General features: G+C 42.4%; 3 protein-coding genes across 7 annotated transcripts in view; 1 reads left to right on the top strand and 2 right to left on the bottom strand.

The window, feature by feature from the left end:
• The window catches only part of LOC311150106 (nuclear receptor coactivator 3-like), a 107,368-nt gene extending 92,562 nt beyond the window's left edge, over positions 1 to 14,806 (bottom strand). For 2 of the 3 annotated variants that reach the window (XM_084187391.1, XM_084187388.1), the window contains exon 1: positions 4,638 to 4,765. The gene's annotated coding sequence lies outside the window, so the exon portion shown is untranslated. Of the gene's footprint in view, positions 1 to 4,637; positions 4,766 to 14,620 lie in introns of those variants that run through there. The other variant, XM_084187389.1, reaches the window with a different exon arrangement.
• A 6,627-nt stretch (positions 14,807 to 21,433) lies between these two features.
• LOC311150122 (translocating chain-associated membrane protein 1-like 1) lies at positions 21,434 to 37,260 on the bottom strand. Of its 3 annotated transcripts, XM_084187416.1 has the most exons (12): positions 36,912 to 37,243; positions 35,653 to 35,713; positions 33,518 to 33,636; positions 33,060 to 33,176; positions 32,888 to 32,946; positions 32,155 to 32,239; positions 31,837 to 31,907; positions 28,603 to 28,707; positions 28,166 to 28,309; positions 27,853 to 28,013; positions 27,630 to 27,745; positions 21,434 to 22,022 (listed from the first exon to the last, which is right to left on the bottom strand). In XM_084187416.1, the coding sequence occupies exons 1-11, from the start codon at positions 37,029 to 37,031 to the stop codon at positions 27,675 to 27,677; spliced, it is 1,113 nt and encodes a 370-aa protein (XP_084043542.1). In that variant the 5' UTR covers positions 37,032 to 37,243; the 3' UTR covers positions 21,434 to 22,022; positions 27,630 to 27,674. The 3 variants fall into 3 exon arrangements, with proteins under 3 accessions (XP_084043542.1, XP_084043540.1, XP_084043541.1); XM_084187414.1 differs by lacking the exon at positions 21,434 to 22,022 and having other exon boundaries at positions 23,824 to 27,748; positions 36,912 to 37,260; XM_084187415.1 differs by lacking the exon at positions 21,434 to 22,022 and having other exon boundaries at positions 23,824 to 27,745; positions 36,912 to 37,229.
• A 138-nt stretch (positions 37,261 to 37,398) lies between these two features.
• On the top strand, positions 37,399 to 69,933 carry LOC311150110 (MYND-type zinc finger-containing chromatin reader ZMYND8-like). Its single transcript, XM_084187396.1, has 21 exons — positions 37,399 to 37,781; positions 40,789 to 41,016; positions 47,612 to 47,682; positions 48,408 to 48,568; positions 49,420 to 49,641; positions 50,089 to 50,202; positions 50,319 to 50,411; positions 58,789 to 58,876; positions 58,991 to 59,046; positions 59,146 to 59,223; positions 59,479 to 59,594; positions 59,736 to 60,214; positions 60,347 to 60,475; positions 62,392 to 62,541; positions 62,881 to 63,408; positions 63,568 to 64,050; positions 64,190 to 64,350; positions 64,508 to 64,588; positions 64,760 to 64,838; positions 65,621 to 65,860; positions 66,567 to 69,933. The coding sequence occupies exons 2-21, from the start codon at positions 41,003 to 41,005 to the stop codon at positions 66,746 to 66,748; spliced, it is 3,525 nt and encodes a 1,174-aa protein (XP_084043522.1). The 5' UTR covers positions 37,399 to 37,781; positions 40,789 to 41,002; the 3' UTR covers positions 66,749 to 69,933.
• Positions 69,934 to 72,089: the final 2,156 nt, after the last annotated feature.

The following is a 72,089-nucleotide window of genomic DNA, read 5'->3' as shown; positions in this document are numbered from 1 at the left end:
TGTACTGTATTGTACTGAACTCTACAAAACGGTACTGTGCTGTGCAATGCTCTACTGTGCTGTACTGTCCTAACTTGTGAAACATAGACTTCTATGATTGGTTCAGATTTGGTCAGGTCTGGACCAACTAAATTTGGTCTTGTTTGGGGGCGGAGCTCATTAGAATAATTGTCAGCGTATAATAATACCCAAACATGCACCTAGCTACCTTTGTGTATCTATTCCGGATACATCACCATGAAGAGAATGGCACTCATAACTATGCATTTCTGTATAGTACAGATCAAGGACCCAAGATGTCATTCTGTTACCGTCATTCTGTTACCGGGTGTTGATCCACTTCAAACTTAAGGTGTCATATCATAGCTGACACCCCATTCTTTCTGCAGACATCTTTGAATCTTAATTCAGAATAGATATTTAAAATAGTTTTTGGAAAACATGGTCACACAAAAAAAACTGAGGGAGATTTTACTGTCATTCTGTTACAAAACTTTGCATCTGCACTGTTCCTCAAGTAAATGTGTTTTAGTAAAATATTATGTGGCAATTGTTAAAAGTAGACTTCTACATATAGGTGTATGGTTTGTTGAACTTTGCAATCAATGGTTTTTGCTTGGCATACATTTTAATGTGAAAAAGTCTCGGTGTCACTATTTTTAGGTAGTGGGCCGTAGCAAACTATCTGCTTTAGTTTTTGAGATGATCGATCTCGGTCGAATGAGGAGCTGGTTTTTACATAGTGTGCATTTATTTATTCAAAACACATTTCTGTTTCTTGGCAATGTCACTTCTTGAAAATATTTTCAAAATACTTACTTTTATGTTTGCTAGTTGGACAGGCAACACCGCCGAGTACTAAAGTGGAAACCAATCAAAAGTTGTGTACTATCTCTGCTGATCACGTCTGCCAATACCGTTATCCGTATCTAATATAAGGTAGTAGACAGCTATGACATCTCGAGAGAGATCTCCATCCGACAAACTGCTACCAGGTAATGCATTGTTTGTATATTTGTAATCTAACTATTTAGTTATAAAAACGTCATACCATTAACGCAAGCTGTAAAATGACTCCCAACTTAGAACACAGCAACCTTAGTAATGTAGCTAGCTTGCTAGTTAGCTAGCTAGCTAGTTACAGCAAGTAGATCTGTTACTATTGTGATGCCAACTTAGCAATTTTGTTGCTAGATTTAGCAACTTTTCAGACTACCCTGGCAACTTTTTTTTCCAAACAGCACCTAGCAACAAATTTAGCTACTTTTAAAAAGTGACTCAAACGCTAAAATACACGCATTTTCCGTCTAAATGACACAAAAACGATTTTCTCTGTCACACATTCAGTCACAACACACGTGCCTGGCTGCAAAAGTGCATTGTGAGTGATGTCAGCAGCAGGCGCTCAGCTCGTGCACAGGCAGCAGCAGGCCAGCCAAGCAGCACAACAACCTAGAGAGAGCTGGAGAGAGATGCCTAGCGCACACATCATTATTTGCGTTAAGTAGCATATATACCTTGTTATTAGCTTGTACCTATAATTTTTGATCAGTTAGGTAGCATGTTAACTAACTACCAATACACTGCTGAAAACTATACTTGTTCAGAATGTGTAGGTTTACTAGTTAATAAGAAAATAAATAAAATGTAATTGTTCAATAATGTGTCATGTGTAATTGTTCAATAATTCAATGTGTTGTGTTTAAAAATAAAAATATCTGATCATATAAAATGTGTTGTGTTTATATTACTTTTACAAATAAAAATATGTGATAATAAACTAACAAATCTAAACTAACAAATGTCAAATCATATTTGTCGCCGAGATGGCCAGTCAATTTGAGTAACGTTATTGTGTATTCTACGTAATGACGCAGTTTTACATTACATAATGACGTCATCACACAATGACATCACAACGTCATTTAGCAACTTTTAGCAACAAATCGACCTGCCTCTAGCAACTTCCCCTGAAAATTAGTTGGCAACACTGACTGTAGCTAGCAGGAGCAGATAACTTTATCACTAGCTAGCATGTCATTCCAGGACAAGGAGCGTTTTAGCTATCCATTTTTTCCAAGTAATAATTGAAGACTACAAAAATCTATAGGACAAGTAGTGTAAATCTAATACAGTCATCAAGGCAAGACCCATTAATTTCATTCATACTGACAAATACAAATGCCACATTATCCCAGTCAATAGTAGGATGAGTGCAGAGCAGCCTGCCTCAGACTGTCAGGATGTTCATTTTCTAGCTCACAAACTACATTCCTTTGTTGTGATGATTTATTTTATATATTCTTGTCTCATTATCTATTCAGCTCTCCTGTGTCCTGCTCCCAGAGATCAACCAAGTGCTATCCACCAAGCATGGGCTGATTCACTCACCTGTGAGGAGAACCATCCTACTGCAGTTTGAACTAACCCTGCCGTCACTATTAAAAAATTGTGACCACATATACATTTGCCTTTTGTCTTTTCTTTGTGGGTTGTGTCTTACACAGTGTAGTGCATTTTAGAGTTGAATAACAACTACAGATACACGTGCTTGTTTGAGCATCTCAAAGACTACATTTAATGTAGAATCAGTATAACAGGGGACAAACAGATTATTTTACTATTGTAACCTGCAGTGGGGAGAATTCTATAGTCCCCGTCAGGAGCCCAGGCTTTTGCCATATATTTTTTAAAAACCTTTATTTAACGAGGAAATTCAGCTAAGAACAAATTCTTATTTACAATGACGGCCTACACCTGCCAAACCCAGACGACGCTGGGCCAATTGTGCGCCGCTCTCAAGCATAGATGGTGGAGTCCTCGTCTCTGCACCACACAAGCTTTAGATTGCATTCTACTAAGGCACTTCTCTCTCTCTACATCAGTCAGCTACATTGGTGACTAGGGTGGGATCCTTTCGATACGCCTATGGGGCCTGGGCCCACAAATGCCCCTAAAGAGAAGCATGTGTTAATAACAGTTCTACAGTCTCCATCAGAAGCCCAGGCTTTTGGCATAGATGGTAAAGTTCTCATTTCTGGACTCCAACATTGTAAGATTTTGCCCTCCACGACACTTGATATACAGTACATTGATTTGTAGGTTACACTATATTTAAATACTTCAAATACTGCCTGAGACACCTTTGCTATTTGTCTCCGTACTCAATAAATGGTGAAACATTATTTGTGACAGTGTTCTTTGTTCGAATGTATATGCATGGGACATACATTATGGAAAACATGTATCACACTCCGTCATAGTTAGTAGAATAATGATTTTGGCACTGTCAACTTTTAGAAGGTTCGTAGGAAAGTTAATAACTTAAACCACCTAAATATACTGACATTCACTGAACATTTAGTATTTGAAACTCAAACATTCATTTCTCAACTGCTTTTTTTTTTTTTTATCCTACAGGCTCTTTATCATTCTCCATACCTTATATTCCAATGCGTCCAACATTATTCTTGCCGACTATGGTATTGGGCAGCTACTATTTGAGAACTCATCTGGTTTAAAAATCAAGCAGAGAAAATGTGCAAGAATTGAAGGTGCCAACACATTTTTTACTCATCATAAGAATGTTTTACCGTCCTATACAAAAAAAAGTGCTCCTCCCTCGACGGGGACTGGTCAACTTCACTCTTTTCGGCTTCGGCCCACCACCTTTTTAACGTGGGATTGTCCCTATATCATTCAGGGATAGGACAATCTCCTTTCATGGGCTAAATGATTGAGCAGCGATAGACTACATGGGCGGACTGGGCCCAGAAATCGGCCCTGTCATTTCTAACACAAAGGCCAATTTTTTCAAACCCTCTCCTTGTATCGAACACAAACATACAATAACAACATTTGCATCTGGCTACAATGTATCAGTAGTAGCCTATCACATTATCGATATAAACTGACATTGTCACAAGCTAGAGCAGCAATGCAAATATAAGACTGGAGCAACACGTAGCTACTAGCTGGGCTTCGCTGCAAAGTCACATTTATTTTGCTGAAGTAAAATATAGACGTGTGTGTGGGTGTGTGAGAGAATGAGTGAGAGAGGGGTCTTTAAATTTGAGCTGGTTAGACTTTACCCCTGCACCGCCGGGCGACATGAACTTACTGAATGAAAGTGTGTCCTAAAGTAGGCTAGCCTACGAGTCAGAAAAATACTAGAATGTACCGTATTATGTGTTGTCTGCGCCAAAGGTACCAGGCACATACACACTTTTTAAAACATTATCTTCTTAGTAAATTAGAAAAAACCTTCCCTCAAAGTTCGAGGTCCAAACGAAAGGGCACTTTATTTTTAATTCCTCAGCTATGACAAATCCATTCAACCGCACTATGTCAGAAACCATTTATATAGGGAGCTATACCTACACCTAAATCCATGACCTTGGCTTGGAGCGCCTCCTCAAACAACAAACACTTTTGCTGTCAAAATAAACGGTCATGCACGGTGTCCGTGCACCGTAGCGTATATTATTGTGTTACGACGAGTATATAGAGTCCTACTACACATCAGTGGAAAACGATATCGGGGCATTTCCGTCCAACCGAACGAGGAACAATGCCGTCGTGCATAAAACCGAGTTTGATTAGAAGGAACGCGTAAAGGGAAAATGTTGTAAACTCACCAAATATATATTTATCTGTGAGCGCACCAATAGCTTCTTCTTTTCCCTATTAACTCTCCGCCATCTTCAGCACTGTGTTTGTTTAAATGGGAAACACTCTCGAAGAGCAAGAAGCCAGCTTTTGCTGAGCGGTGGGGTTGCTGGGTTGAGTAGTTATTCACGTCGAACGCTGTTCTTTTAGCTAGGGCAGACCTCCCGGATACGGACTACAACTACATGTATGCCCCAAGAGGAGATCTTGGGTTCTGGCGTAGACGGCTGACAGCGACGATATTAGAACAGAAAAATGCCACAGTGTTTATTTTTAGTTAACCTGAGGAGCACTTGAAAAGCAAACACTGACTTGTGTGCAAATGCCTGTAATACTTAATAGGCTGTTCAGCAATCATCTGATCTAACATGGTAATGATGGTTTACAGAAGGGGTGTGGCTTGGACATTTATGTCTAAGTAAACTTAACATTTACAGTATTCTAGTGTAGGCAGGCTATTCAGTATTCAAATCTTATCTCAGTATGTGTTCATTAGCCTGATATAGATGGTGATAAGAAATACATTTATACTAATTGTATTTTTTTGCATTTTGATGAAATTCTAGATTGAATCAACTGAATTAACAGGGTGCCATATTCAATCAAAACCCTTGCGAGTTTGATTGAACTGCGTATAAATTAGATTATGCTTTGCTTTGTTATAAATAATGTATAGTCCTAAGACTTATTGTGACATAACTCTAAAATGCTAGCCCTAATGATATTTTCTGTACCTGGAGAGGGCTGCGTGGTTTGGTTCTGTATCTGTAGAACAGTGGGACCTCAAGGCCTGTATGTCTTATAGATGAGGCCCATATGTGGGCTCCATATGGTGGAGCTGGCATGGTCAGTGTGGACTGTTGGCGTCAGAGCCTATTGGCCTGGGGACTAGGGCACATTCGGCCCAGAACCAGTACCCTTGCCAAGAAGAGACGAGGTAAGATAGCACCAACCCGTCACCATGGTGATACCAGGCAGGCAGGGAAGTAGGCACACACACACACACTGGCAGAGCAGACAGTAGGGTTTCAGCTGTGTCAGGGAAGGGTAGAAGTGGAGGGAGGGAGAGAGAGAGAGAGAGGAAGAAAGTGAGAATCAGGTAGAGAGAATGAGAGAGTGTAAAGGCAGAGATTGAGCGACAGAAAGGCTGGAAGACACAGGTAAAGAGGGACAACAGATGTATTGATATAGTGATTGTGAGAGCAGCGGTAGAAACATAGCTGAAATACAGTTGACAGGGCAAGGAGGAAGATGAGAGAAAAGGAGAGAAAGTGCAAGAGAAAGAGAGGAAGAGATGGTGAGTAATGTGAATCTGCAGAGTAAGTAAAGATGAGGAGGGAGAGAGTGATAGAAAACATTAGGTAGAGCCAGTCAGAGAATTACCTGGAGAGAAAGAGAGAGCGAGTGCTGAAGGAAAGAGAGAGGCGACAGAGGGGGAAGGGGGAGGAATGAGGAGGAGGAGAACAGGACTTTGCAATTAGCCTGGCCTGGGTAAAATCCACCCAAGTCAAGGAACACGACCAGAGGAAAAGAAAGAAGGATATGACCTGAGTTACAACTGTGCTTGGATTATGTGTCCTTTCAAAACATTTTAGGGAGAGAGAGAGACAGAGGGGGGAGGGTGTGTGACACTGCAGAAGTTAAATAAAGTTAGGGTGAGAAAATGTGGAAAACTGCAGCTCTAGCAGGAGCAGCAGGCTGGCAGGCAGCACATTTCCCAAACAGCCTTGACAAACAAGACACACTATTTATACCACTGGAGAAAGGCCTTCTATTATGACATTAGTTTTTGGAAGCAGTGTCAGCACAAACAGACTGGAACTTGACAGCATTGATGATTAAGTTGTGCTGCAAAAAGTGCTGCAAGAATATCCTGAATCTAAAGTTTGTTTTTCTTTAGATTTACCTTTTTCTTTAGATTTAATCTGTATATGTGAACATATCAATGCTGGTACAAAGTAATTTGATGACCCATCAAGCCTAATAGCGTCTTTAATTGGATTTGCATTGATAGTGTTTGTTGTCTGTTTATGTGTATAACTGTGTATGTCCTCTAAAGATCTAAGGGTGGGCTTGAGTCCATCTCTCCCCCCTCCCCCATCACCACACAATGCGTAGAGCCAAACCACTATCACTGCTTTTGTCCATACTTCCCCATTAAAGAAGAGGAGAGAGAGTGGAGGGTGAAAAGGAGAGTGAGGAGGAGGGTGAAAAGAAGAGAGAGGTGAAAAATGAGTAATCTGTCATGAATAACATTACATGTGAGAGAGGTTGAAAAATACCTCCTTTCTCCAAACACACACACACACACACCCACACACACACACACACACACACACACACACACACACACACACACACACACACACACACACACACACACACACACACACACACACACACACACACACACACACACAGTGGTGGAAAACAGTCCTATAACCCCATAGGCACATTAAAACTGAGCAGGCAGGGAGCCTGGCAAACTTTCAGATGGTTCTGTATCACACAGATGTAGAGCAGATTAAGCCATAGAGCAGTAATTGGCTAGAGATTGATGATGTGATGTCTAACGGATATGACTGAGACAGAATCCTAGAAGTTTTCAGTACTGCGGTGACAATGAGAGTGAGGGAGGGAGGGAGAGAGAGAGAGAGACGGAAAGGGAGCTGTTTAACATTCCAAACGGGTAGAGAGAATTCAAGAGCAGCAGAGCAGCCATCGGCACACAGGTATAATGCACAGGCCTCAGAGGGAGAGAGAGAGGGGGAGGCAGAGAGAGAGAAAGAGAACGAGAGGGAGAGTGCAGAGGAGAGGGATGGGTTTGGAAATGTCCACTTGCACACAGGTGTAGTGCAGGGAAAAGACGGGGAGGGGGTAGAGAGTAATGGGAGATTGGTAGAGAGAGGGACAGGTAGAGGCAGAGAGAGAGAAAGAGAGAGAGCATGGGGTGAATAGAGAAGCTCGCCAGCACTCAGGTGTATCAAACAGCATTTTGAGGGAGGGAGTGAGAGAAGGGGAGAGAGAGGGGAGATGAGTAAAGACACAAAAGGGAGATGAAAAGAGATACACAAAGAGGGGGATAGGATAGATAAGGGAGTGGAAAGAAGCACAGACGCCTTAAAAGAAAAAGAGAGACTGACAGCAGAGACAAAAAGATGGATGGAAGAATGCTGACCACCTCTATGCTTAATATTGGCCATCTCTTTATAGCCTAAGCTACCATCCCACTCCTGCGGCCACCTCTTACTGCAGCCACCTCTCATTGCAGCCTGTGGAGGTCCCATCAGTATAACCACCCAATGCAAAATCAATAGGACATGATGATATACTGTAGGTTACAGGAGATAAACCAGATGAATGTTGCTCTCGGACCATCCTCAGAAAAAGCTTTTAGGGACTCTTATGTGGTTGTTCTCTGTGAAAACATACTTAACTAAGGTATAAGAGCAATGTTCCCTCTAAGCTGTGCGCAGGCGCACAGCTCCCCTGGAACTTCCATGCAGAATAAATATCAGCCAGCGCAGAGAAGCACGAGATTGAACTTCACTCAACTTTCTAGTTTTCCCCTTTAGTTAACACTATCAAAGTTTCCCTCTACTGTGGGATATGCCAATATTAGCCACTTTCAATGCAACATACCGAAACAAAACGAACTATGCAAGACTTAGTACGCAAAACTAACTATGCAAAATATTTTCTTGTAGTCACCGGAGTAGGATTCTATTGCAATGACAGGCACGACTCAGCCCGTACCAATCAGAGCTGCAGTATCCCTATATGCAACTGGACTGTGTTTACAGCATGAGTGGTTGCGAGTAGATGCGCTTGTTTTGAGAGCAAAGCCAGAGCTGCATGTAGCCAAGTGTATAAATGTGTTCATATTCTTTGCTAGTAAGGGAGTTATTAGCCCAGTTATAGCTCATTTCTAGTCAGCAATAGGGGAGTGGTTGCTTACTACAAGAGCACAAAACATGTGCATGTCTAGCCATCATTGAAAAGCGAGTCAGGTAAAGAGCATTTTTTCTGTCTTAAATATTTTCTAGGTAGTTTAAATATTGACTGTCTTTCATCAAGCTGCCCACTCAAGAAAACGCTTCAAACTGTAACCAGTGCCTGCAACCTGGTTCAGGTTATCAGTCAACCTACCAGGGTAGTTACAAACAGCACAGGAATGAAATCATCAACATGTATTGATCACATCTTTACTAATGCTGCAGAAATGTGCTTGAAAGCAGTATCTAGATCCATCGGATGTAGTGATCACAATATAGTAGCCATATCTAGGAAGTCCAAAGTTCCAAAGGCTGGGCCTAATATAGTGTATAACAGGCCATACAATACGTTTTGTAGTGATTCCTATGTTGTTGATGTGAAGAATATCTGTTGGTCCGTGGTGTGTAATGAGGAGCAAACAGACGTTGCACTTGGCACATTTATGAAATTGCTTATCCCAGTTACTAATAAGCATGCACCCATTAAGAAAATGACTGTAAAAACTGTTAAATCCCCATGGATTGATGAGGAATTGAAAAATTGTATGGTTGAGAAGGATGAGGCAAAAGGAACTGCAAATAAGTCTGACTGCACAACTGATTGGCAAACGTATTGCAAATTGAGAAATCATGTGACTAAACTGAATAAAAAGAAGAAGAAACGACACTATGAAACAAAGATAAATGACATAAAGAATGATAGTAAAACGCTTTGGAGCATCTTTAATTAAATTTAGGGGAAAAAGGTAAACTCAGCTCCATCATTCATTGAATCAGATGGCTCATTCATTACAAAACCGACTGATATTGCCATCTGCTTCAATTATTTTTTCATTGGCAAGATTAGCAAATTTAGGCATGACATGCCAGCAACAAACGCTGACATCCAAGTATATCTGACCAAATTATGGAAGACAAGAATTGTAATTTTGAATTCCGTAAAGTGAGTGTGGAAGAGTTGAAAAAATGATTGTTGTCTATAAAAACAATGACAAGCCACCGGGGTCTGACAACTTGGATGGAAAATGACTGAGGATAATAGCGGACAATATTACCACTCCTATTTGCCATATCTTCAATTTCAGCCTACTAGAAAGTGTGTACCCTCAGGCCTGGAGGGAAGCTAAAGTCATTCCGCTACCTAAGAATAGTAAAGCCCCCTTTATTGGCTCAAATAGCCGACCAATCAGCCTGTTACCAACTCTTAGTAAAGTTTTGGAAAAAATTGTGTTTGACCAGATACAATGCTATTTTACAGTAAACAAATTGAAAACAGACTTTCAGCATGCTTATAGGGAAGGACATTCAACAAGCACAGCACTTACACAAATTACTGATGATTGGCTGAGAGAAATTCATGATAAAAAGATTGTAGGGGCTATTTTGTTAGACTTCAGTGCGGCTTTTGACATTATCGATCATAGTCTGCTGCTGGAAAAAACGTATGTGTTATGGCTTTATATCCCCTGCTATATTGTGGCTAAAGAGTTACCTGTCTAATAGAACACAGAGGGTGTTCTTTAATGGAAGCCTCTCCAACATCATCCAGGTAGACTCAGGAAAACATAGGCGCAGACACATGCATTTTTCTATTTCATTTTATTTCACCTTTATTTAACCAGGTAAGCCTGTTGAGAACAAGTTCTCATTTACAACTGCGACCTGGCCAAGATAAAGCAAAGCAGTGCGATAAAAACAACAACACAGAGTTACATATGGAATAAACAAAACGTACAGTCAATAACACAATAGAACATCTATATACAGTGTGTGCAAATGTAGTAAGTTATGGAGGTAAGGCAATAAATAGGCCATAGTGCAAAATAATTACAATTTAGTATTAACACTGGAGTGATAGATGTGCAGAAGATGATGTGCAAATAGAGATACTGGGGTGCAAATGAGAAAAATAAATAACAATGTAAATAACAATATGGGGATGAGGTAGTTGGTTGGGCTAATTACAGATGGGCTGTGTACAGGTGCAGTGATCGGTAAGCTACTCTGACAACTGATGCTTAAAGTTAGTGAGGGAGAAAAGTGTCTCCAGCTTCAGAGATTTTTGCAGTTCGTTCCAGTCATTGGAAGCAAAGAACTGGAAGGAATGGCGGCCAAAGGAGGTGTTGGCTTTGGGGATGACCAGTGAGATATACCTGCTGGAACACATACTACGGGTGGGTGTTACTATGGTGACCAATGAGCTAAGATAAGGCAGGGATTTGCCTAGAAGTGATTTATAGATGGAGCGAGTAGGTTTGGCGACGAATATGTAGTGAGGGCCAACCAACGAGAGCGTACAGGTCACAGTGGTGGGTAGTATATGGGGCTTTGGTGACAAAACGGATGGCACTGTGATAGACTACATCCAATTTGCTGAATAGAGTGTTGGAGGCTATTTTGTAAATGACATCGCCGAAGTCAAGGATCGGTAGGATAGTCAGTTTTACGAGGGCATGTTTGGCAGCATGAGTGAAGGAGGCTTTGTTGCGAAATAGGAAGCCGATTCTAGATTTAACTTTGGATTGGAGATGCTTAACGTGAGTCTGGAAGGAGAGTTTACGGTCTAACCAGACACCTAGGTATTTGTAGTTGTCCACATATTCTAAGTCAGACCCGCCGAGAGTAGTGATTCTAGTCGTGGGGGCGGGTGCAAGCAGCGTTCGATTGAAGAGCATGCGTTTAGTTTTACTAGCGTTTAAGAGCAGTTGGAGGCCACGGAAGGAGTGTTGTATGGTATTGAAGCTCGTTTGGAGGTTTGTTAACACAGTGTCCAATGAAGGGCCAGATGTATGCCAGATGCATACACACACATGATAACATACGCACTATACACACAGGTACACATGGATTTTGTGTTGTAGATATGTGGTAGTGGAGTATGGGCCTGAGGGCACACACTTAGTGTGTTGTGAATTCTGTAATAAATGTATTGTAATGTTTTTAAAATTGTATAACTGCCTTAATTTTGCCGGACCCCAGGAAGAGTAGCTGCTGCCTTGGCAGCAGCTAATGGGGATCCATAATAAATACAAATACAAATACAAATGGGCAGTGTGGTATTTTGAGATAGGCTTGAATAAGCTAAGTAGCCAACAGGCAGAGGTAGCATAATTTCTATGATTCTCTATAATAATGGTATGGGAATTATAATGAACTTTATTTTGTAACGTGGTTTCTTGCATCAAACAACACATTTTCAGTCACCTCCTTGTCTGAAGGACAAGTGGATAAACAGGTTAATGTCAAGCCCTGCATATTTTTTCCAAAAGTCTCACGGAATGTAGGCCTACATTGAACACCACACATTAGCTGCTACTGTAGGCTGAATGATAGAACAGCTATTTCCATGTTAAAATGTGATGGGATGCCTTTTCTCCATTGTTTTTGATGGTATGCCACTCTGGCAGGCCTACATTATGATCAAATAGCCACAGTAGCCTACTTGGCCACTGTTATAACTGTAACTTAAAGCGGGTACAGCCTCGGTATTCACAATAAACGCGCACCAGAAGTTGCACAGAACTTTCAGAACTTTCAAGTTTGCTGTCAGCAGACCTGAAATTTGCTCAGTGCTGAAAAAATGTGAGGGAACATTGTATGTGAGCAATAGCGTGTGAAGAGCAGATAGGAGTTGGCTGAGTTGGATTCAAGGTTCATCATTGTGAATGGATCTAATCATACACCACCGTTCAAAAGTTTGGGGTCACTTAGAAATGTCCTTTATTTTTTTTGTCCATTAAAATAACATCAAATTGATCAGAAATACAGTGTAGACATTGTTAATGTTGTAAATGGCTATTGTAGCTGGAAACGGCAGATTTTTAATGGAATATCTACATTGGCGTACAGAGGCCCATTATCAGCAACCATCAGTCCTGTGTTCCAATGGCACGTTGTGTTTGCTAATCCAAGTTTATAATTTTAAAAGGCTAATTGATCATTAGAAAACCCTTTGCAATTATGTTAGCACAGCTGAAAACTGTTGTGCTGATTAAAGAAGCAATAAAACTGGCCTTCATGAGACTAGTTGAGTATCTGGAGCATCAGCAATTGTGGGTTCGATTATAGGCTCAAAATGGCCAGAAACTCATCAGTCTATTCTTGTTCTGAGAAATGAAGGCTATTCCATGCGAGAAATTGCCAAGAAACTGAAGATCTCGTACAACGGTGTGTACTACCAGCTGGTCCTCTGTAGCTCAGCTGGTAGAGCACGGCGCTTGTAACGCCAAGGTAGTGGGTTCGATCCCCGGGACCACCCATACACAAAAAAATGTATGCACGCATGACTGTAAGTCGCTTTGGATAAAAGCGTCTGCTAAATGGCATATTATATTATATTATTATACTACTCCCTTCACAGAACAGCGCAAACTGTCTCTAACCAGAATAGAAAGAGGAGTGGGAGGCCCTGGTGCACAACGGACCAAGAGGACAAATACATTACAGTGTCTAGTTTGAGAAACAGATGCCTCACAGGTCCTCAACTGGCAGCTTCATTAAATAGTACCCGCAAAACACCAGTCTCAACGTCAACAGTGAAGAGGCGACTCCGGCATGCTGACCTTCTAGGCAGAGTTGCAAAGAAAAAGCCATATCTCAGACTGGCCAATAAAAAGAAAAGATTAAGATGGGCAAAAGAACACAGACACTGCCATCACTCCTTGGTTTACCTTGGTTTCACCAAGCTTTGGGCTGCAGTGTCTATGGTTTACCTTAGTATTATTGATTGTTCTTTGCTGATACAAGTATCAAATATGAAACTGACAGCCACATACAAATACATTTATGAACACAAGTTTGTGTAAAAAAAAATGTAATGGAAATTATTCCAGTGGGTGTACCAAGCAAGAAGGCAGTAACTGCCATCTAGGGTCAAAGGTCATGTCAGAGGTCAGGGTCAATATGAATAAAACATTACCTCATAGTAAGACAACAGTGATCTGCCTACAACTCATTTGGCTGGACAATGAAAAAACGTTAAGCCATTTTTCTCAGTTACAATGAGCAGTTACTGTCCTTTTACTTGGCAGTAGAGTAGAGGTACATGGAGAACATTTTTAGTGGCCTAGGGTCTGGGGAAAATGTGGCCTTTTATAAATGCATTTCATGCAATATAATTTTACATGACTGGAGACTTTGGCATATGTCACGATCGTAGAACGGAGTAGACCAAGGCGCAGCGTTGAAGGCAAACATACTTTATTTTCCAAAGTGATAACACGAACAAAACAATAAACGATAACGTGACGTCCTAGGTTAAACACAACCAACACGGAACAAACCAAAAGGAACAAGATCCCACAACTACTGTGGGAAAACAGCCTGTTTAAATGTGGTTCCCAATCAGAGACAACCAGCCACAGCTGACACTCGTTGCCTCTGATTGAGAACCACACTGGCCAACATAGAAATAGAACACATAGAATATAACACAGAACACAAACACATGGAATCTACACACCCTGGCTCAACATATAGAGTCCCCAGAGCCAGGGTGTGACAGCATAACCTTTTTTAATGCTTCTTTCAAAACATGGGAACTCGGAACTGGGAAATCTCCGACTTCCGACTTCAGTGCGTTCAAGACACTCGGGGAAAAAACGAGCTCCAACTGGTAAAATTAGTTTAGAACAGTCATCCAACTCGGAATTCCAAGTTGGGAACTCAGGCCTCTTTCTAGAGCTCAGACTTTCCGACCTGAAGATCACTGACGTCATGATTAGACCTAGTTTTTTTCAGAGTTCCCTGTTGTCATGAAAGCACCATAATACCGCACAAATGATTGAAATGACAGGCTCCTTTGACACTGACAAACTGAGAATATGAGATCAATAAAAACGACCTTGTCTTGAATCCATCAATAGCCTAGGCCAAGGTGTGTGGAGACACATATTGTAGGCTACAATATGAGGAGGAAATTATAGTCCTAAAAATGCTTTCCAATTTCACTGACTCACCCAATGATGTGCAGCTTACTCGCTGGTGATGGCCGATGCGCTCGTGCCAAAAGCCTCTCTCTCTCTTGTTTTACTTTGTAAAACAATAGGCCTATTTGGAAGTTGATCAAATATTTTGGTAGGCCACAGCAGACAGATTAGAGTCTTCTCTTTTCAGCAGGAGCCATTTGCTTTCCAACCTGTGTTTTCCAGCTATTTTATTTGAAGTATTGCGAAAGGGCCTGTTTTGTCTGCATGCTGTTTGTTCACTGACAGATTTGCCACATGTTCCCCGACTGTAGGCTATGCTCCACAGCTAGGCAAACATTTTTTTAAAGAAGCTGTTGATCCTCTGTGGCTAAATTATATGCTTTTTCATGGTGTAGTAGGCTATTCTGAATTTTTTTCATTTATTTCTGAACAGACAGCAGTAACTCTATAACTTTGGCAAATGTATTTCAATTTATCAGGGGTGCTGCAGCTCCTCCAATAGAAGATTTATACCAGGACATTTGTCCCAAGATCCAGACCCAGTGAGTTGAGACCATGACGAGTTAAAGCTTGAATTTATGTGGTCTTGAGTGATCTCAAGACCAAGACCACAAGATCAAGAGTCCATGGGCCCTTTCTTGAATTGTAAGAAATGCAAGTAGAGTAAACTTGAGTACAGTACAGTAAAGTACATTAGAGCACAGTAAAGTAGAGTACAGTACAGTAGAGTAGAGTAGAGTAGAGTAGAGTAGAGTAGAGTAGAGTAGAGTACAGTAGAGTACAGTAGAGCATAGTACAGTAGGGTACAGTAAAGTAGAGTGCAGTACAATACATTACAGTACAGTACAGTACATTATAGCACATTATAGACGTCTATGTTTTGGCCAAATAGATGTCAATGTTTGGGCTCTTGGAGGTTTGGAGCCTCCCTGCTGGCTATGCATCTCAATACTCTTTTTCCTGAAGTGTGCACTAGTCCACTACACACATGGTGGTCCTCGGTAGCTCAGTTGGTAGAGCATGACGCATGCAACTTTAAAATGGAGATAGCCTCAATGGCGCTGCCCGTGCTGTCACAGACACCGTAATGGCACAGATTCAAAGATGAGATCTCTATATATCTCTATGGTGTCAATTGTTTCGGTTGTGACCGTTTCGGTTTGGACAATTTGTAATTATTTTGGACACGTACACAGACAAAGAATCCCCATAGCTAACATATGGCTGGCTATCTTTCATTTGGACATATGTATATCCCAGCAAACATATATTTTACATATTTATTGATATATTAGCTGTTTGGTAGTGACACCTCTTAAAAATACATGAAGATGTAATAACTTGCTCACTCATTTTCTCCAAAATGTTTGCAGACAGACTACTCACCATGTAGCCATGCTGAAGAGGGGTGCAATCCCATCACCTGGTGATATTTGTAGGGGTGTGATTTAAGGCACATTCATTCTACAGTCTTTTAATGTGTGTGTTTCGGTAGTGACACCAAAAGATGGGACAAAACTAGTAATTAGATCAGTATCTTTAAATGTAATAATAGAACAACTTAAGTTGTTCTATTGAAATAATAGTGTTAAAAGAAGTCAGGGTTTGGGACAACCACCTCTCAATAGAAATAGGTGTACAAACAATGACTTTGTACTATATTAATTAAACAATATGTTTGTAATTGCCTTGGATTGAATTAGAACATAGCATGATGTAAATAAATGTCCTAAGTTTGGAGAAGTAATTTCAATCGTTTTTTGGGGGTGTGAGTTAAATTTGCACCACTTCTGTAGAATCACCCATATCGGGAAAAGCCAAACCAAACAGTACACATACATGCGTCTCAGGAGTGAGACTGGTCTAAATAAACATGCAGCTGGCCACCCCCCTGTTGTGTGTGTTGTGTGTGTTTGTTTGTGTGTGTGCATATGTGTGTAAATATTAACTGTGCCAGATGCACAGCTTGTTGGAGCCCAGCTGCACGGACGTGATCCCCACACACGCACACAAACAGACACATGCACGCACGCACGCACACACACACACTCCAAACAGACTTGTTGCAGATAAACATAATTGTTGCGGATAAAAACCAGTGTGATAACGTAGTGCACACAAAATGTACTTTTTCGCGTAAGTTTTCATGTACCGAATAAAAATCTAAAGTTAAATGTGTTTCCATCGCATTTTCAACTCTACGGATAGTTTTGTCACAAAAACTGTTGAGTTAAATAGCAAATGCGCCTACTCTGGTCTTGGCACATGCGCTCTAGCCAACAGCTCGCAGATACAGTGTGGGTAGGCTAGTCTACATGATGAGATTATTATGGATAAGAGCGAGAAAAATGTTATTTGTCAAATGGCAATCAAGTCACCAGAATCAGACCCTCGATATTTATTGGAAACGAGCATCAAGATCACCGTGCACTTATTGGAAAGGAGCATCAAGATCACCGTGCACTTTCACCACCCTGTGAAGTTCATCATAAATTATTTCATCTGTAGCCTAATAAACTGCATGATTTCCCGAGTCGTAGTGGGAGGACCACACACCATATCATCGCATGACTCAGTTTACATCGATATGATGGTTATTATATCAATATTTGTGCATAAAGGCGTTTCCACCGCCATCTCTCGCATCATTCATTTTACCGACACAAAAATATCCTACCATGTCTAACGAACAAATTATCTGTCAGCATTTATAAAATTGAACCGACATTTCCTGTTTCCATCACAAGTGTCTTGATTTTTTTTATATGGTATGATTTTACTAGCATAAAAACTGTGGATGGAAATGTGGTTAGTGTCTGATATAGATGCGTAAATCAAGTGCTTTTGTCCTCCCAATATTCATGTTGATTGTTGCTGTGTCTTCAGAGTAAGTAGGTGGAAGAATCCCAGCTGTGGAAGAATCCACTACTTCTGCTTCTCTTCCTCACTGGTTTGTTTGAGTGACACTTCATTGTCAGTGACGTGTTTGTGAGAAGTCTCCTCAAACAGCTGTGGGCCAACTTTCAGACTAGACACCATCAACACAACAACAGCTGTCCTACATGAATCCAGTGGACCACAATGAATGTCTGCTAACATTGTGTTATTCCAATCAGGCTCATGCAGCTCTGCAGTGTCTGAGTCCTAGATTCAGAACACTGCCATGCTCCCTCCCTCCCTCCTCCTTCCCCTCTCTTCCTCTCCTCCCTCACCTCCCTCACCGACCCTCTTTCAGTCCCTCCCCTTGTCTCTTCACCCCCTCATCCCTTTGCCTTTAGTCTGGTTGGTTACATGTTCCATACCTCTCTCTTTCTCCCTCCTCCCAGTTATTCTATCCCACCTTTCTGTCATCCTCTCCTTCTCTCCTCCCTCATTGTCTCACTCTCTCCGATTGGTAGCTGGCTGGACACTGACACTGATTCACCACATCCTCCTCCCCACTGCACACTGGAGCCTGAATCAGCACTATCACTGAGAGAGAGAGAGAGACAGACAGAGACAGAGGATAATTAAGAGGGAGGCTGAGAAAGAGAGTGAGGGAGAGAGAGAGGTCAGTTGTCGGCTGCCAACAGTATCATAAGTCAGAGATTTATGGCAGAAACTAATTACAAATTCCACAGTTTGAGTCCACCAGCCTGTCTGTCTCCTGCTGCCAGAGTCGCCTCACCCCCACACATATACATGCAAACACACACGCACACACTCAGAGGAGTGGAGGCGGTCTAAATCGATCACCCTTTCCCCATCTACCCTCCCCTTCACACCACGTCTTTCTCACCCTCTCCTTTAATCTGTCTGCCCTCACTGGCCCCTTCCCTCACTTTCTATCTCTCCTCTACTCTGTTCTTCCGCAGATGTTTATTCCTCTCCCACTCCCTGTCTAGCCTCGTCTCTTTATCCTTGCTGCTCTGCTCTCCCACTAGCAGCCTTGGTGTCACCATCACAACTCTGGATACTGTGATGGTTCAATGGCATCTCCTGTAGCTCTGCAATTCTTGTATAAAACCCATTGGAGACAGATTCTGCCTGGCCAGATGGGGACAGAGGATGGTCCTACTCAAAAAATCACGCAAACACACACACACAAACATGCACACACCGAATTTACATCATTGATGCTCCAGCCCTGCTAATCTTTGGGTATTTGTCTGCGAGTCTAGGATTACATGTGTTATTAAATACAGAATTCCAAATGAGCCTTGTTAAATAAGAATGTACTCCCCTTTTAATGAAGCTAATTTATATGGAAATTACACATAATACGCACGATTCAGAAAAAGATTGATCCTCATTGGATGATGGGGAGGAATTAGAGGAAAAGAGCACGAGAGTGATTGCTCCCATCTTTTTAGGGCTGTAATGTTCAGGCAGAAAATTGTTTGAGGTGTACACAGGCACAAAGGTATGCAGACATACACAAACACACACACACACACACACACACACACACACACACACACACACACACACACACACACACACACACACACACACACACACATACACACATAACAGGTTTGGGGGCCATGTTAAGAGCTGTATAGCTGCAGGCTGGCCTGGTGTGTGTGATGGAGAGTGTGTGTGTGAACTGGTGTCCTCCTGGCGATTTTGCAGAGCTCCAGTCTGATTGTCTGGTTCTTACTGATCCATCATGCTGTCTGATCACTGAGAAAATCCCCTTCACTCTGAAACAAAGCACCATACTGAGACGCTTTAGCACTGAGTTAGAGGTGTGTTTCTGCTCTCTCTCCTTCCCACTCCTTCTTTCTCCTCTCTCTTTACCCCTCCCCCTCTCTCTCTCTAATTTCTGCCCTGTACGGATGTGTAGTTTGGGTTTAACTCTACCCAGATTGACTCTATGTCTCAGAGTGTGTGTGCTTCTGTGTGTGTGTGCTTCTGCGTTTCTGTGGTTGACTGTGTGTGAGTGCGTCTGTTACTGTGTGTATGTGGTTGACTGTGTGTGTGTCTCTCTCTCTCTGAGTGGTGATTTATTAATGCAGGTCTAGCTGCCTGCAGCAATCCCCCTGCAGACAGCCACGGTCCCTCAGGTGAGAAACTCATCATTGCCCTCTGGTGGACTAAAGGGTGTAGAAGACACACAGTCAATGGTAGAAGAAGATGCTTATTGCAGTCCTGTTTATTTTCCATTATCATGAGGATTGTACCATTCTCATCTTTTCACTTTAAGACAGGAAGACTCAAAATATCTGAGGGAAATGTGGGAGGATTCTAGGAGAGGAAACAAGGATCTGAGGAAACACACTTGTTCTTGTGCGCACACACACTGAAGACTTCATGTGGATCCACAATGAAAAATGGTTAAGCGCAAAGGACCCAAGCAAGTTAACTTGAATAAATAAAACCACATTTATTCATTGTAATGCAGGTCATAATTCCTTAGTTGTGCTTCATTTTGAATGTGTCTCTCCTGTTGTGCATTTGTCACTTGCCACTTTAATAATGTTTACATACTGCTTTACTCATCTCATATGTATATACCGTATTATATTCTACTCTATTTTAGTCAATGCCACTCCGACATTGCTCGTCCTAATATATATATATATATATATTTTTTTTAGGGGGGGGGGGGGGGGGTAGATCAGCTTTAATATTGCAGATAGATTGTAACTTCCATCAATGTAATTGTCTGCATCACTTCCAATCCCCCATATGTTTTTTTTTCTTGCAAATATATACACTACCGTTCATAAATTTGGGGTCACTTAGAACTTTCCTTGTTTTCGAAAGAAAAGCAATTTTTTTGTCCATTAAAATAACATCAAATTGATCAGAAATACAGTGTAGACATTGTTAATGTTGTAAATGGCTATTGTAGCTGGAAACGGCTGATTTTTTATGGAATATCTACATAGGCGTACAGAGGCCCATTATCAACAACCATCAGTCCTGTGTTCCAATGGCACGTTGTGTTTGCTAATCCAAGTTTATCATTTTAAAAGGCTAATTGATCATTAGAAAACCCTTTTGCAATTATGTTAGCACAGCTGAAAACTGTTGTGCTGATTAAAGAAGCAATAAAACTGGCCTTCTTGAGACTAGTTGAGTATCTGGAGCATCAGCAATTGTGGGTTCAATTACAGGCTCAAAATGGCCAGAAACTCATCAGTCTATTCTTGTTCTGAGAAATGAAGGCTATTCCATGCGAGAAATTGCCAAGAAACTGAAGATCTCGTACAACGCTGTGTACTACTCCCTTCACAGAACAGCGCAAACTGGCTCTAACCAGAATAGAAAGAGGAGTGGGAGGCCCCGGAGTTTCAGAAGAAAGTTATTTGTTTCTGGCCATTTTGAGCCTGTAATCGAACCCACAATTGCTGATGCTTCAGATACTCTACTAGTCTCAAGAATGCCAGTTTTATTGCTTCTTTAAACAGCACAACAGTTTTCAGCTGTGCTAACATAATTGCAAAAGGGTTTTCTAATGATCAATTAGCCTTTTAAAATGATAAACTTGGATTAGCAAACACAATGTGCCATTGGAACACAGGACTGATGGTTGCTGATAATGGGCCTCTGTAGGACATTTCTAAGTGACCCCAATTTTTTGAACAGTAGTGTATTTCTTAATTCCATTATTTTACTTTTAGATTTGGGTATTGTTGTGAATTGTAAGTTTTACTTTTAGATTTGGGTATTGTTGTGAATTGTAAGTTACTACTGCACTGTTGGAGCTAGGAATACAAGCATTTCGCTACAACCGCAATAACATCTGATAAATATGTGTATGTGACCAATAAAATGTGATTAGATTTTTGTGTTGCATCGACTCATACATACCCTGGACCCAAATCCTCCAAATCAAAAAACTAGTCAGAGTTTAGTCAACAGCTTTATTTTTGTGTGTGCATTCCAGAACAGAGCAGCAACATATCTTATAAATGTTGGTGTTTCTTTAATTCTGTACTCAGTTGTTACAAATAGAGAGCTATAAGTAATGTACACACATAAACAATTCCTGCAGCTGCCTACTGTACATCCTCCCCACCCCAGAGCTCCTTCTCTGCTAACTGCTGCTGTCCCTAACACAGCCACTAGTTTATCACTTTTACTGCTGCTTTTTTTGTGGTAAAAGGTCATTTGTGGTAGCTATGCATCAGGACTCATCACCAACCCTGCAATCCCTTCTACAGCCCCTCCTACTACTACACCACACCCCACAGCTTTACATGTGATTGGTACCGCAAATATAAGCCTTTGGGGATTCCTATGTACTCTATCTGCATGCCCTCCAGATTTTATTGTGGTAAAAAGAACCAACCCGTAGCTCTGCACCGCTTTCTCCCCAGAAATCTTAGTAATTTGCTCCACAACCATCTCATCTTCTTCAGTGAAGCAGTCGATCGGGACCACTACAAGGAAAGAATGGGGGCCAGGGACACACATCCGGCAATCTCAGTGTGGAGGTCATCTGGAGCAACAAAAAATACACATATCAAAGGGTAATATTGGAAGCAACACATGACACAAACCAGAAGGTAAGGCTAGTTTAATAGTATTTGTTAAGTGGTTATTATTACCAGAGGGTTAGGTAAACCAAGGGAGAAATTGTGGTGTAGATATTAGGGGGACGAACAGTAGACGGGGGTCCCAGAATTATTTTTGACATTTTAAAACGCATTTCCTGCATGACTTATGTCTCTCTTAAGGGGTATTTTGAAAACGTGGAAGGATAAGCGGAAGCCCCCCAAACCCCCCCCCAAAATGTCCCTGCATTTCAACACATTTTGGCAGAGAGAAAAATATGCAGTTTTATAATGCTACTCTACACATTTTGCCATGAGGCTGAGAAAAAAATAGTCTTATTCTCAGCAGATAATTTTGAAGGTATGACCATTTTTCCCAAATGGAATTATAGATTCAGTCAAAGATCTGTGACAGGATTGAAAAATAAAGGAAATATATGTAGTTACACCTACTTGAAATGACATATTAGAATGTTGATTTGAAATACATATTAGAAGGTTTCAGATTAAAATGTCCTTAACTATTAGCTATTGGTTAAACATTCTCTGCTTTTGCAAACTCTTTTGTGGCTTTTTGTTTCATCAAGGATGTAATGAGTAGAGCCTGTAAAGGATTGTTACAATAACTAACAATTACAATACACACATTTAATACTTTTTTCAAGATACAGAAACATTTAGGCCAAAGTAGCTTTGAATCCTGATTGAACCTTTAAAAGCAGTAATGCAATAAAGTGTCACTGTTTAAAGTGTAGCCCGTCCAGATTGTCAGCTATAGATTTCATACATCTTATTTAAGTCATTCACATAATGAAAACAAATGGCTTATATTCATATATTTTTCTAGTGTTCTCTGCTCACCATTTACAAATCATCAGTTAGTTACTTGCCCTCAACTAAGGTTGTTACATTAGAGCTACCTATTCTTTAAGAAAATTCATGCAAAACATGAACAATGAGAACCATTGGCAAAAACAATTGCACTTGGCTGCATAGAAGGATACATTACAGTACAGATAGGCATACTTACTTACTTCATCCAAATGATGATAAGCAGCAGTATTTTATTCCTTGTTCCCTTCCTGTCCTCAAAATGAGGCTTGGACACCTGTTCCCTGTCAGAGAACTTTCCCTTGGATTTTCATAGAAATCACCTGACCACAACTTGCTTCCCTCTGACATTTTGAGGAGGCGGCAAGTAGAGAATGAGATGAGAGGACACAAAGAATAAAGGAAATCCTTTTGAGATGGAGTCAGCTAGAGCAGTTTCCCAACCTTTTGGTTTTTGCCCTAGCACATCACAGCGGATTTAAAATGACCAACTCATCAAGCTTTGATTATTTGAATCAGCTATGTAGTGCCAGGGCAAAAACCCCAGGACAGAGTTTGGGAAACCCTTGAGTTCGAGGACCTCCTTGAAACTTGAGCCTCGTCTGCAGTTCTCATAAACAAACAGAAAAATACTTATGAAATTGGGATTCATGAAGTAGAGGAGGAGTGTGATGGTAGGCCTACTTTCATCTGAAGTTGATTATAAGAAATCAGTGGGAGGGCAGTCATAGCCATATCAACATCAGTTTTTTTTTAAATCACAAACCCCTGCTGTATGATTGACAATACATTTCCTCTGATATCTTTAGTGTAGGATCATCATTCCCTCACATTTTCTTGAGTTTCAACAGAAATATAAACAATGCAACTCTTCAACCTTTAAGCAACAAATCACACTGAAGGTGACAGCATCACTCAGGATAGTCAACAAAGGCTTTATTCAAACATGAAATAAAAAATACTAACAAAGAAAAACTAAAACCGAAATCACAAGGTTTCGCATAAATACATACGGTACAGAGCATTTCAGAGACGACACATTTAAAAAAGGAATATACAGCAACATTTAGACGCAAGCAGCAAAATAACCCAACAAAACAAGGACAGTGCATAAGAAGCAATCTGAAATAATGTAAAGTGTTTGTGTACCTGGTTGTTATGAAGCTTGTATGCATCTCATCATCTCAAATGCATGAATGGTTGTTGCCACTTAAAAGGTTGATATAAAATATTAGCATGGGTCTTTGCATTGTCGACACATTGCCACCTTATCAGAGATCAAATGGTCATTGCAGTCAAGAGCTAGGTTATAGAAATCAGTGCTACAACCCAAAATGCTGACAGTGGGATCCATTGGTGTCATGCTTCACTACGCTGACGCGGTGGTACAACTCAGAGGGGAATATCATGCGTCTCAACCTGGATGGAGGAGGCTCATGTTACTCAGCCTCTTGCACAGTGTATCATGACCAACTATGATATCAAATCTATCACTAAAGGAATGGATGAAGGGCAAATGCTCAAGTTAAATACTAGGCCCGGGACGATACCAATACCGCAATACTGGCAAGGAAACAAAGCACAAAGTGGATTTAACTTCTTTAGGAAAACAGCCCTAATGTTAGAAACAAACGTTGTTATGTTGTCATCCAGAGCCACATTCATTGCTAAGCTATAGCACACAACGTTTGACATACAGCAGGTTTTTAAAGGACCAAAGACTGATCTGCTTCGTGTTTTCATTTTTGCCAAGGAAATAACTATTGCGATACTGGTATCGTCCCGGCCCAATTAAAATAACCCTGCAGGACACACCTTAGAACAATAAAACACAAAGAAACATAACAGGATCCTTGCTGATCAAACATTGCTACCTAGTGACATGGATAGCAGATGGTTTTGTAGTATTCTACTGTAATTACTGCAGAAGACCGTTTCAGTGTAGTGCTTTCAGAGCATCGTCTTTATGGCAGAGTGATTCTTATTTACTCTATTCCAATATAGAGCCTAGTCTATGAAATAGAGTAGAACATCATGAAACTATGAAATAGGACTAGTTCTCTTGCACAGAAATGTGCACCCTGACTTAAAGGGGAGCAAGCTTGGTCTTTTGATGTATAAAAACAAGTCATACCAACAAGGATGCAAAATACTATTCATATATATTTATGTGTGTGCTGAATATTAGTGAACTTTTCAACAGTTTTTTCAACTATAAAAATAGCTAAAAAATCTGACAGTATTTTTAGTACAGTGTAGCGTTAAATTCATATAGATAATTGTATTTTAAACATCAGATACATTAAAGTAAAAGGCTGGTATAAAAGTCATCTGCTCCTCCTTTCCTCCTAAGACATTGCCATGTAACAGACTCAAAACAGAACACCAGTCCTCCACACTTTCAACTTGCGCTTTAGATAGAGCAGCATGAGGACTAAACTCAAGTCATCTACTTCCTGCCGAAGCAATACTACTACTCAAACTACCAAACAAGTAGCCTGGCCCCAGATCAGTATATGCTTCAGCCAACTATAATGCTAGTCAGAGAAGTTGGCGAAGCACAAACAGGTCTGGTAACTCAGCCCATTTGTGACAACAGCATTGGGTCTACAGTAGAACATAACATAAGTGTCCAAAGGCAATGTCCAAATCACTGGACTGGTGGAGCAAGAAGGCCCCTTCAGCCCAAATTTGGCAAACAGAAGTCACAGAATCTCTTTCACACAGGACAGGGGTTAAGGAAGGGTCAGGGGTTGTAAGCAAACATCCAATAAGTAAGACTTTATATAAAATATACTCAGTTACCACTCACTGTCTTCATTACAAAAGCCTTTTTTGAAAACAAGGTAAAGGATTTAAAAGGAAACACAAGGGGAGTCAAACTGGTTCTGTCAAGCTCCATGAAGCCACAAGGGCAACAACAAGAGAAAATGCAGACACTAAAGCATGAATCATGCAGAGCCTTCACTTCCTCACGGACGCACACAGTAGGAATAACCACAGGTAGAACTAGACACAGGCATGCACACACACACAGGCTCAAACACGCACACCAGTCCCATCTGAGAATTAGTCTCGCATAGCCAGACATTGGGCAACGGCACATTCAGAGATTGCGGAAGTAAGCCGTCTGGCTCGAGAGACTGAGAATGGGATGTACAGTATAATAAGTGGGTGTCTATGGAAGCAGCTGCCTGCCACCATACACCACAGGCGGCCGGTGACACCTTAATTGGGGAGGACGGGCTCATAGTAACGGCTGGAACGGAATCGAACACACCAAATACATATTTTCCATGTGTTTGATACCATTCCATTCACTCCATTCCAGCCATTATTATGAGCCGTCCTCCCCTCAGCAGCCTCCTGTGCCATACACCTCGATATAAAAAAGGCAAAAAGAAGAGGCAAACAGAAAAACAGAAAGGAAACCCGAGGAGAACTCCATGGCTCACGCCACTGACATTTTAAGGACACTTAAAGGAGGATTGTATCGTTTTGCTTTGTACCTCTTGTCTATGCTGGTTATAGAGTTGCCAAAGCATGATATAAAAAAATAAGATACGACTGAAATAAATAACTCAACTCTTCTAGCGGATGTGAAAAAAGGCCACTGCATGCTTCTGAGATGCAAACTCAAACTCGACGGCTCGTCAAACCCTAACCGTGACCCTTTAGGCTTAACTCTATAACTCGAGGCATTAATTATTGGCATTGTTTATTAATTAATATAATCTTATCGGGGATCAAAATCCTGAACTGAAAAACAAAAACCTCACTTGAACTCCTGCACAAATCCTCCATGTACATCAATGCATAATTTGCTCAAGAGATCTAATTCTGCATGGATAAATACAGTATCTCCAGTAATGGAGTTTTGGATGAAGGCCAGTTGGGTCAAAAGATGGCTGATGGAGGGTTGGTGAATCTGGGATACTAATTACTAACTAACAGTGCCTCAATCCCATAATAGCACGGATTTCATATGGCAAAGGCGAGTAATAATACAGACAGTAAACGGACACAGTTAGGAGTTAATGGTGAGGTCCCTATACAATCAAAACCAATGATCAGGTAAAGGGAAAACTTTTTGTCCAACATTTCACACTCTTCTTGTTTTACATGTTTTGTTGAGAACATGAATCGTGACATGCACTCTTGCAGTGAAAATTGAACAGTGCATGTTTGACTTCCTCAGAAACCCAGTTAGATTGATTGAATAGGGCCCTGAAGCTGGAAGCAATCGCTACAGATAATTCCTCTCCAAAAATGACTTTTTGACCAATTATCTATCCAGTTACTTCCCAATTCCCCTCTCTCTAGCAACGTCATTTGAGTGGGTGGGATTTAGCGCAGACACACCTTGCACAAAAGGCCAGCCCAGAGTGGCTTAGGGCCAACACCGATGTTTTCGTTCAAGTGAAAACACAGCACAAGCAGTGGGGCGGCCGGTGGGGCGCCCGCGGGTGGCGGATTCACACTTTAAAGCATTTAACCAGTCGACCCTGCCCTGCTTACATCCCATCCACAGAAAGAACAACCGAACACAAACATATTAGGTCCTCAAAACAAACAAAAAACATAACTATTAAAATATAGGTTCTAACACAAAAGAGACAGTTAAGGTTTTTTCGTGCGCTTAAGTGGTTGTTTTGGGGAATAGATTAAAAAAATTAAAGTGATGAAAAGACAAAATATCACATTGAGAGTAGCCCCCTCACTTAGTTCTCTCCTCTGCTCCATCCCTCCATTCTCTCCCTCCAATTCTATGAGGCTTTTGCTTTTCTCGCACGGGGTGACGTCTTGTCATCGGACTTCACCACACCGTTGGCAGAACCTACTAACAAAACAAAGAAACAAGAACAACATGTCAGAAACATATCTGCATCAGAGTTGCACTGGCTGGAGGTGGGTGTTCCAAGGACGCAGCTGCGGCGGACTCACCCCGGGCCAGGTCCTTCTTGTGGGGCTTGCTCTTTGGGCTGAAAGCCTTCTTCTTGGAGGCCTGGCTCTGGCTGTGCTCCCTCCACTTTTTCAACTGGAAGTTGATGAACTTCCACATCATCCAAGCCTGGGTCAGGCAAATGGCAGCCAGGCATGTCATCCTGAGAGGCAAAGGGGGAAACATGAGGACCAGCCATGAGCAATGACAGGCGTTTTACTTTCTTTGATAGACGAAAAGTTCAAACTTGCTCTCAAGGTCCGAATCAGAGGGGGGAACAGGGCAAATTAAGTGATCTTAAGAAACATGACTTGCCTAACGGTGAGCACATTGAAGTTGCCCTTTGCAAGTGAGAAACCCTGGTTCTCTGCGCGGGGCAGTCCGAAGCCAAAGGTCAGTACGGAGAGGGTGAGGGTAAGGAGGCGAGCAATGACGAAAAGTAGTGCCCACAGAGTGAAACTGGAAAAGAAAAGAGAATCTGAGTTATAGTCACCATGGCAACAATAGTGACATCTTACTCATGTAAGACACCATCACAATCGGTTATGCAAATCAATCAATTTAGTCCGATAAGGGAGGAAAAGCTCCCATTGTATCACACAAGTGACTTGCTGAAGGTGACAATAATTCAAATTAAATTAAAAAGCTCTCTGTATGCAGGTATTATTCCCAACTTCTCCCCCTCCTTGTATTGACTGGTATGAAAATGGAGGGGGGGGGGGGGGGGGGTCCAGCGTACAATTCATACATACCCCTTCTGCTTGTTCTCGTCACTGAAGTAGAAGAGGCGTGAGGCGTGGAACAGGAGCTCCACCAGGTAGTGAGGTACCAGCAGCACCAGGCCCAACCGGTGGAGGCTGAACACACAGGAAACAGGAGGTCAGCAAACACCAGGGGAAATAGATAACAGACCTTCATCAGATGACATTTTCTGTCCAGGGATTAACAGTACTGAACTACTCAATAAAATTAAATATTATTCACATTTGCAGCAAGAAGCATCTTTTAAAGTTGTCCAGGAGATAGCAGCGATGATTTATGCATATCTACCGTAAAAGGCCCTATAATTGATGCATGCAATGCAATTATGAGCGGCACTACTTCCAATATTGTTGTTTAGTACATCGCACAAAGGAGTGATTTGCTGCTGGCTCCTTATCGCTTCGGGCACTAGAGGCCCAGCTCAAGGACAAATTCTTCTTCTAACTGAATAGAACTCATCATTCCCCTCTTTTAGTCATGTAGGATGTGAGAACTGGTTAGAGACTGGTTAGAATCTGTTCTTGTTTGTACAATGCTTTAAGGAAGTCCCCCTTATCTCTCATGTAAGCTTGCTTCCCCCTAAGAGAGGCAATCAGCTCTACGTGTAGAAGAAGTATATAATGACTGATTCTGTAACTTTTGAGTTCCTCTCCAGTTTATCCTGAGAGTGATCTCCCTTGCAATTGATTAAATAAACTCTTATTGCTGATAAGTTCTGCCTGATTCGTGGAATGAGTTTTCCTCAACAAGTAGGTGTCCTCCCATCTATTAGAACAGCCCACCACTGCGAGGGCTGTTTGAGAGAAAATGTCAACCCTGAGGCCGATTGAGGACACAGGGAAAAGGGAGTCAGCCCCCAACATCAGCAGGGGAACAGGGTACATCATAACACTGAAGCCATTTGCAAATAGCCTTGAACGACCTCCTTCCTTCCCTATACTCCTGTCTGTCATGCCCAGTGATCAGAAAGAGATGTGTGGAGCACTAGGATCAAATTAAAGCCCTACGATGTCTTTACCCATCTTCCAGACCAGTGGTCTTGAAGGAGAGGAGCTGAGTAACGGAAGGCCATTAAAATAGTATTGGGCCAAGGAGGTTCAGAGGTCAGCTAAACCAGTTAGAGGTACTTCTGATGATGATACTACTTTGATAGGATATAACTACTACTGTGATTACTACTGAACTTTTCCATAGCCACTTTCACACAACAATTAGTTTGTCAGACTTTACCTGTATGTAGGAAGTTTAAAGGTTGCCTGTATGGGAGGTATTTTGAGGACAAAGCAAGGACATTCCTACAGGTTTACAACTAACCACACCCATCACCCCAGACACCACAAACTCTCTCCGGGGATACAGTGCATTCAGAAAGTATTCAGACCCCTTTTTCCACATTTTGTTACGTTACAGCCTTATTCTAAAATTGATTAAATAAAATATATTTTACTAAAATAAAAGGGGTTGCAAAAAACATACCTCCTTTACATATGTATTCAGACCCTTTGCTATGAGACTCTAAATTGAGCTCAGGTGCATCCTGTTTCCATTGATCATCCTTGAGATATTTCTACAACTTGATTGGAGTCCACCTGTGGTAAATTCGATTGCTTGGACATTATTTGGAAAGGCACACACCTGTCTATATAAGGTCCCACAGTTGACAGTGCATGTCAGAGCAAAAACCAAGCCATGAGGTCAAAGGAATTGTCCGTAGAGCTCCGAGACAGGATTGTGTCGAGGCACAGATCTAAGGAAGGTTACCAAAAAATGTCTGCAGCATTGAAGGTCCCCAAGAACACAGTGGCCTCCATCATTCTAAAATGGAAGAAGTTTGGAACCACCAAGACTCTTCCTAGAGCTGTCCGCCCCATCAAACTGAACAATCAGGGGAGAAGGGAGGTGACCAAGAACCCAATGTTCACTCTGACAGAGCTCCAGACTTCCTCTGTGGAGATTGGAGAACCTTCCAGAAGGACAACCATCTCTGCAGCACTCCACCAAATCAGGCCTTTATGGTAGTGGCCAGACGGAAGCCACTCTTCGGTAAAACATGACAGCCCGCTTGGAGTTTGCCAAAAGGCACCTAAAGGACTCTCAGACCATGAGTAACAAGATTCTCTGGTCTGATGAAAGCACGATTGAAATCTTTGGCCTGAATGCCAAGTGTCACGTCTGGAGGAAACCAGGCACCATCCCTACGATGAAGCATGGTAGTGGCAGCATCATGCTGTGGGGATGTTTTTCAGTGGCAGGGAGAATAGTCAGGATTGAGGGAAATATGAAAGGAGCAAAGTACAGAAAGATCCTTGAGGAAAACCTGCTCCAGAGTGCTTAGGATCTCAGACTGGGGTGGAAGGTTCACCTTCCAACAGGACAACGACCCTAAGCACACAGCCAAGACGACGCAGGAGTGGCTTTGGGACAAGTCTCTGAATGTCCTTAAGTGACCCAGCCAGAGCCCGGACTTGAACCCGATCTAACATCTCTGGAGAGAACTGAAAATAGCTGTGCTGCGACACTCCCCGTCCAACCTGACAGAGCTTGAGAGGATCTGAAGAGAAGAATGGGAAAAACTCCCCAAATACAGGTGTGCCGAGCTTGTAGCGTCATACCCAAGACTCAAGGCTGTAATCGCTACCAAAGGTGCTTCAATAAAGTACTGAGTACTTGTCTGTAGATGGATGCAGATTTTTTGTTTTATTTAATCAATTTTAGAATAAGGCTGTAACGTAACAAAATGTGGAAAAAGTGAAGGGGTCTGAATACTTTCCGAATGCATTGTATCTAAGGCTGTTCACACACACTGGTACTCACAGGTATAGTAAAACGTGTACGCACAGCTCTGTGATATTCAAAATCCTATTTTCCCTAACCCTAATCATAACGCCTAGACTTAATTCTTACCCCTAACCCTAAAATAGCCATTTTACAAGTGAGGACCGGCAAAATGTCCTCAATTCTCAGAAACTTAGTTGGTTTATTATTCTTGAGGACTTCTGGTAATCACAAATATAGTAAAACATGCACACACACTTCTCTGCAATGACAGGAATAGATATGGAGTGAGTTTACCCCTCTGTCATGCCAAACCCTCTTCACAGATTGAAAAGTACTCAGACAATGGCTAGTTAAAGTGCATAAATAAGAAAATGCTGAACGACAGCTCCATTCATATAGTCTTTATCCTCTTATTTAACCATTTCCCTGAGAAGACGCATACTCACTTCAAGATGTAGGCACCGGTGATGTGGAAGACGTAAAGACAAATGTAATAGAGCTGGCGTGGAATATCCTCCTGAAACACACAAGCAGAAAATAGCCTTTATTAATGACTGCTGTATCAGTGTAGGTGTGTGGCACAGCAGCTTCAGTGCAAAATGACTTTTACAGTCACAAATGGGTTTGTAAGAGGAGAATAAAGAATATGAACCTTGTATTGCAACAATGGGGAATTACACAATCACAAGATGTATCCTTCCATGTTTAAATGACAGATGTGTCATCTTTAGAACCTAACCCAAGGTGTGATCATGGACCCTTACCTTTCGCACTTTCTGGAAGTACAGCTCAGGAAGGGCGTGGAGCCAGTATGCGATTTGGCAAATGTAGAAGAACTTCACCTGAAAGCTGCAGAGAGGACAGGTTACAGGCAGGCAGGGGTAGAGATCCAGTCTATCTATGTAGGGAGGGAGTGGATATGATGGGACATGAAGGTTTGATCATGATAACTTAGATCCTGTTACATGCATTTATAAACATGTTTCTCGAAGATAGATGAAAGTCCATCAATAACAGAAATGTATGTAATCTGGGAGAAAATATTCAGTTCACAATCTATGCATTCCTGCCTAATCTATTTCCCCTAATAAAATGCACTGAAATAAGACACCTCGTTACACAATGAGAAATTAGGAGAGGGTGGGAAAAGACAGAAACTTAGTGCCGTGTGTCTAGCTTGAGTAAAACATCACATTCGTAATAAATATTTTAGGGGAACCTGATGTCTAAAATGGATTTGATGAGACAGCCGGACAGTGTACTCCCACGCACAATACTGGGGCTGCAATGCACCCTGGGTCACTAAGGCCTTTCCACTGTGCCAACTCAAACAGCTGAGCCTTCACAGAACACTTGTGGGGAATTAGTGTTCTACAACGCTTGGTAACACCAAATAAAAGTAGTGATGAAAAGAGTACTAACCCTGTCCCTCTGACATGTTGAAATAATGAATGAGTGACCTGAAGGCGTAAAATTAATGTATAAATCCTTACTTACACCATGTGGGTGTGTGGGTAGCCCTCCCATAAGAAAGTAGGATTTGTCGCAAATTCCTCCTAACAGATAAGAAGAGAGACGGCATGAGCCAAAGAAACAAATACGACGGACGGAAAGCTTGTCTTCACATAATGTTCCCAGGCTCCTGGCAGCGTTTCGTTGGCCTTCTTACCGCTGTTAAGATGCTGCAGCCCCAGATGAAGGACAATAAGTAGAAGGCAGCAAGCTGTCCCGATTCATTGAACTTGCTATGTTTGGTTTTCGACAGGTGCAACCGCCTATTCATTTTCTGAAATCAGAGAGAATAGGACATGAGACATGCATACTGACGCGGAGAAACGTGTCTGTTATCATTTGTTGTGGGCTGTCTAAGAGAAGGAAGTGGTCGTGGCGGATACTATTTGACTGGCTAAGAGGGTGAGGAGGATAAGACTGATAAGAGAGACAAGGCCAGACCTTATGTTAGGACTCACACTTGGGCTGGAAAAGAGGGGGAGACACGCACGCACACACAGTGACTATGTGTTCTGTAGATTAAACAGAGATCCTCCTTTCTCTCTCAGTCACACACGTGCATGCACACGCACACACACAAACAGTGTGTTGGGGTCTGTGTGCAGAGACACTCACATCGAGAATGTATTCCTGTATCAAGGCGTGGAGTATGACAGCAATGAGCAGGTAGAAGAACACAGTGGCTATGTCTCTAGGACCATACTGGTACAGGTTCACTTGCTCAGCCCTCTCATCTGATAACAGAGAGAGCGAGAAAAAAATAAAAATAAATTGTCAATGGCTTCAAATACAAGGTACTGGATACATGCACTAAATACTGTAATAAAGGCCAATTATCTTGTGTTATAGAAATAAATACAAAGACAGTACCTGTCAAACGTTTGGACACCTACTCATTCAAGGGTTTTTCTTTATTTTTACTATTTTCTACATTGTAGAATAATAGTGAAGACATCTAAAACTATGAAATAACACATATGGAATCATGTAGTACCCAAAAAAAGTGTTAAACAAATCAAAATATATTTTATATTTGAGATTCTTCAAAGTAGCCACCCTTTGCCTTGATGACAGCTTTGCACATTCTTGGCATTCTCTCAACCAGCTTCACCTGGAATGCTTTTCCAACAGTCTTGAAGGAGTTCCCACATATGCTGAGCACTTGTTGGCTGCTTTGCCTTCACTCTGCGGTACAACTCATCCCAAACCATCTCAATTGGTTTGAGGTCGGGTGATTGTGGAGGCCAGGTCATCTGATGCAGCACTCCATCACACTCCTTCTTGGTCAAATAGACCTTACACAGCCTGGAGGTGTGTTGGGTCATTGTCCTGTTGAAAAACAAATGATAGTCCCACTAAGCGCAAACCAGATGGGATGGCGTATCGCTGCAGAATTCTGTGGTAGCCATGCTGGTTAAGTGTGCCTTGAATTCTAAATACATCACAGACAGTGTCACCAGCAAAGCACCATCACACCTCCTCCTCCATGCTTCACAGTGGGAACCACACATGCGGCGATCATCCGTTCACCTACTCTGCGTCTCACAAAGACACGGCGGTTGGAACCTAAAATCTCAAATTTGGACTTCACCGGTCTAATGTCCATTGCTCATGTTTATTGGCCCAAGCAAGTCTCTTCTTCTTATTGGTGTCCTTTAGTAGTGATTTCTTTGCAGCAACTCAACCATGAAGGCCTGATTCACGCAGTCTCCTCTGAACAGTTGATGTTGAGATGTGTCTGTTACTTGAACTCTCTGAAGCATTTATTTGGGCTGCAATTTCTGAGGCTGGTAACTCTATTGAACTTATCCTCTGCAGCAGAGGTAACTCTGAGTCTTCCTTTCCTATGGCGGTCCTCATGAAAGCCAGTTTCATCATAGCGCTTGATGGTTTTTGTGACTGCACTTGAAGAAAATGTCAAAGTTCTTGAAATTTTCCAGATTGACTGACCTTCAGTAATGATGGTCTGTCGTTTCTCTTTGCTTATTTGAGCTGTTCTTGCCATAATATGGACTTGGTCTTTTACCAAATTGGGCTATCTTCTGTATACCACCCCTACCTTGTCACAACACAACTGATTGGCTCAAACGCATTAAGAAGGAAAGAAATTCCACAAATTAACAAGGCACACCTGTTAATTGAAATGCATTCCAGGTGACGACCTCATGAAGCTGGTTGAGAGAATGCCAAGAGTGTGCAAAGCTGTCATCAAGGCAAAGGGTGGCTACTTTGAAGAATCTCAAATATAAAATATATTTTGATTTGTTTAACACTTTTCTGGTTACTACATGATCCATATATGTTATTTCATAGTTTTGATGTCTTCACTATTACATTTTACAATGTAGAAAATAGTACAAATAAAGAAAAACCCTGGAATGATTAGGTGAGTCCAAACTTTTCACTGGTACTGTATACATATACCCCAATGAGCCAGGGCAGTGATTGGGGACATTACCCTGAGTAGGGTGCCATCTATCTGATGGGACGTTAAACGGGTGTCCTGACTCTGTGGTCACTAAAGATCCCATGGCACTTACCGTAAGAGTAGGGGTGTTAACCCCAGTGTCCTGGTTAAATTCCCAATCTGGCCCTCATACCATCATGGCCACCTAATCATCCCCAGCTTCCAATTGGCTCATTCATCCCCCCTCCTCACCACTGTAACTATTCCCCATGTCGTTGCTGTAAATGAGAACGCATCAACTTACCTGGCAAAATAAATACTCATTAAAAATATGTAAACTTACCAAGACTTTGAGTCACATTGTATTGGACGGTGATGAACATGATGGCAAACTTTGCTGTGACCTGCAATAAACGAAGGATATCAAATAAGAAGTAATGTTGTAGCAAAAGGTCTTGTCATGGTACTTTGTAACAAGGGTGGTTCTTCCTGATAATGCAGATGCATAGGAGTCAATCACAATAAGATGTTTGCGATTATTGTGGATAGCCAGATTCATATAATAGTTCGATTAAAACGTTTACATGCTTTGCTAGAGGAACGACTTCCCTAATAATCCTGTTTACATGGACACATCTGAAATTTGGCTACCTGATGGCACTCTGATAAATGCAGAAAATCGCCAATCAAAATAAACGTTCTACCACAGCGAACATGTTATTTTTGTTAAACATATTTAATTCTGATTTCGGACATATGAAGTTTGTATGTGAAAACTACTTCTAAGACGCTTCGAACACACCGACTGTGATTTGCGTTTTGGTACACCATAAGTACATTAATTTCCAATGGAACGCTGCGTTTGCCTTGCAGATGCAGATGCAGTGGGTTCTGTGTGGTGGGAGTCTCCCGCCGCTGGTGCTAGCACATGCGCAGATCAAATACACCGCTGGAACGCCATTAAGGTGTTTACATGATTTAATAATTCTAAAGATTGCTCAGAAAACCAGGTGTTTTAATCGGTGTATGCTTACTTCGATGTTGACCTTAAGAAGATTAAGAGTAAGGCGTTTACATGACTATTGCATAATATGCTTACTGCCATAATCAGTTTAATATCGGATTATTAGTGTGCATGTAAACGTACTCAATGAGACTGACAAATTGGGTGGGGAACTGGCTAGTTAGCCAACAAGCGATCGTGTTTCATTTTCAGAACAAGTTGGCTAGCTGGCTAACTTAGCTAGCAAGCTCAGTTCACAACATTAAGCACTCAATTGATTACGTGTTTGCAGACTTGAATGAGAGTTGACTAATGTAAACAATCCCCATCATTTACTGTCACATGCATGGATGTGATAGCAAACTGGCTAGCGCTATCTATCCATTTGGTAATATTAGATAACTAGCTAGTTGGTGTGACATGCTAGCTGACCAGCAACTATTTAGCACAGTGGGCCTCCTCTCTTCCTTGGCAATCGGTGTGACACATGAGAAGGGAGACGCTCGCGCCCAGTCCCCTTTGAGTGCTGCTGACGTTGTCATCACAGTTCAAACGAGGCGTTTTCTGTACAGCATACATTCCAGGGTTTAACACTGTACCTCGAACATCAGGCCGAGGAGAATTATCATAGCCACACATGAAACCATATCCGCGTGATTCTGGATCACGAACTCGTGGCTCAGCACCGGAGGGCTCTTGTTCTTCTTTCGGAATCCCATGGCTGACCGATACAGCTCTCCTACCTGCCGCACTTCAGTCACTCGCAGCCCCCGCTTGCATTCAGATGCAAACTCTGCTCTTTTGCTCCCGCCACCACTGCCAGTACACGGTGTAAATTGCAGTTCATGTGTTAACTAGCTTAGAAACGATAAAAATTCACAAAACCACGCACTTCGTTAGTGGCCAGTCAACGTCCCCCTCCCAGTTCGGTTCCTACACTCATGAACCGCCCATTGACGTAGATAGAAAATCCCGCCTTGTTGAACTCATGATTGACACTAGGCTGAACAAATCACGTGCAAGGGAATTGGTGGAGGCGGTCTCGGGAAGTTTCCTATAAAGTCAATGAGGGGATTCGATTAATCTGCCACAAGGTGAAAGTTGATTGCATTCGTTTTGGACCCGGGCTGCGTCCCAGGCGTGAGCCAGGTGCCCCGTTCAAAGCCCACGGCGAAGTCTGCGCAACACAAAAGTGGCGTAATTAAGCACGAGGAGTAATGAGTAGGATTCTGTGTTTTCGCATGCAAAAGTGATTGCTTTATCTGCTTTCCCAATGAAAGCTACTTTGAAAATATATTTTATGGAAAAGAGATGTTGTAACCTATGTACGATGCGCCATGCAGTGGTGCCCCGAGGTTCAGCATAATCGAATTCGCCCAATCAATGTTGAGGGAAAGAAGGGATACCTCCAAGCCGTCTTTCATTCCGTCCAGTCAGATGTTTTAAAATATACATATCTTCATTATCGGGTACGTATTGATTGTTTTACGTGAAATACCATTTATTCCTTTATTTTTAGCAAAATAAAGCGTGTAAAATAGGAATATTTCTCAATGTGAATCAGGAAACGGTTGTTATTATTAACGTCAGCAAGCTAGTTAGCTAGCTAGCTACGTTAGGTAGACTAGCTAACGTTAGCTAGTTACTGTAGCCAACAAAGCCCACTACGCAAAGGAAGTAGCTAGTGGTGATGGTGAACCCGTTTGATATAGCTACGTAGTTACACTTTACAAGTCTGTTAAGTATATTCAATTGTACAGCCAAAAGGAAACAACCTAGGTAACATTAGTCTCATCCTACTGTCAATGATGGTTTAATCTTTCACCCAGGCCTGTAACTCATTCAGCCATGCCTGACCTCCTGACCCCAGCCTTCACATTAAATAATAACACAATTATATATATTTTAGTATAGGTTGTCAAACCAGATTGATATGAGCTGTTATGGCATAATTTGGCTCTGCCATATAATTTGTACAAATGCCGGGATTTAGATATGTCAATGTCTGTATCAATATGTCCCTCTTGTAAGGGGAGTCCCGAGTAACTACAGTCATGGAATACATTTTCTGTACACATAACATTTTAACCTAGCTAACTGTTAACTGTTCCAGAAACATTACACAATGGTCAAGGGACCAGGAGTATGAGCTGATCAAAAACCAATCAATATAGGCTTAGTCCTTTAAACAACGTTTGTCATACAAATTTGTAAAACAAATGCTTCGCTGTAACCCGGCCAAAATCCCTAACAGAGCAAACAGCAAAAAGGCCCCGTGTAGCTCAGTTGGTAGAGCATGGCGCTTGCAACGCCAGGGATTGTGGGTTCGATTCCCACGGGAGGCCAGTATGAACAAAAAAAACAAAAATGTATGCACTCACTAACTGTAAGTCGCTCTGGATAAGAGCGTCTGCTAAATGACTAAAATGTAAATAACCATCTGGCCAAACAGTTGTCCTTTTAGGCAAGACAGAGCACAAATAGTTCAGAGGCACATATGTCCATCTATCTAGGCTAGACAGTTGTCACATTAGCATGGTTGGGGCCGACCAATATGTCAGACAACTATTCATATAGAGGCAGGCGTGAAGAGTCACCGGTGGAAATGGTGAACCTGTGAGGGCCAGGGGCGTCTGAATCTGACTGATGTTATTCTCCTTTTATTCACTAGAGGACAGCATTGCTCGTGTTTGGATAGTGTTATGAAACTAATGACTTCTGTGTTCTTCAGGCCCCACTTCTCCACCAAGCACACAACATGTCCTTTGCTCACAACAACATATCCTTTCAAAACGCTTTATAGATATAGCCTAATGGCTGTGCTATTCACATAGCCACCCCTGTGGTAAGGAATAGTGACAGATGGTGAAGGCACAGTGAAGAGTAGTAGAAGTTAGTGTTCAGGCCTCAGACACAACAATAGCGTTTGCTGGCCGAGAGTATTTAGCACCTGGGAACGGAATTTGAGAACCGAGTGCGCACCGATTTTACATGTAGAATTGTGTGAAAAATGTTGACAGACAAAACAGAAGAACGTTAGATCCACATTCAATGTGTGCAAGCCTTCGTTACATTTTACATTTTAGTCATTTAGCAGACGCTCTTATCCAGAGCGACTTACTGAGTGCATACATTGTTGTTGTTTTTTAAATTTTCATACTGGCCCCCCGTTGCAAGCGCCATGCTCTACCAACTGAGCTACACGGGGCCCGTTCCGTTACCATTGCTTGTAACCTCTGTGTTGGGAGTGTGGCCTGGTTAGCTATTTAAAACCTACTCCAATTGACAAACTGTCCTGTCTGTTACCCAGGTACAGTGAATTATTGATGATTTTCACAAAGCACATGATGCAAGCGGGAGGTTCCTTGGAACACACGTACATGCACACACTGTCAATTGTTCTGGTCTGCATTGTCTGGCATTACAAAATGCCTCCCCTTTCCCCAACTTTTCTTTAATGTAATAAGCACTTCTTCCAACCTCAATTGTAAGACCAGAAATTTGCCTTTATATTATGGATTAGGCCTTATAGAATACTCCAGAACAATAACCATCCCCAGAATACAATGTACCACAGCCCTACACAAACATAACACAGTGCCCCAAAATTAGCGATTACGGGTAGTGTTTATAACGGGTAGGAAACTAGATTCAGCCGAGGCCCGAATTTTGTCGGAGTGGATGGTCGGAGTCGGGACCTAAGTAAAGTAATTTGTACACTGCAAATTGTCCACAACTCAGCCAAAAAAGAGATTGTATTTTAAAATAACAATAATTTCATGCCTTGATTACATTGAGACACGATCACGTCTCATAAAAAAAATATATATATACTTGGGAACAGATTTCCAAATATATATATTTTTTGCTGAATTCCTGGTGATTTTACAGTCAAAAACTACATGAGTCCCATCTTGTTATAGTGTACATAATAGCTACTTTTATTTGGGAACAAGCCCATAAATAGCCTTTCTATTTAATTGATTAATATTTATTACAGTATATTTGTAACTTGTTTCCTTTTATGTTAATCCTCATTTTTTATATAATCTGGATTTACCATTTTGTTTGTCTTTTAATTCCACTTATATTATAGGGACATATTCCCATGTCTACATTTAAAATGGTGTGCAATTTCTCCAGGCCTTGGTTGTAGTTGTTTTGGTGAAGAACGAGCCTATGTGCCCTCTCTCCCCTGAAGACGGTTGAGAAGAAGGGAGGGGTTTAGACAAAGGCCTTCTCTACAAAAATGGAGGCTACAGCAGAGCAGCCCTGCTGTCTGTTTTTCATTTTGTAGATGCTTTTCTACTATATCATCTGTGAAAATAACACAACTTGCACCAGATGCAACCTTAGACAACGGTATTACATTGTTGTGGGTGTTCTTTAGGTCATAGAAATGCGGTTACATTTGTTATTTTGTGATTTGGGCCTAGCTCTCTCTCTTTTTTATCTCCATGTCTCTCCCGCACTCAGAGCTGCTCCTGCCTGCGCTGAACAAAGATAATTACTCAGGAAACGCTTCGGCCAATCGGATGCGGCCTTACATCCCGCCTGTGAGAAAGGGGCCAGTCAGGGCCTGGCTACCATCAGACAGGCCTGATCGCCTTGCCTGAAGAACGGAGCCTTCCCCGGCTGAGAGTGTCCTCCATGTTTTATAAGTGTTGCCATAACAGTGTGTCAGGCAGCCATGCATCCACAGAGGTAAGCCCTGTCTCTTTATCTCAACTCTAATTACAACATTCCTTCCTCCTTCTCTGTTGTGTGACTGTTGCTGTGCAAATCTGAATGTGAATACCTGAAAATCACAGATTGCTTTCCCAAAGGAGTGGGGGGAGGGGGCTTTGGGGGCGGGGGAGGCCTTGCAAGGCCCCTGTACCACAGAGCGCTTAGGTGGGGGTTGGGTTAGGACTCTTCCCTCTGCACACACTCTCTCTCTCTCTCTCTCTCTCTCTCTCTCTCGCTCTCTCTCTCTGTGTGTGTGGCAGGCTCACATGTGTTCCCCAGACATCCAGGCTGCCATGCAGTGGACTGCAGAGTGGACCATGGCATGGGGGGGGGGGGGGAGGGGTGTTATGTATCTTTTGTAAGCAGATTGCCTTCTTGTTGTGATCTAGTGTGTCACGCCAGGCCAGAGAGAATGGACGTGGGGGAAACAGATGTGCCTGTTAGACTGACCGGGGGGGGGGGGGGGGGGGGTCTCCAGGGAGACGCTGATAGCTAACTCAACACTGGTTGCTTACAGTAAGAAGTGTGTGGTGGACAAAATTAATACTTTCTGCGGATATGAAAGATAATTCTTCACCAATTGACGTGAATACGAACAAAGCAGTGACTGCCTGCCTCATGAGGCTAAATTCCTTTCCAGTCTAGCCTCACCCTCATCAGAACTGAAACCGAGTCCTCAGAGTTCATTCATCGTTCCCAACCAAAAATGGAGGGTCTGAGGGAAATTCGTAAATTTCATTCTTCCTCTACACATTAGTAGCCCTGTGTAGGCTAGTTGTTTTGAAGCTCATGGAATATGGATCTCAATTTACGGCCAAAGGCCTCCAGTTTACAGGCCAGTGCTACGTTGACTCTGTAGCACTCATCCTCGTAAAGCTGCTTCTTCTGCACTGTGCGCCTCAAACAGCAGCCATTTGTGTTAGAAACTGAGTGTCCCTCTGGGTAATGCTCTGCTCGTGTCATTACAAATCAAACTGCCACCCAGAGAAACACTACATTTTTAGTGTGTTGATTCCGTGTATTTTGTGTGCGTGATGGTTTGTTTGACTTCAGCTCGACTCATATTTGTCTGCATTTGTGTGCTTGTTTTCTCTTCCCCCCCTTGGCACCGCTCGGGCCTCTCACCTATTTATAGCTGTAGAGACAAAAACACCATTGATCTGCTGCTTCATTTAAATGCCTGGTTTGACGTTTCTGAAATACTTGCGTCAGGATAATCATATCCCCTTTTCTATGTAGGTTAGAGAAACTGCATATCTGGCTCTCATTTCACAAGAATCCTTTTTGGTAGCATTTTATTTTACAGTACTGTTTCCACTGGTGTTTAATAGGACATTACTTTATGGTTCTTAATTGAAATAATTCATCACAATTAATAACTAGCCCCCTCCCTACCTGTTTCCAAATAGTGCCTAGCAGTAAATTATTACATTAATCAAAAAGTAATTAATAGGTTCTAATTGTGTAATTAGTTACCATGGCACGGCAAATCTTAAAATGCACATTTAAGTTTGATGGAATACATAGGGCTACAATACTAGAATAATTAATGTTTTTCCATGTACAATTATGAGAAAAAGCCTAACTTTGGTGTGAAATCTATATTAGATTTTCTTCGTTCCTCACTCTCAACCACCTTGGTTTGGCTCTACACAAAGCATGTTCTAATTACAGTATGTGAATGGCACATCAACCACCATTACGTTAGCGTCCTCTTTTACTGTGGTTTATGAAAATACACTCTCATGGACAAAACCAAAGCCAAAAGTGATCCAATACCTTTGGAAAAAAGTAATTGACATAATTTTGAACAATCATTAGGTGAGCTTCGAGATGTGTATAAATTCATGTTGTGCCAGTGGTAGGCCTAATGTTAGTAATCTGGTGACAGGTTATCTTTAGGCAATCGTCTGGGGTTAGCTAAGGCAGCATTGCTCGTAAATTGGACACCAGGCTTTTAAAGGGTCTGCTTGTGATTTACTGCCTCCCAACCACAAAGAACAACTCAAACCCTCTTCTAAAACCTCTACCCATTCGCTCAGTAGCAATCAAAACAGACAGACAACCTTTTAAACCGAGGGGAAATTACACAGTTTTAATGCATAGGGAATCTCTGCATTGCAGCAGAAAAGGTTTTTAAGGAAGAAAGAAGCCTGCGCACAGCGAGCTGTGTGGCATACCACAGCCGACCAATCCGGTCCCGCCCTGCAGACCCTCCAGCCAATTAAAGCAGCAGCTGAGGTTAAAGATTGACAATCACAGTGAGAGAGGCAACAGAGAGAGAGCAGGGGCCTTCTGGAAAATTCCACAGCCATCTTTGTTTTATCTCCTCCAGCCCAGTGTAAAAATCAGGCTGAAGGATTTTCTTACATATTCTTTGGTATAAAACAAGGTATGCTACTACGTTTGAATTATCTCTGATGAAGAAGATGTTATTTGGTGGCAAAAAAAAAATTGGACAAAAATTCATCATGTGTATAATGAATCTTGTCTTTTTGCAGTGATTATAGTATGAAACGCAGGCAAAAGCCTGGAACCTATTTCTATGAGACTGTGCCTAAAACTAGTGGTTTCGTATTGACTTGAGCGAACGGTAAATGTAATCTTGATGGTGTTGTTTGTGCGTTGTTATGTACCTCAGAGTCAGTCTTCTCTCTGGAGGTCAGGGGCCGCAGGGTGACGAGGGCACCAGGTTGTTTCTCCATCAACAATACTGATCCTCAGTGGATTCAAGGACACCAACACAAAGCATACAACGAAACAACCCTGTTTTCATGGCACCAATTACAGAGCAGGAACCCAGACCCTCTCTCTGTACGAGACACCACTGTGTTGCATGAGACCGAGAAACAGTGTATTCTCCCCAGGGATAGATCAAAAGTTTGCCAGATGTCTTTATTCTCATAGTCAGACTATCTCTCTTTCTCTCTGTCTCTTTCTTATTATTAAGCCTAATTATTATTTGACAGCAGTGGGCACAGTAAAGGTGAAACTGAAGACGGGGTTACAATGGATAACTGATTTCCAATTAGCTGGATTTCTCCTTTCTCTCTCTCTCTCTCGTCTATGTCTCCCTCCCGCTGTACTCGGTAGCGACGGTGGTTTGGCTTAACTGTGTTTTGGTGTTTGGATGTTGAACTGTAATCTCCACGGATCTCCTGGTCCTCGTGTATGTGTGTGTGGATGTGCCAGTGCCTGTGACTGGAGCCTCGGTCGGCATGGGGGAGAGGGGGGAGGGGAGCCGGCTGTGGCCTCCATTTTCTGTGACGAGAGAACCCTGCTCTGCCTGTGCTCGCCTGTTTCTCTGAGGAGCCAGTGGAATCTCAAGGCACAGATTCAATGTGTGTGTTTTCTTCTTCTATCAGGCATTCCTCCTTGGGTGTTGTTTGTCAATGTTATCCTCAATTTTGCTCGTCTGGAATATTCACAGATCCTGAAGATTTTTTTGCTATCTGTTCTTCTGTGATTCTGCCAGGTTTCTGGAATTCTGCTCCTGGTCTGAAATGCCCTCTGGAAGAACATAGGATGACCAGTTGCGAGAGAGAATATCTGCTTAGGTAGACGCTACAGGGATCAGGTGGTTATTGTGTCACTCTGGCTGCTCGGTGGGCCTATTTTTGAGTGAATAACGAGTGTGAACCTTGGCTCACTGCTGGGTTGCATGGTTACAGTGCTCAGTCCTCTCGCAGTGCTCTCGCTGGTAGGACACGTAGCACAGAGAGTTGGCTAACATTTGCTCTCTTTCATGTGGGCCTCGTTCGTTTTTTCGTTCTCTGTGTTTCTGGAACAGGAAGGCCCTGAAGGGCAGCGTGTTTAAACAAGACAAGACTCATATGCTGGATACTTTTGATTTGTCTTCCATTTGTATCTTCTTGATCTTCTCTCATTATCCAGATGGCATTATGGGTGATTTCATGCCTCAGTCTTTTTGATAATGGTGATTAAGCCTAGTGATCATTAATTGAGACTTGGACGTGGTGACAGGGTTGTTAAGCATTACATTAGGTTTATGAATTATCAATGTCATGGACTTGGTTTGATGAGCAGGACGTCAAGGTTTACAGTGCGTGTTAATGAGGGTGGCTTTATTGGCTTAGTAGATTTAGTTAATGGCCTTTCACAGTGGTAGTCATGCTTGGGTGCATCAATGGCTGCCCTCAGCTCTGGCTCTGGAGCATTGTGCCTCTCTACTTTTATTACTCTGTCCTTTTGTCTTTCAGATCAATGACCATGATGGATGTGGATTCTGAAGAGTAGATAAACTCTAATCTTATCCAAATCTTTGTCTGCGATGTTCCTCTGAGAACATCTAGAACATTCCCACTTGTCCACTTCTTGAACCTTTTTTTTCTATCGATCTAGTGCTGGATATTAGCCTATTAGGCTACCTGTACCTAGACGTTCTCCTATCAGGAGCCACCAGGGCAGGGCTAGGGGTCTGGTTCAGCGTGTGACCTGTGGTGGATCCTGAGGAAGATTTTCTTTAAGCAGACAATGAATAGGAACGAGGCCCTCAGTGGCCCTGACAAAGGAGGCGGTGAACTTTCAAAGAACCACATTCATCACCAAGGATCCCCCATTTTCTTCTCCTTTTTCTTCCTGAGAGGAAATTAGAGGAGAGCAAAACCAAAAGCTGCAGGCTTTGATTTCTGTAAATGGAAGAGGCTCTAATTTGAATTTTTGCACAATATTGTTTGTTATTGATATGATTTGCTGTGGAAATCTGATTATTATTTGGGCTGTTCAGAACATGATGTTTAGGCTAGGCAACAGACCTATGTAACAGGTAAAAACCTGTAGCTAGCTAGTCAGACCAAGGTTGACTCTGTAGAGCTTACTGAAGTGATCTGGTGCAGTGGGTTTCTATACTGAACAAAAATATAAACTCAACATGTAAAGTGTTGGTCCCATGTTTCATGAGCTGAAATAAAAGATCCCAGAGATGTTCCATACAAACAAAACGCTTATTTCTCTCAAATGTTGTGCACAAATGTGTTTACATCCCTGTTAGTGAGCATTTCTCCTTTGTCAAGATAATCCATCCACCTGACAGGTGTGGCATATCAAGAATCTGATTAAACAGCATGATCATTACACAGGTGCACCTTGTGCTGGGGACACTAAAAGGCCACTCTAAAATGTGCAGTTTTGTCACACAACACAATGCCACTGATGTCTCAATGCTGACTGCAGGAATGTCCACCAGAACTGTTGCCAGAGAATTTAATGTTCATTTCTCTACCATAAGCCGCCTCCAACGTTGTTTTAGAGAATTTGGCAGTACGTCCAACTGACTTCACAATCCCAGACCATGTGTAACCACGCCAGCCCTGGACCTCCACAACCGGCTTCTTTACCTACGGGATCATCTGAGACGAGCCACCCAGACAGCTGATGAAACTGAGGAGTATTTCTGTATGTAATAAAGCCCTTTTGTGGGGAAAAACTCATTCTGATTGGCTGGGCTTGGCTCCCCAGTGGGAGGGCCTGGCTCCCAAGTGAGTGGGCCTATGCCCTCCCAGACCCACCCATAGCTGCGCCCCTGCTCAGTCATGTGAAATCCATAGATTAGGGCCCAATGAATTTATTTAAATTGACTGAGTTCCTTATATCAACTGTAACTCAGTAAAATTGTTGAAATTGTTGCATGTTGCGTTTATATTTTTGTTCAGAATAGGCTAAACAGCCAATTGTGAGAGCTGGGGTTTGAGTGGCTACCAAAAAGCACTGTCTCTTTACACTCTCTCATCCATGACTGTCTGAGGCAATCTTCTGTGAGTCAACGTCCATTTTGAAGGTGAAAACCCTTTTGTGACGTAGCCTACGCATTTGTTGAAGTTTTTTTGTAGTCATTGAAAACCCAAAAATGTGTTTAAGGCATTGCTCTTTTGAATGAGCTTGCATTGAACAGAAAGAGCTTCTTGACTGTAGGTAGGTGAGCAAAGTGGGATGCAAACAAACTCGTCAATGTATGGCCCTCATCAGGTTTGAAGCCCTTGTCTCTCCATTGTGTCCTGGAGGACAGGAGCACACAGCCTACTCTGTTGGATGGCCTTATTTGTTGTGCTGAAGCACAAGTTGTGCCCAGCTGAATAAAGAGGACCTGTTGCCATGGAGATTCTCTCCAGTTGGCACCCCATGGAACACAAACACCCAACGCCTGAAGTTTATCTGACTGTGATTACCAATGATTATAGACATGGATAGGAAGACATGATTACACAATAATAATAATAAAAAACAATTGTCATTTAGCAGACTCTCTTATCCAGAAGACTTACAATTAGTGATCATGAATGATCATAAAGGCCATGGTTCTGAGGTCCAAGTCAATTCTGTGCCACATCGGTTGCACCTTAGATTTGGTAACATTAGTAACCTATTGATGTTTCTCAATAACGCCGGCAAGAGGTAACCACAATGGAAACCTGCTGAAACTCTGGTGACTTTGTCCCCTGGGACCCTGCCTTAGGTGGTGTTCCACTTGTTTACTGTGTGACAGGATTTGTTTCGTGAACACTGTGACTGACTCTCTCCTCCTTTCTGTGTGCCCTCATTCTGTGCTGTGCAGTCTGGCTGAGGACGAGGTAAAGACGGAGTCGGATGTGGTAGAGGGGATGGATGTGTCCATGCGATCCAAAGGTAAGAGCAGGGCCTTGCATACTAAGACAAACGTTATTGTGTTTTGAGAAGACAGCTTATTCTAGTGTTCTTCTTCTAGTGTTTATCTTACCGTTAAACATACTTGTTGTTTGTTGTGGATCTCATGGAGCTACACAGAGCAACCATTGTGCCATTGAGTTAAAATCGTATCACCACTACCTCTGAGGTTGTAGCATGGGTTCAGCCTCACCATCACGTGCTGTGGATGTTAGCCTAAGTCACCATTTAGAAGGCATCCTTCACACGTGGTCACTATCACAGGGCCCGACCACACTTATCTTGAAATGTGGTTGGCATGCCAAAGAAGACGTTAACTTATCATATGAAATTCGTTGCCAGATTGGGAAACCAAGCGGTAGGGTTTGGTGACCAAAATCTCTTATCTGGTTGGATTCAGTAGCCCTGGGCAACCACCACGTATTAAGTCTCTCAATGAAGGGGTTCTGCTAACAAAAAGAATGCTTGAGGATTTACACTGCCTTTGACCTTGAATGACTCCAACCCCCCCCCCCCCCCCCCCCATCTGAGTGGTACTGAAGAAGATGGAGCCTATCATTGTGTAGAGTGGCCTGGGACTGGGAGTGTCTCTGCCTCTCTAGCCTTTCTTGCCAGGGATCTAGTCTCTGTCCTATAGATTCCTATAAGCAGCTACTCTCTGTGTTGTATGTATGGTTACCTGGTGTTCCCTCTGCTCCGGCCACTAGTGTCTGACCCCGGGTCAGCAGAGCGGGTGCTGGCAGCTCAGAAGAGGAAGGTGTCCAGCCCCACCCACTCCTCCAACGGCCACTACCCCTCAGACACCTCCCCCAGCCCCCTGAAGAAGAAGAAGAAACCTGGGGCGGTCCACAGCAACAACAAAGACCAGGTAGGGGGGGAGTGTGTAGTTTGTGACTGTGCGCTTGTGTAAGTGTGTGTGTGTGTGTGTGTGTGCGCGTGTGTGTATGTGCACCTGTGCATGACTGATTGTGCCCCCAGGTTTAAATGAAAGACTCTGCTGCATGTTCTGTGGTCGGATGCATTTGTTCATATCCCAAAAATGTATGTTTGTCTACCATGTATTGATGATTGAATATTAAAATGATTTATCTGTCTGATGATTGATAATGATAACTGTTTATAGAGTGGAATACCTTAAAATTACTTTTCTAAACTGCCTTTTTTGAAAAGAGTAGATATGCCTGCCAAATGTGTTTCCATTTTTGTGTTGTGAATGCTTTGTTTTACATGTATGACAAGATTCAACCCCAAGCCAAAACCTTTGAATTCAGTTCCACTGACAAATGAACATGTCACATGTTCTGAACAGTCACATAGACATGTGCTGACTTGTATTGTGTCTTGGTCACTGATTGGCTGATGTGGGTTGATGCGGTGTCAAGCATGATACCCAACACAAAACTGGTTATTGGTCCACCAGGGAAAGTCACCATTGAAATTGCACATTGCAAGTCTGACAACATAAAAAAATGACAATAACACAAACTTCCGGTTTAGATAAAGAACTACTATCTTATAGGCCTACATTGATGTTGACTAGACCAACTAAAACAGTCTTGTGTTTGGTGCCTGCCTTATTTTGCCTTACATGTTGCTTATTACCCTGCCTTACTTGCCACTTTGTGATTCTCTGTGTGTTCTGTTGCACTGCACCTTTTGTGTTTTGTTTTCTGCGTGTGTTTTGAAACCCGCCCCCTGTTTCTCTTGCCTGCATTTCAGTCAGAACTAAGACATGGTCCCTTTTACTATGTGAAGCAGTCATCACTCACCACAGACCCTGTTGATGTTGTCCCGCAGGACAGCAGGAATGACTTCTACTGCTGGCTGTGCCACCGTGAGGGCCAGGTGCTCTGCTGTGAGCTCTGCCCGAGGGTGTACCACGCCAAGTGCCTCAAACTGCCAGCAGAGCCCGAGGGCGACTGGTTCTGTCCAGAGTGTGAGGTACTCACTCGTGTGTGCCGTGCGTGTAGGTGTATATACGTGTGCAAGCGGTGTGGGAGTGTTCCAGGCACATTCTCGCTTAACCACAATGTCCGCTTGCTCTTTGGGGTGTCAGGCGATGGGGTTGGAGGCAGGCTTGGGGTCAATTCCAATTGGACTCTGCATTATAGTAAAAAAAATAAAAAAATAAACATATTATCCTATAATAATGGTACTAAACATTGTACTTTCTAATTATTGAATTTAAATGGAATGGACCCCAGACTAGTACCACAGTCTCCTATAGATTATGACATACTGTAGATGCATAGTTAATAGCCAGCCCAGCAGGCCTACTGTGAGTGGTTGTGTTTACCCAGTCCCTGTCTTTGGTATGGTAGCCCTGTTTTGGTTTTACCAGCTACTATTTGCCATTGTTACATTGTCCTGACTTTGTCGTTTTTCCAGAAAATCACAGTAGCAGAGTGCATAGAGACACAGAGCAAGGCCATGACTATGCTAACGATAGAACAGCTGTCCTACCTGCTGAAGTTTGCCCTTCAGAAGATGAAACAGCCGGGGGTAAGTTAGTGAAAGTCTCTCTGATGCCCTCTAGGTGCCCACTGTGGGCTAGAGATGGGGCTATCGCTTCTGTTGTTTACGAGACTTGAACTAACACCTGTTTCTTCCGTGGGCAGACTGAGGCCTTCTGGAAGCCTGTGGCTCTGGAGCAGCACCCTGACTATGCTGAGTACATATTCCACCCAATGGACCTCGCAACACTAGAGAAGGTACCATTGCATTCACATTTCAGTCATTTAGCAGATGTTCCTATCCATTCCAGACTTGGAGCCCTCTAATAGCAAGGCAATGATGAGCTTTTTGAGTCTATAAGTCATGGTCTACAGACTATACAGTGCCTTCAGAAAGTATTCACACCCATTGACTTTTTCCATATTTTATTGTGTTGCCTGAATTTAAAATTGATTACGTTTAGATTTTGTGTCACTGGCCTACACAAAATACCCCATATTGTCAAAGTGTAATTATGTTTTTAGAAATGTTTACTAATTAATAAAAAAAGAAAAGCTATTATGTTTTGAGTCTAAGTATTCCACCCATTTGGTATGGCAAGCCTAAATACACTGAACAAAATATAAACGCAACATGCAACAATTTCAAAGATTTTTCTGAGTTACAGTTTACATAAGGAAATCAGTCAATTGAAATAAATTCATTAGGCCCTAATCTATGGGTTTCACATGACTGGGAATACAGATATGCATACATTGGTCACAGATACCTTAAAAAAAAAAAAGGTAGGGTCGTGGATCAGAAAACCAGTCAGTGTCTGGTGTGACCATCATTTGCCTCACGCAGCGCAACACATCTCCTTCCCATAGAGTTGATCAGGCTGTTGATTGTGGCCTGTGGAATGTTGTCCCACTCCTCTTCAATGGCTGTGCAAAGTTGATGGATATTGGCGGGAACTGGAACACGCTGTCGTACACGTCGATCCAGAGCATCCCAAACATGCTCAATGGATAACATGTCTGGTGTGTATGCAGGCCATGGAAGAAATGGGACATTTTCAGCTTCCAGGAATTGTGTACAGATCCTTGCGACATGGGGCCATGCATTATCGTGCTGAAACATGAGGTGATGGCGTCAGATGAATGGCACGATAATGGGCCTCAGGATCTCATCACGGTATCTCTGTGCATTCAAATTGCCATCGATAAAATGCAATTGTGTTCATTGTCCGTAGCTTATGCCTGCCCATACCATAACCCCACCGCCACCACGGGGCACTCGCTGTCTGCCATCTGCCCGGTACAGTTGAAACCGGGATTCATCCGTGAAGAGCACACTTTTCCAGCGTGCCAGTGGCCATCGAAGGTGAGTATTTGCTCACTGAAGTCGGTTACGAAGCCGAACTGCAGTCAGGTCAAGACCCTGGTGAGGATGACAAGTACGCAGATAAGCTTCCCTGAGATGGTTTCTGACAGTTTGTGCAGAAATTATTCGGTTGTGCAAACCCACAGTGTTATCAGCTGTCCGGGTGACTCGTCTCAGACCATCCCGAAGGTGAAGAAGCCGGATGTGGAGGTCTTGAGCTTGTGTGGTTACACATGCTCTGCGGTTGTGAGGCCGGTTGGACGTACTGCCAAATTCTCTAAAACAAATTTGGAGGCGGCTTATGGTAGAGAAATTAACATTAAATTCTCTGGCAACAGCTCTGGTGGACATTCCTGCAGTCAGCATGCCAATTGCACGCTCCCTCAAAACTTGAGACATCTGTGGCATTGTGTGTTTTGACAAAACTGTGCATTTTAGTGGCCTTTTATTGTCCCAGCACAAGGTGCACCTGTGTAATGATCATGCTGTTTAATCATCTTTTTGATATGCCACACCTGTCAGGTGTATAGATTATCTTGACAAAGGAGAAATGCTCACTGACTGGGATCTATACAAATTTGGGCACAGAATTTGAGAGAAATAAGCTTTTTGTGCGTATTGAACATTTCTGGGATCTTTTATTTCAGCACATGAAACATGGGACCAACACTTTACATGTTGCATTTATATTTTTGTTCAGTATAAGTTCAGGAGTAAAAATGTGCTTAACAAGTTGCATGGACTCACTCTGTGTGCAATAATAGTTTTTAAATGACTACGTCATCTCTGTACCCCACACATACAGTTTCAAACACTGATTCAACCACATTACATTTACATTAACGTAATTTAGCAGACGCTCTTATCCAGAGTGACTTACAAATTGGTGCATTCACCTTATAGCCAGTGGGATAACCACTTTACAATATGTTTTTTTTTTTTTGGTGGGGTAAGGGGGGGTAGAAGGATTACTTTATCCTATCCCAGGTATTCCTTAAAGAGGTGGGGTTTCAAGTGTCTCTGGAAGGTGGTGAGTGACTCCGCTGTCCTGGCGTCGTGAGGGAGCTTGTTCCACCATTGGGGTGCCAGAGCAGCGAACAGTTTTGACTGGGCTGAGCGGGAACTGTGCTTCCGCAGAGGTAGGGGGGCCAGCAGGCCAGAGGTGGATGAACGCAATGCCCTCGTTTGGGTGTAGGGACTGATCAGAGCCTGAAGGTACGGAGGTGCCGTTCCCCTCACAGCTCCGTAGGCAAGCACCATGGTCTTGTAGCAGATGCGAGCTTCAACTGGAAGCCAGTGGAGTGTGCGGAGGAGCGGGGTGACATGAGAGAACTTGGTGTATAGCGAGAATAGGAGAGGGCCTAGAACTGAGCCCTGGGGGACACCAGTGGTGAGAGCACGTGGTGCGGAGACAGATTCTCTCCACGGCACTTGGTAGGAGCGACCGGTCAGGTAGGACGCAATCCAAGAGTGAGCCGCGCTGGAGATGCCCAGCTCGGAGAGGGTGGAGAGGAGGATCTGATGGTTCACAGTATCAAAGGCAGCAGACAGGTCTAGAAGGACAAGAGCAGAGGAGAGAGAGTTAGTTTTAGCAGCGCGGAGAGCCTCCGTGACACAGAGAAGAGCAGTCTCAGTTGAATGACCAGTCTTGAAACCTGACTGGTTTGGATCAAGAAGGTAATTCTGAGAGAGATAGCAAGAGAGTTGGCTAAAAACGGCACACTCAAGAGTTTTTGAGAGAAAAGAAAGAAGGGATACTGGTCTGTAGTTGTTGACATCAGAGGGATCGAGTGTTGGTTTTTTGAGAAGGGGTGCAACTCTTGCTCTCTTGAAGACGGAAGGGACATAGCCAGCGGTCAAGGATGAGTTGATGAGCGAGGTGAGGTAAGGGAGAAGGTCACCGGAGATGGTCTGGAGAAGAGAGGAGGGGATAGGGTCAAGCGGGCAGGTTGTTGGGCGGCCGGCCGTCACAAGTCGCAAGATTTCATCTGGAGAGAGAGGGTCGAAAGAAGTCAAAGCATGGGGTAGGGCAGTGTGAGCAGGACCAGCAGTGTCATTTGACTTAACAAACGAGGATCGGATGTCGTCAACCTTCTTTTCAAAATGGTTGACGAAGTCATCCACAGAGAGGGAGGAGGAGGAGGGGGGGATTCAGCAGGGAGGAGAAGGTGGCAAAGAGGTTTCTAGGGTTAGAGGCATATGCTTGGAATTTAGAGTGGTAGAAAGTGGCTTTAGCAGCAGAAACAGAGGAAGGAAATGTAGAGAGGAGGGAGTGAAAAGATGCCAGGTCCGCAGGGAGTCTAGTTTTCCTCCATATCCGCTCGGCTGCCCGGAGCCCTGTTCTGTGAGCTCGCAATGAGTCGTCAAGCCACGGAGCAGGAGGGGAGGACCGAGCCGGCCCGGGAGGATAGGGGACATAGAGAGTCAAAGGATGTAGAAAGGGAGGAGAGGAGGGTTGAGGAGGCAGAATTAGGAGATTGGAGGGAGAAGGATTTAGCAGAGGGAAGAGATGATAGGATGGAAGAGGAGAGAGTAGCGGGAGAGAGCGAGCGAAGGTTGCGACGGCGCATTACCATCTGAGTAGGGGCAGAGTGAGTAGTGTTGGAGGAGAGCGAGAGAGAAAAGGATACAAAGTAGTGGTCGGAGACATGGAGGGGAGTTGCAGTGAGATTAGTAGAAGAACAGCATCTAGTAAAGATGAGGTCAAGCGTATTGCCTGCCTTGTGAGTAGGGGAGGGGGGGGGGTGAGGTCAAAAGAGGAGAGGAGTGGAAAGAAGGAGGCAGAGAGAAATGAGTCAAAGGTAGATGTAGGGAGGTTGAAGTCACCCAGAACTGTGAGGGGTGAGCCATCCTCAGGAAAGGAACAACAAAGACCAAGGAGGTTTTCCAATGCCTCGCAAAGAAGGGCACCACCGATTTGGTAGATGGGTAAAAATAAAAAAGCAGATTGAATATCCCTTTGAGCTTGGTGAAGTTATTAATTACACTTTGGATGGTGTATCAATACACCCAGTCACTACAAAGATACAGGCGTACTTCCTAACTCAGTTGCCGGAGAGGAAGGAAACCGCTCAGGGATTTCACCATGAGGCCAATGCTGACTTTAAAACAGTTACAGTAGGGCTGGGTGATATGGCCTAAAACTCATATCTCTCTCTTTTTTTTTTACTTATGGGCGATTTCACGATATACAGTCCAGTCAAAAGTTTGGACACACCTACTCATTCCAGGGTTTTTCTTTATTTTTACTATTTTCTACATTGTAGAATAATAGTGAAGACATCAAAACTATGAAATAACACATATGGAATCATGTAGTAACCAAAAGAGTGTTAAACAGATTCATCAAAGTAGCCACCCTTTGCCTTGATGACAGCTTTGCACACTCTTGGCATTCACTCAACCAGGTCATCACCTGGAATGCATTTCAATTAACAGGTGTGCCTTGTTAAAAGTTAATTTGTGGAATTTCTTTCCTCCTTAATGCATTTGAGCCAATCAGTTGTATTGTGACAAGGTAGAGGTGGTATACAGAAGATAGCCCTATTTGGTAAAAGACCAAGTCCATATTATGGCAAGAACAAATAAGCAAAGAGAATCGACAGTCCATCATTACTTTAAGACATGAAGGTCAGTCAATCAGGAAGATTTCAAGAACTTGGAACGTGCAGTCGCAAAAATCACAAAGCGCTATGATGAAACGGGCTCTCATGAGGACCGCCACAGGAAAGGAAGACCCAGAGTTACCTCTGCTGCAGAGGATAAGTTCATTAGAGTTACCAGCCTCAAAAATTGCAGCCCAAATGAGTGCTTCACAGAGTTCAAGTAACAGACACATCTCAACATCAACTGTTCAGAGGAGACTGCGCGAATCAGGCCTTCATGGTCGAATTGCTGCAAAGAAACCACTACTAAAGGACACCAATAAGAAGAAGAGACTTGCTTGGGCCAAGGAACACGAGCAATGGACATTAGACGGGTGGTAATCTGTCCTTTGGTCTGATGAGTCCAAATTTGAGATTTTTGGTTCCAACCGCTGTGTCTTTGTGAGACGCAGAGTAGGTGAACGGATGATCTCTGCATGTGTGGTTCCCACCATGAAGCATGGAGGAGGAGGTGTGGGGGTGCTTTGCTGGTGACACTGTCTGTGATTTATTTAGAATTCAAGGCACACTTAACCAGCATGGCTACCACTGCATTCTGCAGCGATACGCCATCCCATCTGGTTTGCGCTTAGTGGGACTATCATTTGTTTTTGAACAGGACAAGGACCCAAAACACACCTCCAGGCTGTGTAAGGGCTATTGGGATGGTTTGGGATGAGTTGGACCGCAGAGTGAAGGAAAAGCAGCCAACAAGTGCTCAGCATATGTGGGAACTCCTTCAAGACTGTTGGAAAAGCATTCCAGGTGACTACCTCATGAAGCTGGTTGAGAGAATGCCAAGAGAGTGCAAAGCTGTCATCAAGGCAAAGGGTGGCTGCTTTGAAGAATGTAAAATAGAACATATATTGTTGTTTAACACATTTTTCGTTACTACATGATTCCATATGTGTTATTTCATAGTTTTGATGTCTTCACTATTATTCTACAATGTAGAAAATAGTAAAAATAAATGAAAACCCTTGAATGAGTGGGTGTGTCCAAACTTTTCACTGGTACTGTATATCTAGATTGTTTCATTTTCTCTCTCTAAATAAGCTTTGTTGTACAATTAAAGGTCCAATTTCAAACAGTCAAAAATAATCTAACGAATTCATAGCTTGTGAAATTATACCTAGGCTGAATATATGCCTTCCACTAATAATTGTATTATTTTATCAAAATAGTTTTACCAGCTTTTTTTTTGCAATAATCACTGATCTGGCTTTCAGGTCTGTCAATAAAAATTTAACCAGAACTATGCATAATGCACATTCACTAATAATGTAGCAGGCATTATGGAAAATGAACACTCGTCTCATAAACAATCTCTCAAGCACAAGCCTGCGTGCTAGGGAGTAGCCAGCTAATCTTTATATTTCAAGTTTATCCAACTTGGATCTAGGTATAATTTCACAAACTCTGAATTCAGCTAACAAGGAAAAACAGTTGAATTGTTATGAACACAACCTTCTGTCCGTCTCCAACTGTTTGAACAGCATGCTAGCCATTCCACTTTGTTCAGATGTTGAAATCAAGTGGCCTACCTTATTTCTCAGAATGAAAACAAGTTGCCAATTCCTTATATCATTGTTTTGTACTTATTGGACATTTATAAAACACAGTCATCCAAACAGCTAGTATAACAATCTTTATTTGACTAAAATGCTGCTAGCGATACGTGGTACCATAATGCGCGCGCGACAAACTTTACATTCATTTTGTAGAATTAATGTTCATTGGTACATCCGTTTTAGTAGTGTCTGCTCTGCTCGAAATTTGAGGAGTTGAAACAAACCGGGTATGGTTCGAAAGGTTAACTTCTCCTCTATTACAGTAAAATAATGTATCCATGTGTTTCGTTGTCCATATGACCGATTCTGTTGAACCAAACATCAAATGCAAATAGCGAGTTGAAACCGTTTGTCTGAGAGGAAGAAGTGATCTCTCATCTTGGTTGTTGTGAGTGGTAGGGGGAGGGGCTTGGGGGAAAGAGGCGAAGCGAGAGGTTTCACTCTTGCTAAAATCTGTCAAAAATATTTTGAGCCTTGTCGCCTGCCTTCCCGCCTTTGGAACAATGACTCCCATTGTTAGGGCGGAGACATGAGCATCTCGTCATTATATACAGATCTCTGGTGTAAATGGGAAGGTGCACAGCACAGAAGGAGCGAACGAGTCGAGACCAAAAAGACAACATGAGAACAAGCCGACATAAACTCTCATAAAAACGAAATGATTATGATTCTGCGATACAGGCATTTCGAATATCGCGCAAGAACATAAATTCGAATGAATTCGACATATCGCCCAGCCCTAAGTTACAGTATAATTAATGGCTGTGATACGAGAACAGAGGATGGATCAACAACATTGTAGTTATTCCACAATCCTAACCTAATTGACAGAGTGAAAAGAAAGAAGCCTGTACATAATACAAATATTTCAAAACATGCATCCTGTTTGCAATAAGGCACTAAAGTAAAACTGCAAAAAATGTGGCAAAGAAATTAACTTTATGTCCTGAATGCAAAGCGTTGTCTTTGGGGAAAATCCAACACGTCACTGAGTACCACATTTCATATTTTCAAGCATGGTGGTGGCTGCATCATGTTATGGGTATGCTAGTCATCGGCAAGGACTAGGGAGTAAAAACAAAAAATGGAATAGAGCTCAAGACTTGAAAATGGTTGTTTAGAAATTATCAACAAACAACTTGACGGAGCTTGAATATTTTTTTCAAGAATAATGTGTCAATATTGTACAATCCAGGTGTGCAAAGATGTTAGACTTACCCAGAAAGACTCACAGCTGTAATCGCTGCCAAAGGTGATTCTAACATGTACTGACTCAGATGTGAATACTTATGTAAATGCAATATTTCTGTATTTCATTTTCAATAAATGTGCTAATATTTCTACAAACATGTTTTCACTTTGTCATTATGGGATATTGTGTGTAGATGGGTGAGAAAAAGGCACTAAGAGAGTTGGGCCACATTTTTAAATTCAGAATATTGGTCTAATTCTAGACATTCAGTTACATAGCGTTGTTTAAATATTCCCCATGTAATGTTAACATGGCGCTAATATGGCTGCCATAGAATTTTGTTGTGTCATGTAAATGCATCATAATGCAGAAACATTAAAGCGGCAATCAGTAGTTAAAACAATAACAAAGCGTACTCCCCACCACTGTTTCGGTAAAAAGCAAGGGGGATGGGGCTGGAGAAATGTAACCACTCTCAAATTCAAAGATAGAGCTATGGATGCAAGGACTGACCATCCATGATATCAAAATGATAGTTTTTACCATGTTTTTAGGCTATACAGTGTTTGTTTACATTTACTTTGTTTACAAACAGAGTAAAACAAGGTTATATTTTGAGTTCTGATGGGGTACGACAGTTGAACTAACCTCATGATCCATATTTTTTTTTAAATAAATTATATTCTTCAAGAATCAATGGGTACATAATATCATTATGTCCAAAAATGGATGATTGCCCCTTTTAATGGCCCAACCATAGAGATCCTATTAAATTATTCTAAATCCTAGTTCTATGGGCCCAACTCTCTAAATACATGGCTCTGGTGTAATCTAATCATATTTTTCTCTGCTATATCGGTAGAATATGAAAAAGAAAATGTATGGCTGCACAGAAGCCTTCTTGGCTGACATGAAATGGATCTTACACAACTGCATCATCTACAATGGAGGTAGGTCAAAACACATGTTTAACACGGTTTCCGTATTGTACTGCTTGCTACATGCTTTGGAAATAAAACTTGGCTCTTACAAACATGTTTTTCTGTCTTTTGGTTTTGTTCCAGGAAATCACAAACTAACAGCGACAGCAAAGGTTGTTGTGAAGATCTGTGAACATGAAGTGAGTATCGTTTTTACATGAAGACTGAAATGCCATTCGGTGGTGTGTTTGTTTTTTTCAGTATTATTTCAGTAATGTGGAAAATGCTGTTTGTTTCAGGTTAATGAAATTGAGGTCTGTCCGGAGTGCTACCTGTCCTCGTGCCAAAAGAGGGACAACTGGTTTTGCGAGCCATGTGTAAGACATGTTTCCTCATCTTATTTTGGCCAATAAATTGTATGGATGTAAATGTTCATTTTTGTCCTGTGACTTAGGTCACAATTCGGTTTGTCCTGAAGACAAATGTAGATTAGCCTAAATATAATGTTTCAAATCTCAAAAATATTATTTAAAGCACAGGAAAAGCCAGGAAAATCTTTGCGAATCCTATTCCTCTGTCTGTGTTTATGCTGTTTTATCTCACCGTGCCCCTGGTCTGCCCCCCCCTCTCAGGGTCACCCACACCCCCTGGTGTGGGCAAAGCTGAAGGGCTTCCCCTTCTGGCCAGCCAAAGCACTGCGGGAGAAGGACGGACAGGTGGACGCACGCTTCTTCGGACAGCATGACAGGTGAGCCTTGCTTTTTAATGAAAGTGGCAGATGGAAGGGACTTTTCATAGTTATTTACTGAAGTACTGTTTGCGTTCGTATGGTATTGGACTCTCTGCTTATCCTACTCCTAACCTGTCTCTCTGTGTTTCTTCTCTGCAGGGCGTGGGTTCCCATTAACAATTGCTACCTCATTTCCAAGGAGATTCCCTTCTCTGTGAAGAAGACCAAGAGCATCTTCAACAGCGCCATGCAGGAGATGGAGGTCTATGTGGAGAACATCCGCAAGAAGTTTGGGGTGTTCAACTACGCCCCCTTCCGCACCCCCTACACGCCCAACAACCAGCTTCAGATGCTGCTGGACCCGGCCAACCCCGACGCAGGGACCGTGAAGACGGAGAAACCTGACAAGATGCGCTTCAACTTCGACATGACCGCATCTCCCAAGATGCTCCTGGGCAAGAGCTCTCTGTCGAGCGGGATGGGGCGGAGGATCTCTCTGACGGACATGCCTCGCTCTCCCATGAGCACCAACTCGTCTGGACACACAGGGTCTGACGTGGAGCAGGATGGGATGGAGAGAGGGCCTAGAAACCCCCCATTCCACTACAGCGCTGGGGAGGAGTCTATGGACTATACCGGTAACTAACATGCTCCTGAATCTAACACATCATATAACTAACTAAGACAGTATAGTCACATTCAAAACACAGGTTAGGACCAAGACTCAAACCATTTGTGGAGGTTAAAAGTGTTATGTGTTATGGCCTCAGCGTCCCCTGCCTCAGTGAAGATGGGCCATGCAGGCAGCATGACGGGCAGCCCCAAGCCCTTTTCCCCTGGTCTGGTGCCCAAACAGGAGAGGGCCCCGGGCACAGGCAGCATCCTCAACCTCAACCTGGGTGAGTCCCATCTAACCCATCCCCTTATGTAGCACCTTGTCTTGTGCTGTCTGTTTGTTTAAGGCAGGGGAGGGTAAACTACGGCCCGGCGGGAGGTTTGAGTAAACATTTATTTTATTTTATTTTATTTAGGGTTATGATTGGGAAATTATTATTTAGGGTAAAAAAAATAATAATACACTCCACACGTGAACGTCTAAAACTATATAGAAAGTATGGACAAATTATTATGAACCTATATATTTTCAAATAACTGCCATTTTCTGCCCCTCAAATTGATTTTGACAAACAAACCGGTCCCCAAAAAAATCTGTACGGCCCTTCATTGAATTTCGAAATCCCGATGTGGCCCTCGAGCCGAAATGTTTGCCCACCCCTGGGTTAGGGGTTATGTTTTGGTTGAGGTTGAGTTTTAGTGTCAGGGTTCATAAGGTCATGAAAATCCTGGAAAAGTCATGGAATTTTTTTTATGATGTTCTCCAGGCCTGGAAAAGTTTTTGGAAAATGATCAAATCCGAAAAGGTTTGGAAAGGTCATGGAAATGATTTTAATAATTGATTTTAATGTAAATAATTTAGGCACAGTTTTTTTGATCAATCACCTAAAAATCTACATATCAGACAGGATCGGAATATGACACTTCAGTGCGTCTGTGTGTGTGCGCGAGCATCACCTGCATGTGTGCGAGTGTGCCTTTCTCAAGGAGATAGACAGTCAGACATTGTAGCCCCTCCGTGATTGCAGCAGTAGGTAGGCCTAGCCTATAGAATATGATAGAAAACAGACTAATTGGGTAACCAATTCAAAACATATATTGTAGCCTGGCTAGTTATCTCTCTAGTTAACTGTTTAGTTATTATTATTATTATTATTATTATTATTATGTATGAATGTTTTCGTCATGTCCCAAAAAACTTTCCACCAACACTCGCGAATAAGGCCATGCAAAGTGTCATACAAATGATTAATTTAAACAATTCTTTTTGACGAAGCAAACGATTCACTTCGTCATTGTATTAGTTAGGGATTATGTTTAATCTTGATGAATCTAATCATGTGAATCAAAATAATAATTTGTGAATTGCGAACAGTAGTTTCAGGAAAAACTATTAGATGTAGCCTTTCTTTTGGATTATGTGGCTGTAAAACTTGTTTTGTAGATACTGTACTTCCAGTTGATTTGGGTATCCAATGTATGGGACATTGCAACTCAATAGATACTAATCAGCCTGCAAAGTAATAGATACTAATCAGCCTGCAAAGTAAACACTTCTAAGGTAGCTAAAATAAATATGACTAAACTAGAAAAGGTACATTTCCTGCAGAAAATGTGTGGGCTAGTTTCAGCAGAATATAAAGATTTGTAGCCTACCATAGCCATTTGATCTTTGATATATTGAATGAGCACATTATTTTATAAAGGCATAAAACGTATTTGGTTGTAAAGTTGCAATGTTTTACATCAAGGGTGGTCAACCATCCTCCAGGAGAACTACTGGGTGTGCAGGCTTTTGTTCCAGTCCCCCTGTAACAAAACACATTTTAGAAATGAGCTGCTCAACCGGACCTTGATAAACTGACTTTCATGTGTATGATCCAGTAGCTCTCCAGACTGAGGGAAAGGGGATACCTAGTCAGTTGCACAACTTAATGCATTCAACCCAAATGTGTCTTCTGCATCTAACCCAACCCCACAGGTTGACCCCATGTGTTTTATTCAGTTGCCTAATAGGTATTCTACTTGGTGGGGGGGTTAAGTGCCTTGCACAACAACAGGAAATGGTACATGGGATCAGAGAGCAGCTTCCCAGTGTCGATACCACATATATGCTTACTTCTATTTGGTTAAAAGTCATGGAGAAGTCATGAAATTCCATCTGTCAAAATGTGTATGAAGCCTGTAGTGTTTGTCACAGATCGTGTGAAGGCTGAGATGGACCTGAAGGAGCTCAGTGAGACAGTACAGCATCAACAACAACAACAGGCGTCATCACTCCTCCTCACCACCCCCAAGAGACCCATCAGGAGCCTGGACAAGACCATCGAGAGCTGCAAGGCCCAACTAGGTACACACATACACTCACCCACACCATTCAGGAATTGTGTCTAGAGCAGGGATTGGCAACTCCTGTCCTCTGGGCCGGAGTGGTGTCACCCTTTTTCCCCATCCCTAGCAAACACAGCTGATTTAAACTAATTGCATTATAAACTGAAGATCTTGATTATTGGAGTCGGATGTGTTAGCTGGGGCTGGGGCAAAAGTGTGACACCAATCATGTCCCAGAGGACTGGAGTTGCCCCGTCCCTGATCTAGAGGGACACATTTGAAGGCCTATAAATGATACGCTCATGTTCATCATGTATTAATACTATGATTTATATGTTGTTTCTTTGTCCCTGTGCAGGCATTGATGAGATCTCTGAGGACGTATATAAGGGTGTGGAACACAGTGACTCTGAGGATTCCGAAAAGTCAGACTCCAGCGACAGCGAGTACCTTAGCGACGAGGAGCACAGACCGAAGAGCGCCGCCCATGATGACAAGGACAAAGCAGAGAGGGAGTCGAGGAAGAGGCCCAAGGCGAGCACACAGGGAGAGGACAAGGGGGCAGTCACAGGGACCAGGGATAAAAAAAACTCTGAAGCCCTGCTCAAAGACAGACAGGGCAGCAATGGTCTAGAGAGAGACTCCCAGGAGAAGCCCATGATGCCCCAGACTCAGTCCCCCACAGACAGGCCCAAGGCCCCAGAGGAGGGGAGGGCAGGCGCACCCCGGGCCCTTGCTGGCCCAGACCAGGACTCCGACTCAGAGAGGGAGCTGGTGATTGACCTGGGTGATGAGCAGGGGGGCAGAGACCGTAAGAGGGCCAGGAGGGAGCCAGGGGCTGTAGACGCTAAAGCCACGAAGGAGCCCCTTGGCACCAAGCTGGAAGGTGAGGGCTCATTTCATGTCTTGTTTCTTTTGTTTTGTGTACTCTAGTTGCTTCTTATGATAATGTTTTGAGCGACTGAGGCCTAAAGGCTCATCAGAAAGGAGGAAAATACTGGTTGTTCTGTCTTTATTTAATCTTATGTATTTTTTCTCTGACCAGGCAAATTCCCCACCGCAGTGACCCCCTCTCTAGCCTCCGCCACCTCATCCAACCCCAAAGACCCCAGTCAGCCCCTCATCAACCCCACACTCAACCTGTCCTCCAGCACAGGCTCTGGCCAGCCCAACACGGCCTTCACCACCACCCCTGCAGCCCCGACCCCAGCCCCCACCCTCTCCTCCACAGCTGCCTCAGCCCAGTCGGCAGTGAAGAAACAGCGCCCCCTGCTGCCCAAAGAGACGGCTCAGGCAGTGCAGAGGGCAGTGGTGTGGAACCCTGCCAACAAGTTCCAGACGTCCTCACAGAAGTGGCCTGCACAGCAGGAGGAGCAGCCGGCTGGGCCAACCCAGACACAGGTTCCTGTTCCGGTCCAGGCTCCAACCCAGACGCAGGCACAGACACGCAGCCCACAACAGCTCCAGTCACAGCAGCAGTTGCAGGCATCCTCCAGTACACGTTACCAGACCAGACAGGCAGCAAAAGGTACATAGAAACTCAGAGTCCACTAAACACAACTCCACAACATCTGTAAACACATACACATTCATCTCATCTTAGTTCATATGAGCTGAAATGTAGTTTTCTTTCATTCCTCATCCCTCTTTTCTTCTGTGGTTTGCAGCTGTGCAGCCTAAAGATGGTCCCCAGACCTCCACCTCATCAGTTACCTTGGTCACCTCTGGTTCCTCCTCCTCCTCTTCCTCGTCTTACCTGGCAGCAGACTTCCAGATCCCCACAGCTTCAGCAGATGTGGCAGCTGACATCGCAAAGTACACCAGCAAAGTGAGTTAGCCTGATGCTATATGTCTAAACAGAATAAATAGATAGAAACTTTACAGGGGAAAGTTTATAGATTCACAGATGATATTTGTGTTATATTGATATGGAAAGTTACCTGTCTGTGATCAATCTGTGAGTTGTAATAATCTCATCTGATCAGATGATGGACACGATAAAAGGGACGATGACAGAAATCTACAACGACCTTTCCAAAAGCACTTCAGGAAACACGATCGCAGAGGTGAGTGCTGGTGAAGAGACTTTTGGTTGAGTCTATAACATAAGTTCACTTCTCTCTCCTGTCTCACTGCATTGTGATAACTGTTGAACATTGTAAGCGACTGTAAGTCGCTTTGGATAAAAGCGTCTGCTAAATGGCATATTATTATTATTATTTAACATTTCTGCCCAGATCCGGCGGCTGAGGATAGAGATCGAAAAGCTTCAGTGGCTACATCAGCAAGAGCTGTCGGAGATGAAGCACAATCTTGGTTTGTTATACTTGCCCTTTCCTTAAAAATATACACATCTTTTAGGTTGGTATCATTGTGAGTGTTCAAAACAATAAGAACACCTTCCTCATATTGAGTTGCCCTCAGAACAGCCTCAATTCGTCAGGGCATGGACTCTACAAGGTGTCTAAAGCGTTCCACAGTTGACTCCAATGCAAGTTAGCTGGATGTCTTTTGGGTGGTGGAACATTCTTGATACACACGGGGAACTGTTAAGTGTGAAAAACCCAGCAGCGTTGCAGTTCTTGACACAAACCGGTGTGCCTGGCACCTACTACCATACCCCGTTCAAATCTTTTGTCATTCAACCTCTGAATGGCACACATACACAATCCATGTCTCAATTGTCTCAAGGCTTAACAATCCTTCTTTAACCTGTCTCCTCTCATTCATCTACACTGATTTTGAAGTGGATTTAACAAGTGACATCAATAAGAGATCATAGCTTTCACCTGGATTCACCTGGTCAGTCTATGTCATGGAAAGAGCAGGTGTTCCTAATGTTTTGTACACTCAGTGTACTGTATGTTTGTCTTTGTCAGCCAATTAATGTGTGTATGAGATGGACTTCATATCTGTATTTCTAACATTTTAATAATGCATGTGTGTGCATTATAGCTGTGTGTGTAATATACTAATTCAATGCATGTGTTGTAAGAATTTTATAAAACACATGCATAGTACACATTTTTATATTCATTCATTATATTCGATAAAGTGAATTCTATTCATAGATTTTCTAAATGTGTCATGTCCTATAGAGCTGACTATGGCGGAGATGAGGCAGAGTCTGGAGCAGGAGAGGGAGCGTCTGGTGGCGGAGGTGAAGAAGCAGATAGAGGTGGAGAAACTGCAGGCGGTGGATGAGACCAAGAAGAAGCAGTGGTGTGCCAACTGCAGGAAGGAGGCCATCTTTTACTGCTGTTGGAACACCAGCTACTGTGACTACCCCTGCCAGCAAGCCCACTGGCCAGAACACATGAAGTCCTGCACACAGTCAGGTATTATAATAATAATAATTTAGTTATTAAACACACAAAATACGTAATTTGCACCAAAAATGTCCTGTGCACCAACATTTCTGACAAACCCCACTCCTCTCCAGGGTTTTTTCTGGATCATAAAGGGGTTTAGTTGGTGGGCATGGCGGGGGGCGTGGCAATGAGCGCAGTCTGCCATTGGCACAGCTACATTTTAGAGAACATTTGAGGCCCCCGTCTTGGCGCTGTAGAGACATTTTTGCATTTCTAAGCCAATTTCCTGCAATTTTTACAAATCTCTCCATAGAGCTGAGATTTCTTTTTGCAGTTTTAAAACTAATTTCCTGCAATGTTACATATTCTGGCACAGAGCTGAGAGTAAATGTTGCAGTTTTCAAGCTAGTTTCCTGCAATTCTATGTATTTTTACATGGATAATGCTGTGTAACTAAATTAATACTATTAAATTAATTGTTTTAGGAATTTAATTCTCCCTGACTGTCTAGTTTTTATTTTGGTGATTGTTAATTCTCAAAGGTTCAAAAAATATCTATATTTTTTTACACTGTTTGGACTTGCGTGACCCGAAAAAAGTCTTAGGAGGCCCACCCAAGGATTACAATGTCAGAAAAGTCCCTGCTCTCGCACAAACAAAACCATACACATCGTCTTTCTCTGTATTTTACTATCTGAACTTGTTTCATGTCCTCCTCCCTCTGTTCCGACAGCAACAGCTTCTCAGCAGGAACCAGAGGTGGAGTCAACCTCTGACCCCTCAGCCAAACCACCAGGTCACTCCTCCAGCGACCAGCCCCCCTCTGGTACAGCATCTGCCCCCACAGACAAAGGCCCCTCTCCTACCTGCAGCGTGGACAAGTGCAAGGACAATGCCTGTGTTACTGTGCCCTAACCACTACACTGCACTCACACATTTTTACTCTACAATCCTACATTCTGTTAAATGTATGTATCTGTCGGAATGGGACTAGAGGATATTTACAATAGACCAAGCCTCTCTGCGACCAACTAATCTGGGAATGTCGAGCGAATCTCAGTATGACCACAGAGGCATTAAAACCACCAGACACCCTCACCCTCTCCTAGTCAGGCTCAGGGCTTTTAAATGCCATGTACACTCCTTGCATGAAGGCCTGCTCCTCTGTGATTCAGCTGACTCGTCCCCTGTCTCTCGTTTTGTTCAATGTCTGCTTCGTGATCCGATGTTTCAAGCCATCCTTCATCATCCTCAGAAAGTCTATGCGCTAGACTGGAGGATTCACTTACATTGGCTTGCGAAAGTATTCACCCCCCTTTTTATAATTTTTTCCTATTTTGTTGCCTTACAACCAGGAATTAAAATGGATTTTTGGGGGGTTTGTATCATTTGATTTACACAACATGCCTACCACTTTGAAGACGCAAAATATATTTTTTTGTGAAACAAACAAGAAATAAGACAAAAAAACAGAAAACCTGAGCGTGCATAACTATTCACCCCCCCAGAGTCAATACTTTGTAGAGCCACCTTTTGCAGCAATTACAGCTGAAAGTCTCTTGGGGTATGTCTCTATAAACTTGGCACATCTAGCCACTGGGATTATTGACCAGTCTTCAAGGCAAAACTGCTCCAGCTCCTTCAAGTTGGATGGGTTCCCCTGGTGTACAGCAATCTTTAAGTCATACCACAGATTCTCAATTGGATTGAGGTCTGGGCTTTGACTAGGCCATTCCAAGACATTTAAATGTTTCCTGTTAAACCACTCAAGTGTTGCTTTAGCAGTATGCTTAGGGTCATTGTCCTGCTGGAAGGTGAACCTCCATCCCAGTCTCAAATCTCTGGAAAACTGAAACAGGTTTCCCTCAAGAATTTCCCCGTATTTAGCGGCATCCATCATTCCTTCAATTCTGACCAGTTTCCCAGTCCCTGCCGATGAAAAACATCCCCACAGCATGATGCTGCAAAAACCACCATGCTTCACTGTGGGGATGGTGTTCTCGGGGTGATGAGAGGTGTTGGGTTTTCGCCAGACATAGCGTTTTCCTTGATGGCCAAAAAGCTCAATTTTAGTCTCATCTGACCAGAGTACCTTCTTCCATATGTTTGGGGAGTCTCCCACATGGCTTTTGGCGAACACCAAACGTGTTTGCTTATTTTTTTCTTTAAGCAATGGCTTTTTTCTGGCCACTCTTCCTTAAAGCCCAGCTCTGTGGAGTGTACGGCTTAAAGTGGTCCTATGGACAGATACTCCAATCTCCGCTGTGGAGCTTTGCAGCTCCTTCAGGGTTATCTTTGGTCTCTTTGTTGCCTCTCTGATTAATGCCCTCCTTGCCTGGTCCGTGAGTTTTGGTGGGCGGCTCTCTCTTGGCAGGTTTGTTGTGGTGCCATATTCTTTCCATTTTTTAATCATGGATTTAATGGTGCTCCGTGGGATGTTCAAAGTTTCTGATATTTTTTTATAACCCAACCCTGATCTGTACTTCTCCACAACTTTGTCCCTGACCTGTTTGGAGAGCTCCTTGGTCTTCATGGTGCCGCTTGCTTGGTGGTGCCCCTTGCTTAGTGGTGTTGCAGACTCTGGGGCCTTTCAGAACAGGTCTGTATATATACTGAGATCATGTGACAGATCATGTGACACTTAGATTGCACACAGGTGGACTTTATTTAACTAATTATGTGACTTCTGAAGGTAATTGGTTGCACCAGATCTTATTTAGGGGCTTCATAGCAAAGGGGGTGAATACATATGCACGCACCACTTTTCCGTTATTTATGTGTTAAGTTATTTTTTTAATTTCACTTCACCAATTTGGACTATTTTGTGTATGACCATTACATGAAATCCAAATTAAAATCCATTTAAAGTACAGGTTGTAATGCAACAAAATAGGAAAAACACCAAGGGGGATGAATACTTTTGCAAGGCGCTGTACCTTGTCCTTGTGACTGTATTTCATCTGGATGTAGTACATTTTCATTCCCTCTCTCTCTCCTCCTTTCATCCCCATTTGATATCCCTCTTATTACCTACCTTAACGCTATAGGTATCTACAGGAGAGTGCATCAAAAGATCAGACATCAAGGTTTTCTATATTCTGACAATCTTAAAGGAAAACTCAACCCAAAAACTGTCTTTTGGTATTTGTTTCATTAGTCCATTGTTGATATAGTCCCAAAATGTTTTGCATGTCAGCAATCAAGTTTAAGATATGTAACTTTCAAAATACAGAAATACAGCCGGTATGATGCATTTTGCATCATATGATGCTGCGTATTGCATCATTTGGGTGGAATTTTCCTTTAAACAATCTTAAACTGATGCTGCTCTTTAAAATATACCCCAAGTCTTTATAGTTATTTGCCAACGGAAGTGAAACAGCACATTGTGCCAGCCATTTTTGGGACACCCAAAAGATTTCAAATGTAAATTCTACATTGTCAATGGGGTTTAAAAGGTCTTGTTAATGCAGTTTAAAAGGTATTGTCAATGCAGTTTAAAAGATTTCATCATTTAGTAAGTTAGCATTAAGTTAGCAATCACTCCCCCTGTGTGTACGTTATTGGTTCATACTCATATTATATAGTTACTCAGTGTTTACATAGAATTTAACCAACTGTGATGTATAAAAAACATAAAATGGTTAAAAGTGTACAAAGTTTTTGTAAGAAGACACATGGACAATATTTATAGTGCTACGACAAGCATATGAGGTTCTCTTTTTTTATAGTACTGTTTGTGAATGTTCCAAATGTCTTGAAAACAGCTTGACTCTGGAAATCAGTTTTATTTGAAAATGCATTGTAAGACTTCATATGAATGTCACTTGGACACTCTGTCCGGACAGTCAGATCTATTTCTCTCATCAACCTTCGTTGTTGTTGTTGTGGTTACTCAATAACAATGTAAGCCTACTCCAAAATTACTTCGGACTATGATAAAGCGTGTTGGAGGGTAAAGGAAACAACAAAAGTGACTATTATTCTGAGCATGTTTATTTGTCCCCATTTTTGTCTCACGTGCTCTTGTTTACATATTGTACATACAGTAAATGGATTGTTAATGTCTTTAAGAAAACAATTAAAACAGGTCTGACCAATGTGTCTTGTGAAAGTGTTTTCTTGGAATAAATGGGCTTTGTTGCCACCTGCTGTCCTACTTGTAACAATGTTTAATGGTTTGGCTAAGTAGAAAAGCTTTGGTTTATGTAGTAAATGGGCATTTGTTGGTGTGCTCAAATTCAAAGCTAGGCTATACAGTGTGTGTTTACATTTTAAAACAAGCTTATATTTTGGGTTCTGATGGTGGTACGACAATTGAATTTAGCTCATGAGGCATTTCTAAGTTTTATTGTTCAAGAATCAATAGGTAAAATTAATTTATAAGTCGAGAAAGGTTAGGTAGGAGGATGAGTTATTGGTAGGCTACTGTATGAGCAGAGAAGGCAGCTTTTGTGGTTACTTTTTTTTTTTGTAGCTATACTTGAGCGTCTTCCAAAAAGTTTATAAGTTGTCGTATGTTGCCCCTGCTCTCCAGGTAGGCTTTATGTAGGAGTATGTAGCACTGAGAATAAAAAAACGCACATTTCACCATAGAGATAGTGGACTCATCATGGATATAACCAGTTTTAGCATGGACATTGCCATTGAGGGCTTCCACCATTTGAAAGTAGTAAACTGGGTGGAGATTCCTTTGAATTGGGAGCAATCAGCCAATGAAGAAGAAAATTGACTACTTTAAAATGGAGATCGCCTCAGAGTGCTGTCGGTGGCATTTAACATGAGGGAGGACGATTTTTGTTTTTAATGAGCATAGCCTTATTTCTATTACAGCATATTGGAGGACTGTCATTCATATTCCATTCACCCAGCTAAATGTAACATCGATAGGTTTAGGCTACTATATAATACTCAAATGTTCCCTATACCCTTCATGAGGTTGCTACAATCTAGCCTATGAATGAAAGTTTACAATGTAGGTGCACAAGTCGAAAGAAAAATATGAGTAATCAAGGTGACAGATAGTGACACATTCAATACCGCCTTGCACACTTTTGCCTGCATCTAGCAGATCTAGGGTGTAATCATTAGTCCAACAGTTGCAAACTAGAGTTTCTATTGGACAAATTCAGGTATGTTTATCCCCGTTTCGTTCCGTTTGCTTCCGTTTAAGAAAAAAAAAAATTAACAGAATTGGCAGAATGAATACACCCCTGATCACACGTGAACACAGTTCACTTTCATAGCAGCCACATACAAACAGCATGATCAGTTTGCTCGTCGTATAATTCCTTCTCACATCTATGTGCTCTCCTCTCACCTTTTCCCTTCGCTTGTGGACATCAGTACACAACACATCAGCTGTCTGTGACCAGGCAAAAAATAAATTCCAAACCATCATAACGCTAACGGCTACACACAGCCTACATCGTTGTCACCATATTAGCTAACGTTATAGTCAACATAGCTACTAGAACTAATGCATTAGTAAACCCGCAACAATCATGCAGTCATGCAGTTTAGCAGTTACACCGGCGAGCCCCGGTGGCAATACATTTATAAAAACGTACATTGACTTAGAAGAATTCCAGTGTTGGATAGCCATAGCCAGCTAGCTAACATAGCATCCCTCTCTGTTTGAGCCGGGTGTTTGAGTAGGCTAAACTAGCTAGCTGCATTCACTGACTAAGTGAAAGTAAAAATAAATAAATACGAAATATAGATAACTCTCTCTCACTCTCTTGCTTCTCCTTCATTTTTCAATAAAATAATTTGTTCAAAACTGTTAAACTATTGTCTGTCTCTCTCTTTGAGTCAACTACTCACCACATTTTATGCACTGCTGTGCTAGCTAGCTGTAGCTTATGCTTTCAGTACTACATTCATTCTCCGGTCCTTTGATTGGGTGGTCAACATGTCAGTTCATGCTGCAAGAGCTCTGATTGGTTGGAGGACGTCCTCCGGAAGTTGTCATAATTACTGTGTTAGTCTATGGAAGGGTGTGAGAACCATGAGCCTCCAAGGTTTTGTATTGAAGTCAATGTACCCAGAGGAGGACAGAAACTAGCTGTACTCTGGCTACACCATGGCCGCTACCCTACAGAGTGCTGTTGCTACTCTAGACATTCATTGTAAAACTGTGTTTTAATAAATTATTTGGTGACGTTAATATACAGTGCATTCGGAAAGTATTTAGACCCCTTGACTTTTTCCACATTTTGTTACGTTACAGCATTATTCTAAAATTGATTTAAAA

The sequence above is a fragment of the Coregonus lavaretus genome (genome assembly GCF_964263955.1).
Source record: "Coregonus lavaretus genome assembly, chromosome: 22".
NCBI classification, from domain to species: domain Eukaryota; kingdom Metazoa; phylum Chordata; class Actinopteri; order Salmoniformes; family Salmonidae; genus Coregonus; species Coregonus lavaretus.
This window is presented reverse-complemented; position numbering and strand designations above follow the sequence as displayed.

What these genes read in the sequence shown, in the direction of transcription:
- LOC311150122 (XM_084187414.1), bottom strand. Translation starts at nt 37,031, where the DNA reads ATGGGATTCCGAAAGAAGAACAAGAGCCCTCCGGTGCTGAGCCACGAG. An exon ending in TACCCACACACCCACATGGT is followed by an intron (nt 32,240 to 32,887) that starts GTAAGTAAGGAT and finishes TCCTCTCTGCAG; the next exon opens with CTTTCAGGTGAAGTTCTTCT. An exon ending in TTCAATGTGCTCACCGTTAG is followed by an intron (nt 28,014 to 28,165) that starts GCAAGTCATGTT and finishes TTTGCCTCTCAG; the next exon opens with GATGACATGCCTGGCTGCCA.
- LOC311150110 (XM_084187396.1), top strand. An exon ending in GACCAGACAGGCAGCAAAAG is followed by an intron (nt 64,051 to 64,189) that starts GTACATAGAAAC and finishes TGTGGTTTGCAG; the next exon opens with CTGTGCAGCCTAAAGATGGT. An exon ending in CAGGAAACACGATCGCAGAG is followed by an intron (nt 64,589 to 64,759) that starts GTGAGTGCTGGT and finishes ATTTCTGCCCAG; the next exon opens with ATCCGGCGGCTGAGGATAGA.